Source organism: Tamandua tetradactyla, chromosome 4 (genome assembly GCF_023851605.1).
Source record: "Tamandua tetradactyla isolate mTamTet1 chromosome 4, mTamTet1.pri, whole genome shotgun sequence".
Classification (NCBI taxonomy): Eukaryota; Metazoa; Chordata; class Mammalia; order Pilosa; family Myrmecophagidae; genus Tamandua; species Tamandua tetradactyla.
The window spans coordinates 195,956,671-196,028,171 of NC_135330.1; the positions used below are offsets into that span (position 1 = coordinate 195,956,671).

Sequence of the window (71,501 nt, forward strand, 5' to 3'; positions counted from 1 at the left end):
CAGTTCTAAGGCCGAGAAAATGTCCCAATTAAAACAAGTCTATAGAAGTGTCCAATCAACAATATCCATCCAGGGAACGATACCTTGGTTCAAGAAGACCAGTGAAGTTCAGGGTTTCTCTCTCAAGTGAGAAGGCACATGGTGAACACAGTCACAGTTTCTGTCTTGGCTGGGAGGGCACATGGTGAACACAGCATCATCTGCTAGCTTCTTCTCCTGGCTTCCTGTTTCATGAAGCTCCCCGGAGGCATTTTCCTTCTTCATCTCCAAAGGTTGCTGGCTGGTGGACTCTCTGCTTCGTGGTGCTGCAGCATTCTCTGCGCTCCCTGAATGTCCTGCTTTCTCCAAACTGTTTCCTCTTTTATAGGACTCCAATAAACAAATCAACACCCACCTACATGGGTGGAGACATGACATCACCTAATCCAGCTTAACAACCACTCTTAATTAAATCACATCTCCAGGAAGATGATATGATTACAGTTTCAAACATACACTATTGAATAGGGATTATTCTGCCATTTTATGAAATGGGATTTTGATTAAAACATGACTTTTCTAGGGTGCATACATCTTTTCAAACCAGCACAGGCTGCTTAGCCCCAACTCCTCCTAGTGCAGGTAGGAATTTAATGACCTCAGCAAGAGCTGAACCCACCAGAGAAATTGGGGAAATATTTTAAGAGATTATCGATAATGTAAAACAAAAAGTATAGTAGAAATAGCAATATTCTCTTTAACATGAAGACACTTGACCAAATGAAAGCACTGTATACAGCATAGCAATATGAAAATTTTTACCCCAAATTAACAACCAAGCCAAAGAAACTTCACTCAGTAGATTCATATCCAAAGTGATTGGGTGTCGCTGTGGATTGTCTTTAGCCTCTACCAGACTTTTGGAAGCAGCCGCCTGTCAATTCTACACATCTTTGGTTGGCTTCCTTTTCAAATTCTGACATCTACGATTTCTCATTCTTCCTCCGGCTCAGCGGATGGCCTTGGTGTTCACAGGGCCCGGAGCAGCGCTTCTCCAACTTGAAGGTGCTGCCGAATCGCCTGGGATCGGGTCAGAGTGCAGCTTCTGACGCAGGTCTGGGGCACAGTCTGAGCTTCTGCCCCCAACGAGCTCCCAGGAGCCGCTGCAGGCTGTTGGCTGCAAGGGGATCTAGATCTCTGTGTCTCAAACTTTATGACACGCCTGGGGATCTTGTGCCAAAGAGGAATCTCGGGCCGCCTGCGTCCCCCCAAGAGCCCCAAGGTCGGTGTGCAACCACCTGGAGCAGCCATGCTGCATTTCATCCTCCTCCGGGCCTCGCCTGCACCTGCCCTCTCAGGGCTTCACCCTCTCTACCCACTCCGTTACCCTGGCCTGCGGCGGGGTTAAATCTCTTCCCTTCTGAGTAATGACTTTGTTTGAGCTTCTCTCTCTGCCCCAGCTACAGGCCTGTCCTTATCAGCCAATATAAGCCTCTCTGTGCTTGTTTTTCCCTCTCGCCCACCGCGCATCCCTGCCTGTAATATTTCACATCGCGTTCTTGGTGGGCTTATTCAGGCAGGACAGCACCAAATGGTCCTTCTCCTCCTCTTGGAAAAGAGAGACCGGGATTTACTTAAAGGCCCCACCCGGCCTCTTCACGCCACCATTTAGCCACCTCCAGTGAATCCACCGCACATGTGAACTCCAAGCTTTTTGGCATGGCCTGTGGAGCGCACCCCCCCCCGAGTCTTTACCATATGAGGGTCCCCAACTTCTCAGGGCTCCCGGAGCTTAAGGGCTGGGCCACGCCTTCTGGGCTCTTGCTCCTTTGTCCTCTCCATTGGGATGATCTCATCGTCCCTCTCTCTCGGCAACTGGTTCCCTCCCATGTGTCCTTCAAGATGCCGCTCAGGTGTCTCCACCTCCAGGAAGCCCTCCTGGAACTCCCATTGTGTCTTTAATGACATCATACAGCTCAGGTTCAGTGTACAGTGCAGAGTCAGTATTTGTTGAGGGAAACAGGAAAGGAAAAAAAGTTCTATTTAATTGTTTAAAGGGGTTGCCTCAGGCAACCAAAATTCAAAGGCAGATCTAGTACTACTCTGTCCCCAATAAAATGGACCCCCCACCTAAATAAATTTTGAAGCAGAAATGAAAAACTTTATAAAAAGAATCATCAGAATTACAATAAAACAAAAAAGCAATACTGTAGATTGTGTGCCTTACCAATTTATCCATCTCCGTAAAGAGTTACTACTCTTACAGCCCTGTGAGGTGAGTGCTAGTCCCCTGACTTTACAGATAAGGAAGTGGGAGCTCAGAAAATTTGATACACCCTAAGGATTTTCAATTCCATGCTTACCCCACCATTTCACAGCTTGCCCAAGATGAGATAAATGTGAGCTGTTAATAAGAATTCACTTTTAAAATTCTGTATGCTCACTGCTCTATTTTTAAAATAAATGCCTCTTAAATTATGCTATGTTAATTGCCTCTGCCATTTCCAGACAGTAATCTGTTATTGGGTGTTGCTTTCTTAATTTGGATGCCACTACTAAATCCTAATTTAGACTTCATTTCCCTAGCAGCATTGACAGAGAAGCCTATGCCTTCAAATATGTTTCACCATCCATTGCCTTAAAATTTGACCTTCTGAATTGTGTTATATTAATTCCATTATATGGACAGAACTCTACTTTGAGAAAAACTGAATTTAGCACTTCATTTTTAAGAAATTCCTTGCAAATATGTTTGGAACCCTCACTTCGATGTCTATTTTTGTCCCCTTCAATAAATTCCTTGTTATGCTTCACTGTTCACTTAAGGTCCTATATTAGAATAACCCTTTTGGATAAGGAATTATTGTAAATTGCTTGTAAACCAGGCTGTCTGCAGTCTCCAAGGTGCTTCCTGGCGTCTTCTCTTTGTACCCAAAGGTCTGATAACCTAACCTGGAGCCATTCAGTAGTTACTAAGCACCTGTAGATTGTGCAGTTTACTAATTTATATATCACCGTGTCACATTACTAGATCGTTGTCAGAACAGCGAAAGGCCCTCCACATCCTGGGCAAACATTTTCTTATATCCGTGGAGATGTAAAGACACAGCTCAGCCTGGGAGCAGAGAACCTGGCTCGCAGGCAGTGGTAGCACAGCGGGATTGGTGCCAGGAATGAGGACGAGAAGGGCGGCGGCTCCTGTTTCCACGCAGGCTTTCCCACCTCCTGCCAGTCCGTTCCCCAGCCCGGGGTTCGGCTCCCAGCCTGAAAGATCCCAGAAACTCTCGCGGTAGCTCTTAGGTTACTGGTGACCATGCTCTCCTGCTTGGTTCCTATTTACGGCAAGGACACCTGACAACTGTGCCCGCGTTTGCTTACGCCGAAGCTTACGAATGGATGGACATCTGACATTGAAAAATCTGATGATCCTACTGTCTCTTCAAGGCCACTCCCTTTTTTGCTCCTCCCCAAAAAAGGTATAAGTGGATGCTCGGAACAGCTCGTTGGGAGAACTGCGCGTACAGATACCGCAAAGTGAGGCACCCGTGTTATCACAAGCACCTGCCTGGCTGTCCCCGCGCGCATGCGCCTGCTGAGGAGTTCCACCCCCCCCCCCCCGCGTCTCCATGGCGACGCGTCACAGAGCGGCCACGCGGTCCGCGGCGCAGAGCCCGGAGGGGCGCCGCCGCGGGCTGCGGCAAGAATGGCGCTGCCTGGGCGCGAGGCCGCGGGCCTCGTTCACTGCGGCCCCAAGAGCCCGCCAAGTAAGGATGCCGACCCCTACCACGGGGGCCCTAACCGCGCAGGGGCAGGGGCGAGGCGTTGTTCCCGGGAAGGGGCGCTGTTGCGCAGGGGGCGCCGCGATCTGACCTTGAAGGGCGTCTGCTTCCCTCTTGTGGGGGGCGGTTCAGCTGCGGGGGAGCCCGGGGTCGGGGCAGTGACCTGTGCTCATGACCTTGCCCCTTCCCAGCCCTTGGCCTTGCTTTCTGCCAAGCCTCCCCGCCCCCTTCCTTAAAAGATGCAGGGGCTTTAAACAGACCACGAAATGTCCGGCTAGGACGGGACGGGTCGAGGCAAGGGCTAGTGCCTTCCGCGAGAGCAGGGCCAAAGGTGAGAAGGAAGAGCGTCGGAAGCGCTGAAGAGCGCAGGCCCAGCGGGCGCCCCATCCCCAGCTGAACGTGGAAAAAGGCCGAGGTGGGGGTGGGGGGCAATGGGGAATGCAGGGAGCCACCCCCGCTGGTTCTGCAGGGGCAGGTCTGTCTCCTTGGCTGTAGCAGATGCTGGAGGTCCTGACGTCGGGGGCCTTTTCGTACCTGGGCTGCTTTTTCTTTAAAGATGATTTGGTATTTAACATGTGCTTTTAATACTAGTTTTGCATGAAAATGCAGCCAGCTCCACTACTTCCCTGTGGTGGCCTGGCAGGAAGGAGCCCACCAGCCAGCATGCTGGTTGCTTTGTTACGTGGAGCTGGCTGGGTCCTTGCCTTCAGAAGGCAGTGAACCCACGTTGGCTGCCTAGCTGGGTGACAGTGCCTCCACCGCTGCCAAGTAGAGAGGGATCGTTTAACTGCAAATTCCCCATAATTGTGGTCCCACGAGAATGAATAAAATTGTGCACTTTCCTTCCATTCATTCCCTTCATAAATTAAGAATAGAAAATGAAAATATTTAATTCACACAAAAAATCCTTTAAATGCTCAGCTTCTACATTTTGGTGGAATGTCTGGGAGAGCAGGCGGGACAGAAAGTCCTACGCGGGATTCCTTGATGCACTTCTTAAATCTCTTCCTCCTTTCTAACGCCACTTTCTTGGTGTCTTCACTTGGTATCTCCCCCTTCTTGTCCCAGAAATGTTGGAGACCTCCAAGATTTATCCTTCTTGGTGTTCGTTCTCTATGTCACAAGGCTTCCAGGGCTTCCTAAAGGAGTGGGGCTCTTGCTCGCGTCCCTCTGACTTTGGCTTCTGTCCTAATTCTCAGACCAGCATATCCAACTGTCCACCTGGCAGCTGCATGCGGATGCCACAGAAGGACCTCAGCTCAACACTGACACTCACACTCCTCACCCCTCTGCAGCACCCTTGACACCTCCCGTTGGCCACCAGATCCCAGAAATCCCATTTCCCAAACTCCCTTCCCCTGGGCGAGTTAGAACCCATCTCCATCCTCCCCTGCCAGCAGTCACCTCCAGCAGGTGGCCCAGCTGTGTCCCTGCCCAGCTGTGAACACCCTGGCCTCCATGACTCAATTCTGTTGAGCAGTGACTACAGGAGGGGCCCTCAAGTGCTATCTTAGTTTGCTGGGGCTGCCAGGACAAAGTACCACAATCTGGTGGTTTAGAACCACAGAAATGCATTCCCTTCTAGTGCCGGAAGCCCCGAGTCCACAGTCAGGGAGAGGCCTTCCTTGCGCCTTCCTGTCTCTGGTGCTGCTGGCATTCCTTGGCTTGTGGCTGTTATCACAGTCATCTCTGTCTCCATGGACACCCCCCCTCCCACTCTTATCAGGACACCTGTCATTGGACCTAGTTTCCTCCCAGCCCCAGATAATCCAGGACGATTTCCTCGTCTCGAGATCCTGAATTCCAAGACCCTTTCTCTAATAAAGACACATTCCCAGGTTGTGGGGACTAGGATGTGGACATAGGCTTGGGGGGCCACCCTTCAGCCCATTACAAGCACTTTGCAGTCATCATCTCCTGGAAACCACACCCCAGCCCTGGAAGGTTAGGATTATCAGCTACTAGTCAGTCCTGCCTTGTCTACCAAGTCATTGTGAGAATAAAAATGAGAGACTAAGTGGGAAAATCCTTCACAAAGTACAATGCAACATATGCATGATAGGTATTACTTCATAATATTTTCATAACTTTTTATAGTGTGCTTTCATAATCATGATGGCTTCCCCTGGGCCTCCCTGGCTAACAGAAGAGTTTAGGGGCTTAGCAGGGCTAACAAGGCCTCAGCAGCCTGGTTTTAACCCCTTCTCCTCCACCTCACTTGCCTGGGCCCAGCTGTCTTGTCTCAAAGACTTTCATTCCTGGGGCTACTTCCTCCCGCCCGTCTGTGTGTCCCTGTGAAACTCCCACTGAAGGAAGTCCCGGCTCGGACGCCACCCATTGCCTGGAGCCCCCCCGTGCCCTCCTTTGCTACTCCTCAGATTCTTGGGGACATCGGCACATTTATAACTCGTGCTTGTGGGGTGCGGGTTTGTCTCCTCTCCTCTTGTGAGGTCCCCAAGGCCAAGTCCAGGTGGTCATTCCCAGCGCGGGGGTGTGGTCCGCAGCAGGGGTCCGGGAATGACCAAGAGCCGAGAGAAGAAACAAATGGGAAGACAGAATCCAGAACAGAAAGACACAGAGACAGAGAAAGACACCCAGACATGGAAACACCTACTCACCAGCAAGGAAGGCAAAAAGTGGCTTGCAGAAGACAGACTAGACTGTTAGACTATTATGATCAGGGATCTTTAAGTTAGTATTTTTCTTCATTCTAATAACACTCTTCATAGGCTCTGCCAGCAGAGGTAGGAAGTATAAAACAGAGCTGACAAAAAGGGGTGTAGTAAGAAAACTTACTGGACACGAACTTAAGGGAGACACACTAGAAATTACGTATGCCTCAGATCCTTGTAGTCTTCCAAGAGGCCTCATCGCAGAATACACTTACCTAACAAAAGGGCGAGGGCAGGCCAGGTGGTGTTTGGTCCCAGCCTGCCTTCTCCTGCCCCCTCCTGCCCTCTCCTTTCTCCTCCTGCCACCTCCTGCCACCCCTGCCCCCTCCTGCCCCCTCCTGCCCCCTCCTGCCCTCTCCTGCCCTCTCCTTTCTCCTCCTGCCACCTCCTGTCCCCTCCTGCCCCCTCCTGACCTCTCCTGCCCTCTCCTTTCTCCTCCTGCCCCCTCCTGCCCCCTCCTGTCCTCTCCTGCCCTCTCCTTTCTCCTCCTGCCACCCCCTGCCACCTCCTGCCCCCTCCTGCCCCCTCCTGTCCCCTCCTGCCCCCTCCTCCCCTCTCCTGCCCTCTCCTTTCTCCTCCTGCCCCCTCCTGCCCCCTCCTGTCCTCTCCTGCCCTCTCCTGTTCTTTCCTGCCACCCCCTGCCACCCCCTGACACCTCCTGTCCCCTCCTGTCCTCTCCTGCCCTCTCCTGCCTCCTCCTCACCCCTCTTGCCCCCTCAATTTGTCCATACTTTAATTTCCTTTAACAGGGAACATTTTGTTTTGCTGATGGAGCAAAGCATTTTAATGTATAAAGAGTTCTCACTAAAGTAGAAGCACCACAGGATACTGGCAGACGCTTTGCCATTTTCTAGCAGTTTGGGGTTAGATTATAAAGCAGCGGTATGGAGACTGCTAACTGGGGGTGTGGTCAGGCTGGCGAAGCTTCTAGGTGTATGGGAAAACAGAACCTGCATCAAGGCAGCAGGTAAATAGTCACAGCTGAGCAGACTGAGCTGCCGGCTGGACCCAAGGGCCTGCTGAATTGAACAGGAGACATGGCTGGCAGGGACGGGCTGATGGCGCAGAGAAGAAGGCAGCGACAGAAGCTGTGCCAGGCAGTGACATCGAGATTTTAAGAATACTGGGGCCTCGTAGAAGTACTAGAGAAGGATATCTCCCAGCAATTGTGTACAGGATGCTAGTGTGGGAGCAAATGCAGGCAATGAGGTGACCACAGTATTCAAAGGGTGACAGATCCCAGGTACCACAGTTTACTCAAGAATTAAAGGAAGCATTTTGCCCAGGTTCAAAGGAAATGCAGGAAGCAGCAGGTGACTGCCCAGATGGCAAGAATGAAAGAATGCATTTAAAATTATATCCTGAGTAATTGGGGTGCCTTTTGCTACCGTGGGACCTTGGGGCAGATTAAATCTGGTGTTGCTAGTGTCTAAGCAATGGCTGGTTTTCAGTTCTCCTTCCCTGAGTCCGTGGCCCCTCCCCCTTTCCGGAAATGCTTTCTGCCTTTGCTTCAGGGACTCCACGGCCCTCACTCCCTGCTGCCTCCGCTCAGCCCCTTTACTGTGCACCCTCAGCCCCACCTCTCAATGTTGGGGGCCCCACGCCTCAGCCTGGAGGGGCTTCCTCCTTTCTCCAGCTATCCCCGTCCACTCTTTGTGGACTCCATCCTCTCTCAAAGCTTTAAATAACATCTATACTGCAGAAGTTTGCACAGTCATTAAAAAGAATGAGTCAGAGCTACCCCAGAACAGGAAGAGGGTTTTTTACAAGGCCCTGCTGAGTGACAGCTAAAAGAATGTTTTGTGTAATATGATCCCATTTTTTGTAAAACAAAATGACGAGAACGAAAACCCAACATGTCTATGTATTTATGTATATGCATATCAATCTGTATGTGATTATGGCAGCATGTGTAAACATATGGGGAGAGACAGGCACAATTGTTGATGTGGCTCGCGGCAGAGGGGGCGGTGACCCGGGGGGGCCGGGGTGAGGGCGCGTCCTGGATAAACTTGACTCTACCATATGCTCCCCTTTGTGCAAAAGCCTTTCTGACATGTGTATGTGTCTCTAATGCGACGCATGACAAGGGAGCGAAGGTGATGGAATTTATTTCAAACAAACTTCGCTTTGCCCTTTATCATTTTATGTGTTGCTTGAATTATTTCAAATAGCGTGTGTGAAGGCTCAGGAAAAACCACAGACCTACTTTCATTTCGGGGGCGCGGTGGGGGCGAGATAACTAAATTGAGCTTCCCTCCTGCCTGTGAAAGGCCATAGGTCCCCCTTTATTCTCTGAACCCTAAAGCGTAGAGTCAAGTAACTATTTAAGATGTTTTCCTCTTGCAAAGTCGCTTTAGTTTTTCTAGCAGCATTTGCTCGAAATGTTCCGGGCTGCCCGCCCCGCAGGTGGCAGCCGCTGGGACCCCTTCGCCACGACCACCAAGGCTGCGTTCACCGCCAAGACCCGGACGGCGCCCGCCCTGACGCGGTGAGGGCCCCGCGCCCGCGGACCCCCGACCTCGTCCCCCGCCCCGCCCTCCCCACGCCCCCCACCCCGCGCCCCGCGTCCCCCGCCCTCCCCGCGCCCCCCACCCCGCGCCCCGGGCCTTCTGGCTTGTGCTCCATCCGCTGCTGAGTACTCTGCCCGCATGGGAGAAGTCACCAGGGAGGGCTGATGAAAGTGCTCAGGCTGGGGGTGCCGGGGCGGCTCAGGGCTCAGGGTGCCCTGGTGGCTCAGGGGTAGAATCTCGCCAGGCGGGAGACCCGGACTCGATTCCGGGGCCGTGCACTTCCCAAAACAAAAACAGAACAAAACCAACAAGACTTCAGCCCACGGTGCTGCAATAATGGGATACCCACATGGAAAAATGCTGAAATGTGACCCCGCCATATAGCATACCAAAAAAAAAAAAAAGTGCTTTGGGAGAAACAGCACCCCTTCTCCGCCCGGCAGCACCTACTGGGGGCCTGGAGCAAACATCAGAGAGAATCCCTCCCTCAAAGAGGAGCCGAAACTCCTACTGAAACTCCTTGAGGAAGGCCCCTGAAGAGGGCTTCCTGCTGCTCAGAGGGCTGATGCGTACGTAGCTGGCAGCAGACGCAGCGTGTCCTGGACATGACGTGTGAAGCGAGTCCATCCTTAGTGCAAAGCGGGCGCCAGGGACTGCTGAATGCGCGAGGCGGTCTCTGCCCACCTCCAGGTGCACTCCCTGAGACACCTGGGCCTGCAGCTCCTCCACTTCCCCCACCTGAGGCAGGTGGGCGGGGGGGAGTTTGCAACCCCTGGCTCAGCCCCTTTGTCCTGAGAGTGGGACTGGGGGCCCTATGGGATGTCACTGCATCAGGAGCAGGTGGGAAATAGCACTAAGAGCTTCAAATTGTTTCCAGGAAAGAGGACCTTCACCTTGAAATCCAAGCTATTGGGTGGACAAATGGGCTGGGGAGTCAGGCAGACGTTCCTTCTAAGCACAGCGCCCTGGTCCAGCCCTGACGACCTGGGCAGCTTCAGGCAAGCACCATGGCAGCTGTGGCTCAGCTTTATTGGTGGCCAAAGGGGAACGATGACACCTGCCTAAAGCAGTTATTCTGAGGATGCAGTGTGCTAGGACAGTGACTAGCACAGAGAAGTTGCTCAATAATTTCTTTCATTTCCATACCTCAGCCTAATAAATGGCAGACTTCCAAAAAGTGCAGTGCTGCAAGCCCCTACATTCTGAGTTATTGCCATCCCACTGAGTCACATTGTCTGTCTTAGCGGGGAGATTTATCACCTACTGCCATGATCACGCTGGGTTCACAACAGAACAGTGGTTTGAAGGAGGAGAAACATTTGGGACAAAAGCCAAAAACATGGGAGTCTGTGTCAAGGTCTTTGAATCCATATATTTTTCAAGTTTGTATTATCATTACATTTTTAGTCATACACAGTTGCAAAAGATAAATTTTCCAGCACTTTCTAAACATTGACATTCTAAAATAAACCTGCTAAATCACTTCTTTAATCTAAATACCTTAGCAAATTAATACCTACCATGGTGCTTTAAAAAAGGACACAAACGAGTTCTTGTCAGATAACTTATTTCATTTCTTTTGCTTCTTGACCTCTTTATTTTCACTCCACTTCCTCCATAGAGTTTCACCATGCTATAATAGATCTTGTGTCTGAAAGTAAGTTATTGATCACTCTAACATACTTCTTTGCAACTATTTTAGCACATTAATTAAAATTTATTTTTAAAGATGTTATGTGACCTTAAGTGCTGAGTTATCACAACTGTTTTCAGTACACAAATGCTCAAAACAGCAAATACCTTACAAATATTAAAATTACTAAATGTAAAAAGTGAATCTTGAGGTATTGCCTCTTACTGAGATAAATAGGCCTATTTTTTTTCTAAAGAACTGGCACTCTCCTGTACAAAGATACCTCATTATAGCCACAGTTGGTACAGAGAAGTTTGTTTCCATAGAGGAATTCATTTTTGTTTTTGGTTTTTAAAGGAGAAATATATGAATTGGGATATCACTGATGTGCAAACACCTGATGAAATATTGCCTCCAGGTAGCGGTCAGCAGCGGCCACTCACAGCTCCAAAAGAGGGGCCACCTCCAGACAAGCCGTGCTCCTGAATGGACTACGCACTGCCACTGTTAAGCTGTTTTGCCCAAATACCAAACCTGCCTCAGGTGAAGTCTTTAGAATATCAGATTACAGAAAATAGAGTAAAATGAGAAATACTTGTAATGGCATTTTGGGAATGAGATCAAAACAGTGATCCTATTTTTTCAACAAAATTGTCAAGAGGGCAAATAAAAGAGGGACGACCTATAGATTCAGTGAGGTGAGGAACATAATAGCCAAATGCAATGTGCAGAACTTGCTTGGATGCAATTTCAAACTATTTTTTTTAATTATGAGAAAATTGGGGAAATTTGAAGATAAGATATTTCATATAAGTTGATATATATATATCTTATATATATATATATATATATATATATATATATCTTTTATCTTTTAGAGATACGTACAAAATATTTGGAACTGAAATGATATAATGCCTAGAATTTGCTTCAGAATTACCCAGGGGGAAGGATGGGCGCTTGGGACTGCCTCCCTGGGTGATAGCTGGGGACTCAGTGCATCCAACATCTGGGAAGATGGCCTCACCTGAGTGGCTGCCTACTTTACTTGTCATTCAGATGTGTGGGGTCATGTCCACAGTAGCCTTAAATCCACCTGGAGTAATCGAAGATACATGAAGGTTCTCCAAAAGGAACACAGCAAAAACAGCCTTTAAGGAATCCATTTTCAGATCTCAATTTCTAGATACATTCTTTCCTAAAGTCTGCCTGCCTGAGAACAAGCCTGCACATTTATGCCTGCCCTTTCTTTCCCACGCTTGCTTCTAATTCTCTTTTCCTGCATTGCTGGTACTACGGTGCCTTGTCTCGGCTGAGAATCGCCACTGGCCAGGGGGTGCCAAGTGAAGGGGAAATGTGACATAGTAATGTCCCATCTTCCAAGCTCTGTGCACTCGCTGAGGACTTGGCCTTCTTGGTCATGTACATATTTGTGCAGTATCTGAACAGTACACCAAAAGGCAAGTCTCAACAAATGACTATTAATTATATGTGGCTCTTTCACTTGGAGGCAACTTATTCAATATCATGTACTCAAAAAAGGACTTGGAAAATAGAAACATTAATTTCAATAAATGGTTCCCAATACAACCTTTTTTTAGCAAATATTATTATCACATGCTTTAAATATATTTTTATCAAAATCTCAGAGCTGAAAATTTAGCTCATAGAATCTGCACCATCTTTGCCTACTTGGTAAAATCCGTTCTTGTTGTCAAACCAATCAGCCAAAACAAGTTTACTTCCTGTCAAAATAAAATCTGATTATATTTTTAGCTCAATAACAGTTAGTACAGACTTTTTTTCAGTTAGTATGTATTTTGAGGAGTGCTATGAAAATAACTGATAAGTTTTGGAAGACATTTTTAAACAAAGATTATTAAAGTAGACATTGTTTTAAAAGATTCAGTCTAACAAAAAAAGAATGCAATGAAATGTGTACATTATTTGTGAAGTGTGGCGTATGATAAATAACACGATGTTCTTTGGTTAAATATATATTCTTGTGTGTTTAGAGCCCTGGTGTTTGACTTTTAAGGATAAGTAAATAATAATTATGTCTAAAAATCAAATAATTCCATTGATCTATTAAGCATTTAATGAAAAAGAAAGTTGCATATGGTAAAAACTAATTGGTCTGGCAAGCTAACATATACGTTCAGTTATTGCTAAATAGTTTATAACATGAAATAAGGATTGAGTATACTTTACACTTTTCATAATATGGTTCAATTAAAAATAAGATTTAAATACCTTATTGAATGATAAATATATAATCTGAAGAAAATCACTTAAAATTTTTATCTCCAGGTTTTGGTGGTCCCAGAAGATTCAGGTTATACTTAAGAGAATCAATACTTCCAGCCAGTACTGCTTCACAATCCAGAGATGCTTTTCTTTCTAGTTAGACATGTCCTAGAAATTAAAAAAAAAAAAGCTGAAAAGATGCTGACTCCTGTAAATATATGGCAAAAAAGGGAATTTTAAACATTTCACATTCTCTGCTCTCAGAGGTCTCTCGAAGGAGAGCTGAACATTTTATAATTGTTAGGCGATGGATAACTTGGTGTTACTCTGACATGAACACTGTAATACACCTAAATTTAGAACACCCTCCTTGGGCAACAGTCCCTGGTTTTAACCTTTCACTGTCTGCACAAATATGTACATGACCAAGAAGGCCAAGTCCTCAGCGAGTGCACAGAGCTTGGAAGATGGGACATTACTATGACACATTTCCCCTTCACTTGGCACCCCCTGGCCAGTGGCTATTCTCAGCCGAGACAAGGCACCGTAGTACCAGCAATGCAGGAAAAGAGAATTAGAAGCAAGCGTGGGAAAGAAAGGGCAGGCATAAATGTGCAGGCTTGTTCTCAGGCAGGCAGACTTTAGGAAAGAATGTATCTAGAAATTGAGATCTGAAAATGGATTCCTTAAAGGCTGTTTTTGCTGTGTTCCTTTTGGAGAACCTTCATGTATCTTCGATTACTCCAGGTGGATTTAAGGCTACTGTGGACATGACCCCACACATCTGAATGACAAGTAAAGTAGGCAGCCACTCAGGTGAGGCCATCTTCCCAGATGTTGGATGCACTGAGTCCCCAGCTATCACCCAGGGAGGCAGTCCCAAGCGCCCATCCTTCCCCCTGGGTAATTCTGAAGCAAATTCTAGGCATTATATCATTTCAGTTCCAAATATTTTGTACGTATCTCTAAAAGATAAAAGATATATATATATATATATATATATATAAGATATATATATATCAACTTATATGAAATATCTTATCTTCAAATTTCCCCAATTTTCTCATAATTAAAAAAAATAGTTTGAAATTGCATCCAAGCAAGTTCTGCACATTGCATTTGGCTATTATGTTCCTCACCTCACTGAATCTATAGGTCGTCCCTCTTTTATTTGCCCTCTTGACAATTTTGTTGAAAAAATAGGATCACTGTTTTGATCTCATTCCCAAAATGCCATTACAAGTATTTCTCATTTTACTCTATTTTCTGTAATCTGATATTCTAAAGACTTCACCTGAGGCAGGTTTGGTATTTGGGCAAAACAGCTTAACAGTGGCAGTGCGTAGTCCATTCAGGAGCACGGCTTGTCTGGAGGTGGCCCCTCTTTTGGAGCTGTGAGTGGCCGCTGCTGACCGCTACCTGGAGGCAATATTTCATCAGGTGTTTGCACATCAGTGATATCCCAATTCATATATTTCTCCTTTAAAAACCAAAAACAAAAATGAATTCCTCTATGGAAACAAACTTCTCTGTACCAACTGTGGCTATAATGAGGTATCTTTGTACAGGAGAGTGCCAGTTCTTTAGAAAAAAAATTAATAAAACGAATTTCAGCTGTTTATTCTTTTAAATTTCATTCCAGGCATCCCATACTTTTGTTAAGAGTCATCTTAAGTTACAGATTTTTTTTTAAAAATTTTTTTTAGAGGATTTGGAAATTACATTTGGCATCAAATCTGAAGACAGACGAGCTTTTAAAAATGTAATGAGTAAAATTATTTGGCATGCATGGTGTTGTAAGATTGGGCATTTAATCTCTTATTCTAATTTCTACTGTCTTTTTTGTAGCCCAAAAGATATCAGAAGATTAGGATACGCCTATTCACTTAGTGACCCTATTTACAATCAGACACAATACAATGAGGAGTATGTTTGGAAATCATACTCTAAGGAAGATTTGTTCAAATCTGGGACTTCAAGAGGACTCCGGGGCCACAGACATCACCTTAATCAAGTAAGACAATGTCTACCCTCTGTTCAGTTGAAGACCGTTTCAGCAGCCTTTAAGAACGTGAGTTTGGACATATCGCAAAGACCCCTCATCTTCTATGACAATGGGATACACAGTCCTTTGCAGACTCCGCCTTGCCTGCTTCTTCAAACACATTTCCACCCACTTCTCCCCTAGTCCCTAGTCCCCACCTGTGTGTTTTGTGCACCCTCAAGGCTCCGCGCCTTTGGCCGTCTGCTTCCTCCATGTCGGAAGCCCTTGTCCTGTCCACCAAGAGCACAGTTCCTCCAAGGCCAGCTTAAGGAGAGCCGTCGCCCGGCCCCTTCTACCCTGGATGGCGGCCGTCGCCCCTGCCCGGGTTTCCTGGGCTCAGTGGGCCCGGCCACCTGAGAGGCGAACCCCGCTGTGTGCAAAGGTTCTCCCCCGCCCCCGACTGCCCCTGGGAAGGAACCCCTGGGTGCGGTCTGGACGTGAAGATGGCAGAGTGGACGGGACTGCTGGCGGGAAGGCTGAGAAACAGGGCGCGGAAAGGACGACGCGCTCGTGTTGCCGACTCGGGTGACCGAGCCACGCAGCTGCCGTGGGCGGAGGAGGGGGAGGGGGAGGGGGGTTGAGGCGGAGGAGGGGGAGGGGGAGGAGGGGGGCTGAGGCGGAGGAGGGGGAGGGGGAGGAGGGGGCTGAGGCGGAGGAGGGGTGCTGACGTGGACGGGCAGGGTGAAGCGAGGAGGGGGCGCCCGGAGGGGCTGCTGGAGGTGATGGCCACAGGCAGTTAGGGCTGAGAATCTCCAGGACACACACGCCCCGTTTAACTGGGTTCCGCGTGGCAGTGATTCATTATAACCCTACTTTTGTCTTTAATAGTTTCCTTTATGTTTTAAAATTAGGGTAAAATAACCTATCGCAGTACCACGCTGCAGTTGTGCTCACGCGCCCGTCTTTGCCCCCATCTAAGTGCGCGTGGAAACGCTCAGCCGACGAGAACCAGGGCCCAGGCCTGCGCCGGGCGGGGCGTCCGGGGCGCTGGGAAGGGCCCTGCGCGGGAGGCGGAGGCGGGCGCAGGCCGCTGCGAAGCCGAGGGAGGGGTGGTCGGGGCCGCGGTCGGCGGGGGACGGGCAGGGGCTGCCGGGGGATCCCCTGGAGACCCGCCAGCGGCCCGGGGGCGCCCCTGTGGCCAGGCCGCCTGCTGCCCGCGGTGGGGGGTGGGGGAAGCCTGAGGCCGGCGAGCCCCGGGGAGGCCCCACGGGCGAGGGGCGCAGGGGAAAGAAGCCCGAAGGGAAACCCGGGGGCGGCTGAGGCCAGCCTGGACAAGAGACGCAGGAAGGACAGGGCGGTCATCGTGTCCAGCACTGTCGGCTGTGAGCGCATTTCCTGGCGGGAGGTGGCCGGCGAAGGCTCCTCCCACGGAGGACAGTGAGGGCCCGGGAGTGGACGCAGTGGACGCAGTGGCCCTGGGCTCCTCGCACCTCCCGCGAGCCGGGCCTCTGTGTCCTGGTGCGGGGGGGGAAACCAGAGGCCCAAAGCCCTGCCCTTGTGCCGCTCACACCCTGGGGCCGGTGGCATCCCTAAGAACGGGGGTGAGGCACAGGCAGGCTAACGCACCCTCAAAAGGTTAGAGGGCGATCATTGCGGGGAAAATGAGGTTAGGGTGGGGGTCCGGAATGGATGGGTGAGGGCAGGGTCTGCAGTTCTCAGTGCGGTGGGCTGGGAAGGTGTCACGAGGGTGGGGAGGTGCTAGGCGAGTGGAGGAGGGAGGGAAGGCATGTGTGTGGTGAGGGCCAGCCTTGGGAAGGGAACAGCGGGAAGTCTGGTGGCTGCAGTGGATTGAGCGAGGGAGGACATATCAGAAGAGGAGGTCCGAGAGCAGAGAGGACATAGGGGTTACAAGGGGGCGAGGGGTAGATTTGAGGTAGGGTGTGGGAAGAGCATGATGAATCGTGTAGGACCTTGTAGGCCATTGCAAGGCCTATGGCGTCACCATGACAGAAGCAAGCAGTCACTGCAGGGTTTTAAGAAGAGGACTCATGACCTGTTGCTTTTAACAGTATCACCCTTGCTGAGAGTAGACTGTAAAGGAGCAAGGGTGGAAGCAGAGGTACTAGGTAAGAGGCCATTGTGGTATGCTAGAAGATCGGTGATGCTGGCTTGGATTAGAGTGGTAGCAGTGCTTGGGGGAAAGTGGTCAGATTCTGAAGTATTTTGTAGGTAAATAAATTTCCTGACGTGGATGTGGGCTGTGGATCAAAGAGATGGGCCGAGGATGTCTCGAGGGATTTAGGATGGAGTGGCCATGAACAGAAATACAGAACTCTCTGGGTATTAGGGGAAGCTCAGGAGTTTAGTTGTGATATGTGAAGTTTGAGATGTCTAGTAAACTTCCAAGGGTAGATACGAAAAAGGCAGTTGGCTGTCTGGATCTGAATTCAGGGAGGATGTCTCAGCTGAAGATAAATTTGGGAGTAATCACACACACTTGAAATTAATGATACTGGATGAGATTACCAAGAGAGAGAGCAGAAGCATTCCAACTCCCGAACCCTGGAGTACAGCACCATTAAGAGGTCAGAGGTACAGAGAAGAAAGGCCGATGGAGGCTGGGAAGTGGCAGCCAGCTCTGGAGGAGAAAGCCTAAGAGTTTGTGTTGTACTGGAAGCCAAGCAAAGAAAGAGTTTGATGGAGAAAGGACCAATTTGGTGTGAAATGCTTCTGTTAAGTGAGATGAGAACAGAGAATTGGCCATTGGACTTAGGAAGGAGCTCATTTAGCAGAATTGGTGACCTTGACAAGATGGTTGTGATGGAGTGGTGGAGAGGAACACAGGATCAGAGTGGGTTGAAGAATGTGGGTTTTTTTCTGCTTTTCCTATATGAATTATGCCACAGGCTAACCAAATGACAGATGAGGGAAAATGTCTCTTTATAAAGATATTCTAACTAATAATAATAAAAAAAGAGTATTACCCCTTTACATCTGTTAATCTGGGCATTGCACACCAATGGCTGCTAACATCACACTAAGAGAGACACCCATGCATTGTATGCCTCCTATAGTCCTGTCAAACACCACTTACGGTGTTGTCAAAGGGACCTATACTGAGTCTTGATCAGTTTTTCAGTTCAGCTACCAATTTGCACAAAATGCTGAAGACAAAGGAACTTATTGAACTGCACGATTAATATGGCATTAACAACATTCAGATGTGGGAAACCCTTCACATCAAACAGCTTGGTTCCTTCAACTGCTAAATTACAGGGACAAAAGGAATAGAGAGGGGACCTGAATATTAAAAGAGATCTAAAAGACAAATTTCATCCAGTATATACAGCCATTTGAGGAATTTCCGTGTAAAGGGTAGCTGAGAAATCTGTTAGTAACTAAAGGAGAAAGTAGGGTGAAGCAGGGTTTTCTTTGTAAGACAGAGAAATAAACGCACTTGAATACTGGTGGCGATGACCCAGTAGAGAGGAAGAAATTGAGATTGCAGAAGAGAAGTGAGAATTGCTGGAGCACTGTGCTGGAGCAGACAAATGGCATTGGGTTTAGTGCAGCTCAGGAGATTGGGCCCTGCTAGGAGTGCTTGCAGCTGCTCTGCCATTGCTGGAGGGAGGGCAGCACGTGTGCTTGCAGGTGTGGGGGCTGGCTACGGGGCACAGACCATGGACATTCTCTTCTGAGGGCTTTAATTTCCTCAGGGAAATAACAAGCAAGGTTGTGAGAGAAAGGGAAGATGGAAGGAGGTGGTGGAGGTCTAAACTTTTACAACCATGAAAGCCTTCTAGAGGTGAAGAGGTAGAGAATGGCCCCTCTCTTACCAGATGTTGCTGAGGCCTCTATGTGGGAGGTACACGTTCTCTCAGGGACTGGGCTTCCCAGGGGAAAGCAGCCTTTCCAAGTTGTCTCTGAAACTTGGGCAGATGTGGGAAGAACTAGAATTAATGTGGGTTTTCTCCTCAGGTCTTGTCTGTGGGAGAGTCCTGGTTGGAGGCATAACTCTTTGGATTTAATCACAGTTTTTTTCATTGTCGTCCACTTGAAAAGTCAAAGTGATGCACCAAGCCCCATGCATTATTGCTGGGGAGACCAGTGACTCCTGTCGCCAGCCCCCCTCCAATACATATATTGCAGTATAGCATTGTAGCTGGATGTAATAGATTTAAATCTGAGTAAGAGGAGCAGAGCAAAGTTTCCAAATGATCTATAAACTTTGAGAAAAGAAATATGTGCACACAGACACATATCTTTTTATTCCATTAGGTGAAAACTTATAGATTTTCCTGAAAATTCTGTTGACAGGAATCCTTACTGTGGACCCCACCTCAAGGTCCGTCCCCAGCCTTGGTGAACGGCTGCCTCCCTTGGAAAAGTGCTGCTTCAGCAGAAGAAGTGAGGAACGCATTGTCAAATCAGTTTATTTCTGTTACTAAGAAAGACTTTGTGGACAGAACAGAAGGTAATCATGTCAGCTTTTCTCTTTCTCTTTTCCCTGTACTGTTCTGGATCTCATGGTGGGTGGCTCAGAGAAACACAGTCTAGACAATGAAAGCTGGCAATTTAGTAAACAAAAACAGTCCCTGTACAAAGGCCCGTGTTGTGGGAAATGCAGGGGACTATGGGTGCACGCAACACAACATCCGCACTAATGCTGGGAGGCCAGTCAGGAAGGGCTGCCCGTCAGAAGCGATAGATAAACGGAGACCTGAAGGATGAGGAGGAATCAACCAGGCAAAGATGAGGGGGAGAGTGTTCCAGTGTTGTGTAGGCCTAGAGGCTCAAGAGCATGGCAGACTTGAGGGACAGAAAGAATTTCAGCATGAGCAGAGTATGGGGAAAGGAGGGTGAGCAAAGAGACCAGCTGGGCTAAGAGGACCCAGCCTCAAAGGGTCTCCTAAGGCATTGTTAAGGAGTTCTGAGTTTATCCTAGGGGCAATTGGGAGCCACTAAGGTTATGATCGGGTAACCCATTCAGATTTAGAAGAATCACACTGGTTATAGGGTGAAGAATGGAGATGGGCAAGCCTGGAGGAAGGAAGAAAGGCAGAAGATGGTCAGAGTAGCTCAGGAAAGAGGATGGTGGCTTGGATCAGGGCTGTTCAAGGCCATGGGGAGAGAGGTTGAGTCAGCAGGATTGTAGTTTAGGCACTTCAGTTGGCTATAAACAATGGCATTTTGGCTCACCATTGTATCACCAGCACCCACTCCAGTGGCTGGTTCACCATGAGCAATGGAAATGGATATTGAAGAAATGAATGAACAAATGATAGCAGTAAGTGACAGATAACAGGAATGAGGGAGCAAAAGGAGCCCAGTGTCTGACTTGGGGATCTGGGTGGATGGTGTTTTAGTTGGCTAATGCTGCTGGAATGCCATATACCAGATATGGGTTGGCTTTTGTAAGGGGGGGTTTTTAAAGTTACAAGTTTCTACTCCTTGGAGTAGAAAAGGGGAGAACTGAAAAGGGGAGGAGGGCCAGCCTGTTGGTGGTGCCTGTTGGAGCATTAGTGTTCTGCTTCTTTGATGGACCTCTAAAGAACAGCCAACAGCACCTGCGGAAGGCTGGGCTCTGAGCACAACCCAGGAAGCCCCGAGGGGACCCTAGTCCTTTTAGGAATCCTTGTGAGTCAAGAGAGGCTGCTACTGCAGCTCCCAAGGGCTACTTGTCTTCGCTTCCTCCCTCCTGCCTCAGCAGGCCCTTCCACTCATGCCTGCTGTGGAGCAACCTGCCTTCCCCTTATCCTCCGTTATCTGTCTTTTCCTCCGCATCATCAGTCTCTGTCTCTCACTCATTAGTCCACCCCACCCACATACACACTGGCTATAGTATCTCCATTAAAAAAATAAAGCAGAACTAAAGCTCTCTCTTGGCCCACATGCCTCTTTAGCTACTGCCTCATTTCTCTGCTTCTCTTCACGACCTGCATAAAAATTTACAAAGCTCTTAAATATGCTTTTCACAAATTAACAAAATTAAACCTCACAACAACCAATGAAGTTATCATCCCATCAAAGAGGAGGGATCTAAGGTTTAGAGAGGGTAAGCAACTGGCCCAAGATCACCTAGCTAATAATTGGGATTTGATTTAATCTAGGATTTGATTCCAAGCAGTCTGGCCCTCCTCCCCTTTTCAGGCTGCCTCCTGCAGAATTAAAACATCTTTAAAAGAGTCAAATTACATGTGCGGTTTCCAATTTCTAACTTCACACCATTTTTAAAAATTGAAATGTATTAGACCGTTGTATGTATATTCTTATATCAAAAGTTTATTATTGGCTTATAACGAAATAACAGTTCCTTGACCCACCCCTTTTCTGCCCCTGTCCTACTCCCATAGGCAAACCATTTCAATTCTTTTATCAATCTCTTCTCATGTGTACCTTCCTAGTTTTAAATAATAAGCTCTCACTGATGTTTCTGGATTCATCAGTTTCAGACATTCGCAACTTTCTTTTATTGGTAGTTGAGAATTTGGCTCCCCTGTAACATTCTCCCCCCACCTCTCTCTCTCTTTCTCTCTCTCCTTCTCCTCATCCATCCAGCCTCTCAATATAGTTATAATTTTTTGGTTAATTCAATTGCTAGTGTTTATTTTATTATGAGTAGGTAAGCATTTACTGCTGAGTCAGCAGTATTTTATGAACGTGTTTCCTTTTCCTTCGTTTTATTTTGCTAGTTAATAATTGATTGTTTTACAGGTGCTTAGTTTTTTCTTGTATATGCTCATCACTAATATTTTTCCTGTACTTTATCACACACTTAACCAAGATTTTTTCCAGACAGTTTCCAATGTACACTCAGTTCTAGTATTTTTCCTAGAGTTCTTCTTTCTGAAGCCCTCCATCCTTCTCTTCTACTCTAGACCTCTGGCTCTGAGTTTGCCTCGGGGCTTCCTTTTTCATCATCCTGGGAATTTCCTTTGTCTCTGTCCTGGGATGGGTCAGTGTCCTTAGCCCACAGCATCCTCTTTCTTGTCCCCATTCCCTTGTTTTGCTGAAGCACTTCCTCCAGGAGCTTCCTAAGAAAGTGTGCGTAGGAGATTCTTTTTGGTGGATGCTCTTTTCCTCACCCTTCTACTTATTTTATGCTTTGGGTAATACACAGTTCTAGGTCTGTAAACATCTGTCAGTGTACATTCCTCTGGATGTTCTCTAGCCCCTGGGATTGCTCCTGAGAAGAAGGATGCCATTTGAATCTTGATCCTCCTATATATGTCCCTCTCACTTGTCCCAAGAACGTCTTAAGATTTTCTCTTTATTCCCAACATCCTCAAATTTCACAGTTATATGTGTCGGTGAGAGTCTTTTGCCATGCGTTGGTTATTCAAGGGCCCCTTCGATAGGGAGACTCATGTCCGGAAATATTTCCCGTCATTAGTCCATTAATATTTTTCTCCCATTTGTTTCCCCCATTACTTTCTGAGACGCTTTTCAGTTGGACTGATTCTCTAATTTTCTTTTCTGTCCTAGTATCCTTTTCTTTGTATTTTTGTTCTGTTTATTTGAAAATTCTTTACTTTTTTATCCAGCTTGTCTACTGAATTCTTATTTCAGCTCTAATCTTTTGAATTTCCAACCTCTCTTTCTACAAGTAACGGATTATTTCTTTTTTAAAAACAGCACTCAGCCACGGTGGCTCAGCAGGCAGAGTTCTTGCCTGCCATGCTAGAGACCCGGGTTTGTTTCCCAGTACCTGCCCATGTTAAAAAAAAAAAAAAAACAGCACTCTGTTCTTGTTTTATAGATGCAGTAATTGTCATCAATTTTAAGATATTATGATAATCTTTTAACATTTTCATCTGTTCCTTGCATTGTTTCTATTTTATTAGTTGTCATATGAAAATTTGGCTGTCTATATCTACAAGGGAACAGAGGCTGATTTAATATGAAGCTAACAAAAGTTAGCTCACTTCTGTGGACTTTTCTTTTTCTTAAAGAAGTATTGCTTCAGGGCCCACAAAACAGGGGAGGTACTGGCAGCTGATAAAACACTGTGTACAGAGGTGGGCTGGTTGACTGGTCCCTGGCGTACATGTCTTGGTGATGAACTGTCTTTTTGTTGGGAAACCCCCAAAGGTTGGGATTTGTAGATCACTTTCTCCAGAGGGGTAAGCACTTTGCTGTTGGCATTTTGAGAACAGGATTGGGGGAATATTTCTGTTGAGTGGGTATACCTTCACTGGATCCTTCTGTTTCCAGTGTATCACCTCACTAGACTCACCTCCTTCTGTTCCTGGCACAAATCATCTTTGGTGCAATTTTTCAAAGAAAAAACTTCTGCTTAGGAAAGAATAGTCCTCTAACTGCATGTGCACAAGGGAACTTTAACCACTCCAGGGTTTTACCCAGGCCTCTTGCTTTCAGCCCTGAGCCTCCCTACTTGCTCTTAACTGTATTTGTTACCTCCAAGTTTGTGCTTGTTGGAGTCCTGAAGTGTGGATTAGCTCATGCTGTTGTTACCGTCTTCTGCAGGCACTTAGGTTTCAGTGTCTGCTACTTTGCTAAGTCAGTTGCCACACCTCCATGTGATTTTTGTCCTCCAAAAATGTCTGTGTCTCTAATCGACTGTCATTCTGGTGAAGTGGGTAGTGACTGCATGGACCCCATCCACCATGTTTAATGGGAGCACTGCTGGCCCTTTCACTCTTCAGCTTCTGCCGATTTCTATTCTCATCATGCCACTGAAATGGTTCTTGTCCAGGTCATCAGTGACCTTCAATGGATACTTTTCCATCTGCATGTTACCCAGTCTGTAAGCAGTATTAAATGTTGTTGGCTGCCTGCTCGTTTTTGAAGCTCTTCTCTCTTAGTTTCTGTGACTGATTTCCCTCTACTTCTCTGGCACCTCTTTTTCTTTTCCTTCAATTTAACCTCTATTAAAGTTCCTTAGAGTTCCCTTCTCCTTTAAAGAGCAACAATCCTGAGGACTTAACACATTTGTATCTCCTCCTCAGATCCCCAACTTCATATATTTGGATACTGAGAAGTCTCATGAGGGTTCCAATTCATTACCTTCCCCTTTTCTAGCAATCAGTATTCCTAAGTTATCTAATGGTCCCTCCAATTCCTTCACCACATGACAGTCAGATGATCTTTTAAAAATCCAAATTGGATGTTACTCTACTGCTTCTGCTCACTGGTTTTCCATTGAACTTTGATCAAACCCAAATTTGTGTTCCTTGTCTTGGTTTATAAGATCCTGTGAAGTGGCACTTTTTATTCCTCACCATCATCTCCTTGCCCTTTCCCCTTCATTCACTAGACTCCAGCCACATGGCCCTTTTTCATTTCCTGTAAGATGCCACCTTTTCCCCACTTTGCCAGTGTGCTCTTCTCCCAGCTCTTTCCATAGCTTCACTTTGCCACTCTATAAATTCCAGCTTAAATGTCACCTCTGTGAAATCATTGCTTACTATTTTATCTGAAGAGGTATGCCACCTCCGTGTTTGTTTCCTTTTAGCATGTTGCATTTTGAAGCTATTTATTTGCTGATTCTTGGTTTTCCTGTTTTGTTAGTTTGCTTCACTGTTTCTTCCACTATTCACTGCTCTCCCAAAAGGCAGGGGCCTTGTCACCTTCATGCACCCAGGGCCCAGTACATTGCCTGCTGCATAGTTGGAGCTCAGTAAATACTTGCTCAATGATGGAGAGATTGCAAGAGAAGTGCAGTTTTTGAAGCAAGGTAGATATGGGATCGAAGGACCTCCATACATACAGATAAACATTAAGGGTCTTCAGAAAACATTTCAAAAGTCAGCATTCCTTAAAGAGGTCCTTGAGTTTCTGATCAAAGTTGTCCATTAAATATGAGGGAAATTGACCATTTCCCCATATGTAGGCAGATGTTCAAGAACTATCAAGTCTACCTTCCAAATCTCTCAGCTCAATCTGTTTCCTTCATCCTGATGCTCACTGCCCTAGTTCCAATTACCCATGTGTATTGGTTTGCAAGCTGCCAGAATGCAATATACCAGAACTGGAATGGCTTTTAAAAAGGGAAATTTAATAAGTTAACAAGTTTACAGTTCTAAGGCTATAAAAATATGCAAACTAAGGCATCCAGGGAAAGATACCTTGATTCAAGGAAGGCTGAAGGGTCTGCAACATGTCTGTCAGCTATGAAGTCACATGTCTGGCATCTGCTGGTCCCTTGCTCATGGGTTCCATTGCTTTCAGACTCTGTCTTAGTGGGGGTTCCTCATTTTGCTTCTCCAGAGCTGGCCTTCATCTCTTGGCTTCCCTTGGCTCTCTCAAGGTCTGGCTTGCTTAACATCTCATGGTGACGTCTCTTGGCTCTAAGCATCTCCAAGCATCCATGTGTCTGTTCTCCAAGTGTCACCATCTGTGTCTGCTCTGCTCTGAAGTTTCTGTTGGCTCTTTCATTGCTGACTCTCTCTAAAATGTTTCCTCTTTTAAAGGACTCAAGTAAACCAATCAAGAATGGGTTGGACTTGGGGTATTTATGTGACACCTGAGACTCACAGTTAGAGCTCTGAAGCTATGAAAGTGAGCAATACCCCTTACAGGAATTGTTTAAAAAGTTGAAAAAGTGATCAAACTTCAACTAGAGATATGAATGAAGCTGATATGGCTAGGACTAAGGTATATTAGAAGACTGGGTAAAAGATAATATCGTCCACATTTTAAAACCTCAACTTCTGGGTGAGACTAAAGGAGGAGAGATTTATTTGGTGCAAAATTTATATTTGGGTTAGTGCATTTCCTCATTTAACTTTTATTATCAGTTTAGTTGAACACCATAAGTACATTGAATCTTTAAGAGGGAGTGAGATTTTGTTGGTTTGTTCAGGTTAGTGTGATGCCCGAATAAATCCCAAAGCAATTTGGGCAGTGAATAAAGAAGTGTTTGCAGGATCCCCTTGGGGGAATGGGGCGAAGGGGGGAGGTGTTCATTTCCCCATTTGGAGAATTTTTGATGTTCTTGCAAGCAGTGGGGACAACCAAATCAATAGGCCGAGTCCCCAGTCTTGGGGTTCATCCCTATGGCGCTTATTCCTATAAAGGATAGGCTAAGCCTACTTATAAATATGCCTAAGAGTCACCCCCAGAAAATCTCTTTTATTGCTCAAATGTGGCCTCTCTCTCTAAGCCAACTCAGCAAGTGAACTCACTGCCCTCCTTTCTGTGTGGGACATGACTCCCAGGGATGTAAATCTCCCTGTTGATGTGGGACAGAAAGCCTGGGATTAGCCAGGCCCCAGCATCTCAAGATTGAGAAAGCCTTCTTGACCAAACGGGAGAAAAGAGAAATGAGACAAAATAAAGTTCATTGGCTGAGAGATTTCAAACAGAGTCGAGAGTTTGTCCTGGAGGTTGTTCTTATGCATTATATAGATATCCCTTTTTAACTTATGGTGTATTAGAGTGGCTGGAGGGAAGTACCTGAAGCTGTTGAGCGGTGTTCCAGTAGCCTAGATTCTTGAAGATGATTGCAAAGAAAAACATTTACAGTGTGTCTGTGTGGTGGTGAGAACCTTGTGACTGATGCTCCTTATATCCAAGGTATGGACAGAGGAGTTAAAAATATGGATAAAAGTAAATAAATAAATAATAGGGGGGAAAGGGTAAAATAAATTGGGTAGATGGAAACACTAGTGGTCAATGAAGGAAGAAGTAAGGTGTATGATATATATGAATTTTTTTCTTTTTCTGGAGTGATGCAAATGTTCTATAAAATGATCATGGAGATGAATACAGAACTATGTGATGGTATCGTGAGCCACTGATTGTGCTCCATATATAGAAAGTATGTGTGTGAAAATTTTTCTAAATAAAAAAAAATGAGTTGGAGTCACATCTCCATCTAATTAAAAGGTCATACCCACAATTGGGTGTGTTACATACACTAAACTAATCAAAACTTAGATTATCAGTACCGTTTTACAGTACTGAATTAGGATTAAAAGAAATGGCTGTCCCCACAAGATTGGATCAAGTTTAAAACATGGCTTTTCTGGGGTGCATTATACTTTTAAACCAGCACAGCATATCTCTCCCTTCAATGGCTTCTAACCCAACTCCCTTTTCCAGTTTCATCCTCTCCAATCCACTGTCCTGCCCATGCTACAGCCGTAGTGAGTTTCCGAATGTGCAAATTGATGTTACCTTCCAGCCTAAAACCCTCCCTCATTCTGCTTTGCCCTCAGCATAAAAGTTTAAGACCTTAACCTGTGTCCTGCATAATCTGATTCCCGCCCACCGTTCCATCATGGTCTTTTGTCACCCCTCACACTCTGTCCAAGACTTGATTGTTTTTAGTTCTCCAGACCCATCATGCCCTCTGGCCTTGTGTTCTGTGCCCTCATTACTTCCTCCCCTTCTTTTGGCCCATGTCTACCTGTAATTTTTGTCTAAACATTGACTTTATTTTTCTTCCAGAAGCCTTCTCTGATTCCCAAATTTGGATGGTCAGCTCTCCCAGGTGTTTTGATAACCCCCCTTTTGCAGCCCTTATCATATGATATTATAAGTGTCCCTTTTTGCATCTGTTTGTTGGATTAAGACTAAGCTGCTGAAACACAAGGACTATGTCTTATTTTTATCCCCTCGTGAATTAAGGCCAATGAGTGAAAAACACTAAAAGTGCTTCTTTTCACATGCAGACTTGTAAGACTTAGTTTTGCTGATTTAGAACAGTAGAACTAGCTCCACGTCACTGTAGATTATAAGCCAGTGGTCCTAATGGTTTTGAACGGTCCTTGCTGTAGATTTGCTTTTCTAGTGGACATTCAGCCTTTTTGCAGATGCCACATCTAAACTTCAATGGACCAGTTTGCCTCTTTGGGCACCAATTACTCTCATGTAGTGTTACAGTTATGAAGTTAAAAAGTAGCCAGAAGTTGCCTTGTGGGAGTGATGAACATTGAGTTACCTTATCTTATCATCCTTTAGCACCACCACAGCTTCTTCAGTTGTCAGTGGGGCCTCTTTATCTCAGGAATCCTTCTTCTTTATAGTGCCTAAAGATGCTCATTCACAGGAAGTTTTACAAGGACAACAAAAGGATTAGTTGAGATAACTAAGCTCACACTATGGGGTGACAAGATGCAGTTAGTTGATTTACCTTAAGAATCTGTCACCTAGGCAGTCACGAGAGTCAGGTTCAGATGTGAATTACTGATCCATAGCAATTATCTTTTTAGTTTCTTTTTCCTTTATTCACTCATTTATTTAGTAAATATTTAATGAGCTCTGTTACAGTGATAAGTACTGAGGATCAGAGAAGAACAAAACTTAGTGTTAGTCTTCAAAGGAACTCGATATGTGTAGGTCTTGATTTTTGCCTTTTCTCAGGTCTTCATTCCCAGTTGCTCCCAGTCATTTAAGACCCTTTACACACTGGTTCCAACCTACCTCTCCTGCTTCACCTGCAACTGCCCCTCCTCCCACCTGCCCCATGCTTTAGCCATGTGCACACCGCATGCTTTCTGCTTCCTCAAGGCAGGCTCTTCACTGTGGTTCTTCACTGTGTAGTCTTTGTTTTCTCCTTGTCACCTTACAGAGTTCATCACTCTCTCTGGGCTTCTACAGCACCTTTTTCTGAGCAATGATTTTGAAGGGTCTATGGAGTTTTTCATCAAATGAATGTCTGGGGCCCACTTCTGGAGATTGTGAATTGTCTGGATGAGATCCAGCAGATGTATTCTCCATGTGAGAACCGCAGTTCCAAGTGTTATGTTTGCAAGATATCCCATCCCATATATGTTTGTTCTGTGTTTATCTTTCTAATCACACTGGCTGTGGTTGTTTTAAGGCAGAACAGTGACTCCATTGTCTCTAACCTTGGCCCACTGCACAGAAGACACACCGGAACTCAGAACATTATTGAGTGCTCTAGGGAAGGGATAAGGACATGTGCCAGTATTTCAAAAGAAATGTGTTTCTCTCCCGTAACACTAGTAGTCATTTACAAAATCCCAGTTATAGATGGAGATTATTAGGACTCATATCAGATGATTTACCAAAATATTTTAAGGGGCATCCTGACTTTAAACCCTAGAATTCTCTATTCTCTATAACCTTGTCTTCTCCTTGGGCAGTTTATGAAGTCATTTTAAGGAGCTGTTGGACATCCATGTGCTCTTTTCTCTGGTCATTTTAGCTCAGAGTGGCTTAAAGAGGAGCCTTATCCTCCTGTGCTGTCTAGACAGATAACATTTTTAAAAATCAATATTAAAATGCTCTCAGGTGTCAACAGATGCAATTATGTATCATGTGATATACAATGTATATCTTGAAATGACCTATTGGAAAATGAATTTGAAACAAAAATTGAGTCCAGCATCAATAGTAATTTGCACGGCTGACACTGCTCATGAAATCCATGTTTTAACATCTTTGTCCTTCAGGATAAAAATGTTGTTGTATGAGATGTTTCTAGCTAACACATTTGTAGCCAGAATCAGGTGTGAACTTATTCAAAATGAGGTGATGTGGGAACCTGTCCTTTGTAATCTGCTAGTGCTTATAGAACCTGGCATTTAGTCAGCGCTTCATAAATATTTAATGAATATATATTTAATGAATATTTAATAGCAGAGATATTTAAAAGAAATAATAGTGCTTGTATCCACTAATAAAAATTATGTTACCCAGCCCCCATCAGTAAGGTATAAGCTTTGAGTAGTTCTTTCCCAGGTAATGGAGGTGATTTGCACTGCTTTAACCAGGGTTAAGGCTGCCAGATTTTGCAAAATACAGGATGCCCAGTTAAGTTTGAATTATGGTATATAATAAATAAATAATGCAAACTTATACATACTTAAATGTAAATGATTTTCTTTGCCTGAAATTCATATTTAAATGGATGTCCTGTTCTTTATACAGCACCCCTAGCCCTACCAAAATCCCTCATTGTGCGTCCCACTTCTGGAGTGAGAAATGCATTTGGTACCCACCCAGCAGAACAAGAGTGCACTCTTGACTAGCATGCAAATCTATTAATTAGAAACTACTTCTGATCATTTGCACATACACTTCCTTTGCCTGATAAAGCAACAGATAATTTCTTGGTTCTAGAATCCATAACAAGTAAACTGACTGTACCTCTCAAAACAGGAAAAGTGGGTTGTTTTCTAATTAATTGAAAGCTACTTGTTCTAGTTTACTAGCTACCGGAATGCAATATACCAGAAATGGAACGGCTTTTAACAAGGGGAATTTAATAAGTTGCTGGTTTATAGTTCTAAGGCCGAGAAAATGGCCCAATTAAATCAAGTCTATAGAAATGTCCAATCTAGGGCATCCAGGGAAAGATACCTTGGTTCAAGAAGGCCGATGAAGTTCAGGGTTTCTCTCTCAAGTGAGAAAGCACATGGCGAACACGGTCAGGGCTTCTCTCTTGGCTGGAAGGGCACATGGCGAATATGGCATCATCTGCTAGCTTTCTCTCCTGGCTTCAGGTTTCATGAAGCTCCCGGGAGGCGTTTTCCTTCTTCATCTCCAAATGTCGCTGGCTGGTGGACTCTGCTTCATAGTGTTGCTCTCTCTGAATCTCTCATTCTCCAAAATGTTTCCTCTTTTATAGGACTTCAGAAACTAATCAAGACTCACCCAAATGGGTGGAGACATTTCATCCCTTAATCCAGTTTAAAACCATTCTTGACTAAATCACATCATCCAGGGAGATGATCTGATCACAGTTCAAACATACATATTGAACAGAGATTATTCTACCTTTATGAAATGGGATTTGTATTAAAACATGGCTTTTCTAGGGGGCATACTTCCTTTCAAACCAGCACATTCCACCCTCTGGCCCCTAAAAAAGATGTGTTTTTCCCATATACAAAATACATTAATTTCATAACAATATCAGAAACCTTAAACCTTTCAGTAGCAATACAATGAAGTATAAAATTAGAGACAGTATAAAATCACATCAAGTCAGTTACAGGCATGGTTTGTCCTAAGGCAAAATTCTCTCCATTTGCTCTGTACCTTTGAAAACTCATAACAAGTTATTTGCTGCCAACATACAAAGGAGGAACATTCATAGGATACATATACACATTTCCATAGGGAGGAAGAAACACAGGGGTCACCAGACCCATACAGTTTCGAAAACCAGCAGGGCAAAGTCCATTAGATTTCAAAGTCTGAGAGTCATTTATCCTCAGGGCTTTAGAAAGCGGCAGTCCCACCCTTTCCAAGGGCCTACACAGAGGCCTGCCTCTCTCCAAATACAACCTTGGAGGACATTGGGGAGAACACCTTTTTCTCAGTTCCACCCTCTCCAAGCATTGGGGCCGCACCCAGGCTCTATGCCATCTCCGGGGCACACGTTCAACTCCTCCATGTGGTGGAGCCAGGCTCTCCCCAAACCCCAAGGAATGTGCTTCACCTTCTCCAAGGCCTGAGGCGGCATGACTCTTCCACTGCACGAGGTGGAAGGCTCATCCTCTGCCTTTGGGGCAAACTCACCCTCTCCATGTGCTTGGGTGGGTCCGCTCTCCTTGCCCGAGGCTTCTTGACTTCAGACCTCAGTCTTCATGGTTTTGCCTCTGCAGTTAGTTTTCCTACAATGTGTCCCTTCTCTGAACCCCCAGTCCAGACTGGCAGCGGCTCTGTTTATACAGGTCCCACAGCACTCTCGTTGGCTTTCTATGCAGTAGCCTTGGATCATGCCCATCAGATATAAGGAGTTTCCACAAATCCTTCCTGGATAACTCCATGTCCGATCCTGACTTTCTCTGAAATGGCTGACTAGCTCCACATCTGGTCAACTCCTCACATGGAGCACTATTCTCTGGAGTCTCCCTTCCTGGAAGCCCAGAATTTTCCTGGACATCAATTTATGGTTTCTTTGTACCCAAGATTTCAGTTTTCAGCTTATCCCTTTCCTGTCGCATTTCACTATAAGCTGCAAGGAGAAACCAGACTGCACTTTCAACATTTAATTTGGAGATCTCTTCTGCTAAATATCCAAGTTCATGGCTTTTAAAATCTGCCTTGCAGCCAAAACCATTAGTCAACTTTGCCAGATTATCTGCCATTTTAAAACAAGGATCGCCTTCCTTCCAGTTTGCAATAACACGTGCCTCATTTCTGTCTAGAGCCTGGTCAGGGGTATCTTTAGAGTCCATGTTTCTACCAACAATCTCTTCAAAACATTCTAGGCCTTTTCTATCAAGCTTCTCACAACTCTTCCAGAATTTTCCCCTTATCTATTTAAAAAGCCATTCCAACATGTTTGGTATTTGCAAACTGCAGTAGTAGCACCCCACTCTCAGGTACCAAAATCTGTTCTAGTTTGCTAGCTGCCGAAATGCAATATAACAGAAATGGAATGGCTTTTAACAAGGGGAATTTAATAAGTTGCTGGTTTATAGTTCTAAGGCCGAGAAAATGGCCCAATTAAATCAAGTCTATAGAAATGTCCAATCTAAGACATCCAGGGAAGGATACCTTGGTTCAAGAAGGCTGATGAAGTTCAGGGTTTCTCTCTCAAGTGAGAAGACACATGGCGAACACAGTCAGGGCTTCTCTTTTGGCTGGAAGGGCACATGGTGAATATGGCATCATCTGCTAGCTTTCTCTCCTGGCTTCAGGTTTCATGAAGCTCCCGGGAGGCGTTTTCCTTCTTCATCTCCAAATGTCGCTGGCTGGTGGACTCTGCTTCATAGTGTTGCTCTCTCTGAATCTCTCATTCTCCAAAATACTTCCTCTTTTATAGGACTTCAGAAACTAATCAAGACCAACCCAAATGGGTGGAGACATGTTGTCCCTTAATCCAGTTTAACAACCATTCTTGACTAAATCACATCATCCAGGGAGATGATCTGATCACAGTTCAAACATACATATTGAACAGAGATTATTCTACCTTTATGAAATGGAATTTATATTAAAACATGGCTTTTCTTTTTTTTTTAATTAATTAAAAAAAAATTAACTAACACAACATTTAGAAATCATTCCATTCTACATATGCAATCAGTAATTCTTAATATCATCACATAGATGTATGATCATCATTTCTTAGTACATTTGCATTGATTTAGAAAAAGAAATAGCAAGACAACAGAAAAAGAAATAAAATGATAATATAGAGAAAAAATAAAAATACAAAAAATATATTAAAAAACAAAAAAAAACTATAGCTCAGATGCAGCTTCATTCAGTGTTTTAACATGATTACTTTACACTTAGGTATTATTGTGCTGTCCATTTTTGAGTTTTTGTATCCAGTCCTGTTGCACAGTCTGTATCCCTTCAGCTCCAATTACCCATTATCTTACCCTATTTCTAACTCCTGATGGTCTCTGTTACCAATGACATATTCCAAGTTTATTCTCGAATGTCGGTTCACATCAGTGGGACCATACAGTATTTGTCCTTTAGTTTTTGGCTAGACTCACTCAGCATAATGTTCTCTAGGTCCATCCATGTTATTACATGCTTCATAAGTTTATTCTAAAACATGGCTTTTCTTAGGAGGCGTTCTTCCTTTCAAGCCAGCACACTACTGTTAGAAGCAAATGGAATGAGAATGTATTTGCTCATTACATTCTCAGGTAATCGCTTCCAAGGAGTAACTACTGCCTTCTGTCCTTTTCCACCACTCCCACCCCTAGCTCAGAAGTTAAAGAAAGGTTTTCAAGTGCCTCTTGAGTGGAAAAAGTCACTTCCCCGACCTCAAGACACTGAATTTCGACGGAATTACCAAGTTCCAGCTAAAATTCCTGAGTTACAGGATTTTAGTTTCAGATATGGATGCTACTCAAACCTACCTGTTGCTTCTCAGGGGCTAGGTAAGGACACCTGAAGCTTTAAAACAACTTCATAGATCCTATCCCCTCGCTCCAAGATGGCTCAATCACAGGGCCCTGGCAGGTGACCTTGATAAATTGGTAAGTCTTAGTGCTGGCAACAATTGCTTGGAATTGGAACTCTGCCTCTGGTGCCTAGCCTCAAACTCAGGGAGCCAGTAAGTCCCAGAAGAGCGCTGACCACTTACTCTGTGAAACAAGTACATTCTGTGCCTGGAACTAGGAGACACTTCCCCTTTAAAAAATATAGGAAGGATGCAGCAATGGGAGAAAAAGATGTTAGGTGGGAATCAAATTAAACTTATCAGTTATCCACTGGAGGCTTTTCCACATGGCACGTCCTGCAAGCATTTTTCATTTTATCACCCATTCTATTTGTGTGCTTTTATGATCTTGTTTCCCACTGTTTTCGGCAGAAAAGGTTTTTAAAGTTCCATGGCCAAGCCACCTCCAAACTGCTGGTTGAGAGGTTAGTCTGTGGTCAGTCTGAGACAGGGATTTATTCCTGGCCTAGAGATGGGATCAAAAAGTACTTGAGACACATATCATAGAACAGAGGCTTACTAGCTTGGGGTTAGAAGGCAGCCTAGAAGTTTCCTGGTCTAGATCCTCATGTGCTGTGTGAATCCCACTACCCTTTTGCTAAGGGGAGAAAGAGCCCCTGCTTAAACTCTCCAAGGGCGTGTCCAATCTCCCTCGATAGCACCATCCACTGTCAGTAGCTGTGTCTGACAGTTCTCAGTGGCTGGAGTCTTCCTTGCTAAAGGAAGCCATCGGTTCTCGCCATCCATTCTACTTCTTCCCACAGAGGTTAAATATTATAAATCTATTATCCTATGAAAATCTTTAATGCACCTTCCAGGTCATCTGTTCTCCAGTTAAAGCACTTTCCAGGTACTGCAAACACGCTTCTCGAGATAAAGTGTAAGGTCACCTCCAGCCTGGTCTCACCACTTGGCCAATGTCCCCTTGAAATGGGATATCTGGAACTGAAAACAATATTTAAGGTGTCCTTAAGGTTTACAAAACTGGGCAAGTTGTAGAAATTAGGTCTTCACATTGTGTTTTCGTTATTTCATTCCATGACCATCAGAATCCACTGAACTTTAGAACAAAAATCAGAATCATGCATGCGTGATGTGGGGTTGCCTGCACCTCATACATCCTTTAGTCAGAATGGACAACGAGTGTTGACTGTGGAGGTCATTTTTCCAGCCGCACAATGGAAGACACCCAGGTCTTTGGAGCGAGGCCCTTACTGTGTCAACCCAAGTCTGTACAGCAGATGTCATGAGAGAAAAAGGGACTTCTTTGGAGGCCTCTGTCTATTGAGCAGATGGTGAATGCCACATCCTGTTGGGCTGACCGGAGAGAGGTGGTGGGGTACAGGAAGAACCTTGTTTCTGAAAATGGTGGTCAAACTCCACCTTCTGGCCACTGTCTCCATCCCCATTTCCAACACGAGGGTTCTGAAGTCCCAGCAGCACATATATTTCCCCAGCTCTCCATGGCCCCGAATTAGTGGAGGACCCAACTTAGTAGTGCATCTCAGCCTTCAGTGTCGTTGAGGATACAGAAGAATAAGCTCCGGTTTGAACACAGGCTTCTGGGCCATGTTTAAAAATAAGGGCAAGGGTTCTCTGCCTTGGTAACAGCCTCCCAATCTTCCTTGTCCTGTGGCTTTCTGCAGTCCCTTCTGTGCTCTCCAGCCACCTGAGGAACCAAGAGCGCACGAAGAAGCAGACTGTATACCAAAGTGATTATGGGAAGACCTACTTGGATTTCTTAATGATTCTGAAATCGTTTGATCCTGCTCAGATCAAGGAGTACCTGAGCAGTGTCTCCCATAAAGGTAAGACGAGGTCCTGAGTTGTGCCAAATAGAAATTGTACCAGTTTCGAGTCACTGGAGTTTAATGTCTACAAAAAGAAAAACATTGCTTCAAAAAAATATCGCATGGTGTTGTGCACATCTCAATCCACTGAATGGGAAATTTTATTTTTTTAGAAAAGGCTCTAGTGGCTATATTCCCACTCATTAAAAAGCAACCATACAGCTTTTCACTCATTTCCAATCTCATTCTGCCTGTTGTTAAGTTTCTCCAGGATGTATTCGCTTTTCCTTGCAGCTAATTGACATCTCTGGGTGTTTGTATATCTCATAGTTTTGTTCTTTTTAATCTGTATTTCCTGTTGGGCAGTACTTTTTTTTGCATGTGAAAGGCGTTTTAAGGTACGCGAAACTCTTCATATCTCACATCCTCAAAAGGAGCAAATGCCACTCCCAGGACAGTTTCATTTCACTCCACATAACAGAGATGTTCTCTGGTTTAGGTGACTGGAACCCGCTGGGGAGCATGTCAGGGGCAGCCAGTCCGTCTCACTGAATGTGTCTAAAATGTCAACTCAGATGAAAAGAGTCTGAGGAGGGGAAACAGCTTTTCCAGTGGAACCGTGCACGAGTGGTCACACATCCCACACTCATCATCTTTGAGTACATACTCCTGATGCAGATTTTATATTTACATATATTAATTTGCCAGTCGAATAACGTCATATACATTATAAGACATAGAAAATGTTAAAGGATGAGGTAACAAATCTAAAAGTTCTAATATTTCTTCCTGCACCCATCATATGGGCCCCATTTTGCACTCTAGGCCATGGGAGTGGGTCACACCCATTTTGTGTGCTGTGGTCAGACTTGAGCTTAGGACTCCTATCGGCTGCTCAGTCACCCTCCGACTGCTCTCTGCCTTCCCCTGTGTGACTCTCGGTGCCCCAGTGCTGTCCTTCGCCTGTCCCTAGCCACATTCAGAAGTGCTTGCACCTCTGAAATCCTCTGCAAGTGAGGCCAAACAGGAGGGGTGGCTGTGTGTGTGTAGGAGGTAGGGATAGGGTTTTTTTTTTTCCCACTTGCACACACTGAAGGCTGAAGGTCTAAAAGGAACCTGAATGCTGGAGTGTAGGGAAGTATAAGAAGCAGATGTTTTTGCCTCTCTCTAAGTCACTTCTGACTTAAAAGTAGGCATTTTCTGTCTAGAAGTCTTGTTCCTCTGAACACATGCTTCTGGACCAGTTAACATTTCAGAAGGAAACTAAGAAGCTCCTTGAGCTCTCCTGGTCTGATCTTCCCAAAAGGCAAAGCTGAAGCTGTACAGCAAGCTCACACCTTCCTTCCATTTCTTTTTCCCAGCTTTGATTCATATGTGTATATAATGATTATCTGCATTTTTAAGGAGCTCCTTTTACCTTTAGTAACCATATCTGTCTGACCCTATAGAAAGAATCTTTCTGTCATCCCTAAGCAGATGCTTCCAATGGCCCAGGGACTCTCACCATGGTGAGGACTTCTCTGCCTGCACTAACCCATGGCAGCTGCTGGGTGTCTGAATCTCTGACTGTTGTGTGGCATTTGCAATTGGAGCCTTAACAGTGCCCCCTTAAGGTGAACTGAGGACTCCTCAAGGTGTTCTGGAAGCCTCTGTTCAACTTATCCCTTCCAGAAACAATATCTGTCCACCAGAGGAGTGAGACCTGTCAGCTAACAGCATCACGACCAGTTTTGTTTCCTCTTGGCACTCCTTCCGTGGTTCCACAAGGACGGCCCTGGGGGCAGGTCCTGAAGGCTCAGACCCCACAGGGTTGCTATTTTTCTCTACTTGGTAAGGCAAAATGGGATCTGCTTCTTACAGGGTTCAGTTTCTCTTTTTCTAGTGTTGCTTTAGAATGACCCACTCATCGATGCCAGGTAGAGGCAGACAAGCAAACAGAATCCCCTTTAAGTTCTTATGCCCCAAACTTCTCATTTTCCAGTGTCAATGATGACACCAAAGCTTTAAATTTAGCTGGTGAATATCTCAGCAGAGCTCATTTGTGACAGTGCTGAAGCAAGTCTGCAAGAAAATAAAGATGTTACTTGGCAGATGTATTGGGTTGAACATGATCAATTCAACTTAAATTATTTGGCTTGATTATCCCTATTAGGTAAGGCTCTGATGGAATAGGAACCCAGAACAGGTACATTTTTTAAAGGAGAGCAAGGAAGAAGAAGCATCAGTGCAATGGCTGAAATGGGGCTGCTGGGGCATGGCAGCATGGGGTGGGTTGGAGGGACGTCTAGGAATGCAAAAACAGAACTGGGGAAGAGGAGAGGAGGAAAAGGGCAGCCGATGGTGAATTTTTGTTTCCATGAACTCTGTACGTCACTATTTGGTATTGAGTTTCATTCTCTGCAACTTGAGGAAATTGAATGAGATGCCTTGAGTGGCCATTCTATTTTCAAAATTATTTTGATCTCTGAGACTGACTCAGAATACCCGAAATCTTACCCTTTGGGCTTCTGTTATCTATTTGTAAAACTGTGACCTCTACCCTCAATCCTGCCCTCAAAAAAAGAAAAGATAAAAATTATCTGGAATCTCATTTTTCAGCCATTACTTTCTCCCCATCTCTTCTTCCAACTAAAACTCCCATGAGTACGGCTGTCCTAACGGTGTTCCTTCCAAAGGAATGTTCAATGTCATTAAGTATTTATTCACTCCCTTGATAAACTTCATTGAGTGAGGATCTATGATGCTTACTTGATATAAAGATTAATAAAAACAAATCACTCTTCTCAGGGAATTCAGTGTCTGGTATGGGGGACAGACAGACAGACACAGTTACAATGTCATAAACTCCAAGCAGAAGTGGTCCTTGGGTGGACTGGAGCCTGCCAGGTGGACTCTTCAACCTGTGGGCGGGTGGGAGATGAGGGGAGGCTGCTCAGAGGAGGGCTCCATTACATCTCAAGAGGTGAGTCAACCTGACAAGGAGAGTCAGGGCCATCTCCTGCAGAGGCGACAGCACAAGTGAAGTCTGGTGGCACGAATCTGCATCTATACATGATGGCACTTAAATTGCTTCTGTACTGGGTCATACTTGAATTATAACTGGCAGCCTTTTTCGACAGTTTAGTAGGTTGACATTAAATTTGACATAATCTCATCTTTTTTATTCAGCTGAACTTGTTTCATCGTGCCTATTTATCTTTGGTATTAGAAAGAATATTTTGTTTATTTGGTTTAAAATAAAGTCTTTGGTATAACATTTAAAAATAAAGACAATACTTTAAAATGAAATTGACTGACCATAGCGAGAGTTGGGAAAACATGGAATATTCACCTCTTCACACATATTGCTGGTGGGAGTAGCAAATCATACAATCACTTTGGAAACAAGTCTGGCAGTTTCTCAGAAAACTAAGCATACCTGTCCCATGGCCCAGAATTTCCTCTTTTGGATATTTACCCAAGAGGAATGAGGACATATGTCCACAAAAACACTCATATGAGAATACTTACATCTACTTTTTTCATAATAGCCCCAAACTGGGTACATACCAAATGTCCATCAACAGGAGTCCAGATAAATAAACTGTGGTATGTTCACATAATGAAATACTACTTGGCAATAAAAAGGGAATTGAATTATTGATATATATGACAAAATACATGAACCTCAAAAACATTATGCTTATCAAAAGGAGACAGATATAAAGAAATGCGTTTTGTATGATTTCATTTATTCAAAAGTGTACAACAGATAAAACTTATCTGTGATGAAAGAAATCAGAACAGTGGCTTTCTTGGGGTGGGGGAGATTGTCAAGAAGCATGAAGGATCTTTCTGGGGTGGTGAAAATGATTTATATATTTCTCTGGGTATAGGTTCATGTATGAGAGTGGCAAAACTTATCAAACTGTGTACTCGAGATTGTGCATTTCATATTATGAAAAGTATACCACAAGGTTTAAAAGCATGGGATGAAATAAGCATGGGAAGGGTGGGGCTTGTTCGAAGTTAAATGCAAGATCACAAAACCAAACAACTGCAGATGTGAGTGGGCATAGAACAGGAACACACACACACGCACACTCCCTGACCTCAGTTGGCTTTGGCATCGTTGAGCAGATAGCATGACGTCATTTCACTCTCCTTCCCTTTCGGTATTGTCTGCTCGGATAACAGTGGCTGTAAGTGAGTAAAACTTTTTACAGTTCCGCTCTGTACTATTAAAAAAAATACATAAGAAGTAAGTGAACCATAGAGCCTCACAGTAAGACCCTCTTACTTCAGAGAGAAGGAAGTGGAAGCCAGGGAGTTACAGATTTCCCATGGTCAAACAGTTATCACTCAAGGATAGTAGAGCCTACCAACATTAGCGGGTAGATAAACAGCCCTGGCATCAGTGAAACTTTGGATGCAAGAGTCTCGATTGTTTGCTTCTTGTCGCTATTTATCACTATATGTCCAGAAGAAAAGCATAAGGCTATATTTATTGTCTCTTCTGTGCCTGGCCCCACCTTACCCATTCTGACAACCATGCAAGGTAAATACCATGACCTGTGATCCAAGGTGAAGAAACGTAGAGGCAGAAATACTAAATGAAGTGCTAATATGTGACAGCATAGAACTGAAACCTAGACCTCTTTCGTTTCAAAACCTGTGCTCTATCAGTATCAGTGGCTGAGAAAGTTCAGATAGAGTCGGGAGACCACTTTGGAGGTCACTCTCATGCAGGCTTCAGGTAGACCTTGCTGCCTGTCATAACCTGCCAACCCCAACCAGGACCACTCCAGCCAATCCTAAAGAACACCTAGGGCAATAAGATTCTACAAAGGTTCCATGCACTAGGGTAACTTTCCAGAAAACTACAACCTCCGTATGGGTCCCTGGACCAGATAAGTCCCGAACCCCAGAGGGGCCAGACTTTCCAGAATATCAGCTAGTTCCATCGCCCTACTCCATATTAGTGACAGTCCCTTCCAATATGAAAAAGTTAGAATTCCCATAGCCCAAGTACCCCTGAAGAGTGAGATAGAAAGATCAAAGGTGATGGTGGAATTATACAGAGAAGGTAGGATTTAACAAACAAATATGATGGCTGAATCATTAAATTGATATTTCTTTTAGTTTCCAGTATCTTAGAGCAGCTAGAAGTAAAAACCTAAAATTGTGAAATTGTAACCCATACCAAACTCTGAAATCTGTTCTATGAGTAATTGTTGTGCAGTGCTTTGAAATTTATTGCTTTTTTGTATATATGTTATTTTTCACAAAAAAGAAAAAAATTCAATTGTGATGATAAAAAAATATTTATTCCTTCCTGCCTCCTATATTCTGGAGCAGCTAGAAGGAAAAATCTGAGAGAATGGTACAGTAACCCATGACAAACTCTGGAATCTATCCTGTAACTATTATTGAAAAGTGCTCGGAAAAATATTGCTTTTTTCTTTCTTTACTTTGTATATATGTTATATTATGCAATAAAAAAAGTTAGAAAAAAAAAAACCACTCGTCTCTTCCCATTAAGCCTTCCTAGGACCTTGAATGTGAAGTTTACTCTTTTTAAATCAATAATTATGCAATTGTGCCTTTTTAAGGTATTATTTTGATTATTTTGGTCTGTGGTCAAGCAGACCTGTCTATTTATATAAACAGTGCTCATCAGATATTTGCCTCCCTCCTAGAATTTCTCTATTTAACGTTTAAACAGTTAAACTGAACTTTTCATCCTGTTTTTCTTTACATCTTTCAGACAGGCAAATTCTTGATCACTTTATTCGTTCTCACTATGATATTGACAAAGCAAGAAATGAAAAAGGAAAATCAATCAAATGAAGAAAATCTGAAAATCAGCGGAAGCCCTAGGGCCTGCCTGATTATTTTCTCAATAATCAAGGAAAACTAAGATGCAAGTTTCTCCCTCTGAGTTGTGATAGTCATGCCTTTGCATTGTGTTTTGTCTTATTTTAAAACAATGAAATCATTTAAGGCTAGTAAATTTCCCCTGATTGTAGTTTTAGCTGTATCCAATGCTTTTAATAACTATGTTTTCTGGTTCCATTTGGATAATTAATTTATAATTTCAATTTTGGTTTCCTCTTTGAAGCAGGAATTATGTGGAATCATTTCTTAACTTCCCAGTAATTACAGGATTTTGAAAATCTTTCTGTTGTTGATTCCTTGTTTGAGTAAATTAAAGCTAAAAATTATCTTCTTTGGGAAATTTATCAAAGTTTTCTTTAATGCTCAATATATGATTAATTTTTATGAGTATTATATAAAGATATATCATTTATTGTATTTTTCAAATTGCTTATGTCTCTGCTTTGTGTACTTGAACTGTCAAATTCTGAAAGAAGAGTTATGTGAACAGCCCCCAATAAATGTTTTAATCTATTTTTCCTGTTTTTTTCCAATATTTCTGCCAATTTTTCAATGTGACTTCTCTTCTTTGTGTTACTCTTTGTGCTACTTTTTCTCCTTCTCAGTGGACTATGTGGTGTGGGGTCTCCTGTCTGCCCTCCACCCCTCACTCTAAAGTAGAGGTCCAGAGTCCTTTGGGGGTCCCCACCCAAATATGAAAAGATGAGGAATGAAACTGGTAGCCTCTTCATTCAATAGATAGAGCACCTAGTAGGTGCCAGGCCATGAAAAGACAGACATAGAACTTATATTCTAGACGAAGAGAAGACCATAAGCAAGTAATAAATGAACATTTTAATTGTGAAACATGAACTACACACAAAAAATTCCTGGTGCTGCGGGAGAGACTGGTGAGAGGCTCTGGCTAAGGAGGCGTCCCGGAAGCTGCTGCTCCAGGAGGAGCAGGAGCCGGACATGCAGCAGCTTCCCAGGTGTGGGGAGCAGGGAGCTCAGAGACCTTGAGGGGGAAAGACCTTGAGGGGGTCCAGGACCTGGTGGGAGGCAGCGTGGCCGCAGCATGGTGAGCTGGTGGGGTAGGGCGGAAGGACAGACAGACAAAAGGAGGTGGGGGGTAGGGTTGGAGCAGGCCCATGTGCTTTGGGTGGATCCAAGCTGCCCGGTGCAGTAGGCTGAGTCATGGGCCCCAACAAAGACGTGCTCTTCATCCGAGTTCCTGCGGGTGTGAACCCATTATAATAGGTCCTTCGGAGGATGTTGGTTTAGTTAAGGCGTGGCCCACCTGAATCAGGTTAGGCTTTAACCTGGATTACTGGAGTCCTTTATCAGGAAAAAAAAAAAATTCAGAACAGCGAAAGCCACAAGAGGAAAAACAAGGACATCACTACATGCCGAGAAGCAGAGAAACGAGCCAAGGAACTGCGAGGATGGGGCAAGCCAGCACCAGAATGTATTAGGGAAACAGAACCAACGGGATGTCTATAAATATGAGATTTTATAACACTGCTTCATGCAACTGTGAAGCTGCATAAGTCCAAATCCCTTAGGGCAGGATGCAGACTGGCACCTCTGACGAGGGTTTTCAATGAATCCCCCAGGAGGAGCTGGCTGAAGTAGAGATGAATTCTCTTCTCCTTTAAAAGCCTTCAACTGGTTGGATTAAATATCTCTCATTGCTGAAGCCACTCTCCTTAGTTAATTTTAGATGTAATCAGCCATAAATGCAATCAACTCACCTATAATTTACATCCACAAAATGTCTTCGCAGTTACAGGTCAGTGCTTGCTTGATCAGACCACTGGGCACCATCACCCGGCCAAGGAGAACCCATCACAGGGAGAGAGCATGGACTCGCCAACCCTTTGATTTTGGACTTCTAGCCTGTCTTCAAAACCGCAAGACAATACATGCTTAATGTTTAAACCACCCATGGTGTGTATCTGTCACAGCAGTCAGGCAACCTAAGATAGCATGTGATTCGTTTGTATCACCTTGTGTGAGGTATGGTAAGGTCAGATGCAGATCGAGAGAGAGAGAGAGCCCAGAGTGTTTGAAAGATTTATTATACTCAGAGTTCTCTAGGGAGAGGGCAACACGCCATGCAAGCCTGCATGGGAAAATACCAGGTAGATCACAAAATACCAGGTAGATGCAGAGAGAGAGAGAGAATAGAGCGGTGCATGTGTCTTTATTGTGGTTTCCATGGGAAGCCTGGAAGGGTGAGGCAGAGATATGCTCGCATGGTCTGACTGGCTATGTTTGAAGGTAGAGTCCCTAACAGCCTAGGGTTGTTTATCTGGCTGGTGTCAGAATTATCCAGGAGGGAGCAGCAATGTTCAAGTGAGATATGGCCATCTGAAGACACCTGTAGATGCCCAAACACTGATTTACAGAAGCTAGAAAACGTGGCTGATGTGCCATGTTCTGAAATATTCAATGCATCTCTGTTGATTCAAGTTGTGGATGACCCACGAAGTGGTTTTATGCTGATCCTCCTTCTCAAAGATTCGTCCAGGCCTAGAGCATTTAGCCACTACAGACATGTCTCCAGATGCATCTTAAGCTTTCTTGGTACCTCCAAAATGATAGCACTCCATCTTCTCAGAAGATATCCAATCTCCTGAACTATTTTTTTAATTTGTGTACATTATGGTTAATTCTCTGTGCTGCAAGTTCTATGGGTTTTAACAAAAGCCAAGTCATATCCACCATACTATCAAGCAGAGTAGTTTCACTGCCCTAAAAGTCCCCTGTGCTCCATGGATTCAACCTTCCCCTCCTCCCCCCAAAACTGGCTACTCCTTTGGAAATGATTTGGCTATTCTGAGGGTAGAACAGGCAGGGAAACCAACATTACCTCCCCCCCGCCCCACGTGTGCCTTGTGTCAGTTCACAGATGAGTGCCCCAGACAAAGTCTCCCTCCACCCAGAGTTCCTTAACCTGTGTGCAGCCGGCCACTCCAGAGCCAGGAATTTCACCTTTTGTAGACTTGGTATTGGGACGGACTCTGACAGACCGTGGCCTTCGGTGCTGCAGTGGACCGAAGACTGTCCCCGATTCCTCACCTCTCCCTGAACCCACATCTTAACTGCACGAACTTGCCAGCACCTCCCGCTAGGGACGGGCTGCATTTCCCCAGCCCTGACTTTGGGCTTGGCCGTGCAGCTGGCTCGGCAGACGCTGCACTCCTGCAGCTGCTTGCTCTGCAGCCATCCCCACCAAGAAGACGTGCCTGGGTCCCAGGAGGAGGGGAGGGCATGAAGGTAATTCATCTCTGGGACCCTCAAGATGAAATGAAATGAGGGAGAATCATTTCTGCCTCTTAATAAATCCACTTACAAAGGTGTGTTTAAAAAGCGACTGTATATTATCAGCCACTTCCATCCCCCTATCCTATACTGTCAACACCCTTTTCAACATGAAAAAGTTAGAAGGGGCATAGCCCAAATACCCCTAAAAATTGGGAGAAGGATCAAAGGAGAAGGAAGAATTTCAACAGAGAAGATAGGATTTAAAAGATGAGGATCAGTGCCAAATCGTTAAATTGATCTTTTAGTCTCCAGTGTCTTGGAGTAGCTAGAAGGAAAAACCTGAATTTGTGGAGTTGTAACCCATACCAAACTTTGAAATGTTTTATAACCTACTTGCTCAAGCGTACTTTGAAATTTACTGCTCGTTTGTATATATGTTATGTTTCACAATAAAAAAATTTTTTTAAGTAATTGTTTTAAAATAGGACACTGTGGTTGCGGCTCTTTTGTATTTTAAAATCTGTCAGGCAATGAGGGAATTTTAAACACAGAACACTTCAGAGGTTCTTGCGAGGCTTGTAGCCACTGCTTGGTTTAATGTGCCAGAGGCTGGGAACGATTGATTTAATGTGGTTCCTTCTCAGATCAGACTGTCAAGTCCAAATCAGCCCATGCACCTGGCCTGAGTCAATTACGCCATGCTGTCACCTCTGCTAGAGTTCAGAGAGAGCAGTTTTTCAACACAGATGATGAATCTGAACTTTTTTCTCCCACGACACCCCCTGATGGCTCTTTCATTTTCATTCTACCCTCCTTTGAAATCTACTCATGCAAACCTATCTCTCTACCCAAAAAAGTACATAGAGCCATATTTCTACACTTCTCAGCAACATCTGTTCTGTTTTTAACCTTTTGAAGCAACTGTTACATAAATGTGTTTAAATTTTCCTACTTTGTTAAAAAAAAATGATTTTATGAAAGGAGTAGTAGAAAAGCACCAGTGCTTTAAACGACAGCATAGAAGACTGCAATAGTTCAGAAACAAAGGGGGTCATATATGGTTGAGCTTTCACTGTGGGCTAAAACTCCACTCTCTGTCCAGGGTGAACAAGAGGCAATGGTCCTCCACCTTGCCTGCCCCATAGAATGGTCTAGAGAGATATGAAAGATCCCGATGCCAAGGCACTTCCCAGATCAATTCCATCAGAAATTGTGGGGATGGAGCAAAGATCTCTGGGTGATTTCAGTGTGCAGCAAAGAGCAGGAACCACGTAACTAGAGGAATGATTGATTTAGCAAAGTGTATCTGCTAAAGTTAGGTCAAGGTGTAGAGAGGAAATGCATCTACCCAATTGTTTCAACTGACGAGGCTTAAATGCAGGATTACTTAGGAAGCAAGCAAACGTGGGCTGGTGGGACTGCCAGAGATCCAAGCAGAAGGGTGCTGCGGTCAGCCTGAGGCCTGAGTGGATAGTGCGGCGGGAGCCCAGGGAGAGCCGTGTCCCCTGGGAGTTGCAGGCCTGGAGGGACAAAGCCTGCGAGAGACCCGCAGCAGGGGGAGGTGGGAAGCAGACCCCTCCCTTCCCTCCAACCTCCTGCCAGTGGCCCCCAGTGGCCCACGGAGCCTGGCTAGGGAGGGAGGCGGTACAGATCCAAGCGTTAGTGTCCAGTGGAACCGGGAGCCCAGATGGGGGGGAGGGGGACAGGGCCAGGGGAACAGAGGGGGCACAGCCGCCGGTTCGCTGCGCCAACCCCAAAAGCAGAGCCCACGGCCCAGCCCTGAATGTGGTTTCCACATGTAATTTTATAGAACGATGTACAAAATATAAAAACTTGTAAAAATGTAAAATAACTTCTTCATTTAAAGAATCTTCTTCATAAAAGCTGATCCCATTTCATGAAATTGCCATTTCCCAGAATCTCCAAGGTGTGTGGCTGTGATGATTTAAACTCAAGCCTTCGGTCACCATTCGTTCAGAAATACTTCTTGAGGCTAAAGTGCAAGATTCCATAATGCTCTAGACACAGAAATGAAAGACAGTTTCTATTAAAGATTTGTGGGTCTAGTGGAAAATGCAGATGAGTTAGCAAATGTAACAGACTTTATTATTTTTTTGTCAGCCCAGAGCAATGTACTCATTTTGGGGATACTCCCCTAGCCCCAACTCCATGTGGTTCTGACAGGTGGAAAGTCCCTGCACCCTGTCCAGGCTGGACCAAGCAGGGTCCTTCTTCCCTCGGTTCCCGCCGGGTTCCCTGGGGGTGTGGGCAGAGCCCGCCTGCTCTCCTACTGCCCGGGCTCTAGGAAGGGGCGTCCAGAGTGGCCGGTCTGTGGGTGCAGCTTCACGGGGCCGGCTCAGGAGAAGGGAGACCCGAGAAGGAAGACACGGGAAGGAGAGGGGGGACCTGCTGAGGTGTGAGCACCTGCCACTGAGGCCAGCCCACTCCTGCCACGTCTGCCGTTTGGTCACAGGAACAGATGCCTCTGCCCTTGGATGGACTCAGGCTGGGCTGGATGCTGCCGCTTGGCCTCAGTAGAGTCTGACTGGTAAGGAATTTTCAGGACTCTAACAGAGAGGTAAGAAAGCGATATGTGCAGGGCATTTAGGTGGCATCCGGAGGGTCAGGGAAGGCTCCGCAATGAGGTAAGGTCCAACACTGAAGCAGCGCCATTGTCAAAAGCAAGTCTCAAACTAAACGCCCACAGGGGCTGGGCCGGTGAGCTACCCGGGGGGAGAGGACCAGGTAAGTCCATAGGTGGCGAGGACTGCGGAAAAAGGAGAGCACCTGCCCTGTCTGCAGGGGCGGCTGCCTGTACCTGCCCTGCTAGAAAACATCCTTCTTGGTGTTTCAGGAAAAGCTGGAACTATGTCTATAAATTTGCCTATGGAAAAGCCCCTCTGCATGGCGCACAGTGCTACAGGTTTTGACAAATGCATGGAGTCCTGTGCTCATCACCAGTCATGACACAGAGAAGGGACATCACTCCCAGAACCCTCGTGCTGCCCTGGAGACAGCCCCCAGCCCTGGCCACGGCAGACCTGGTTTCTCTCTGTACAACTTTGACTTTTCTATGTCACATAAATGGAATTACACAATACGTAGTTCTCTGCATCAGGCATTTTCATTTGGCGAAATGAAGTTGAAATTCACTTTTGTTGTGTAATATATAATAATTTGCTCCTTTTTTGTTGGTAAGTATGGCTGTACCATAGTGTGTTTTTTTAAATCAATTCATGGTGGGTTCCACTTTTTAGTGGTTATGAATAAAGCTGCTATAAGCATTCACACATAGGTTTTCTCTTGAGCCCAAGTTTTCATTTCTTTCAGGTAAATACCTAGGATTTCTGGGTCAGGCATATGTTTAACTTCGTCAGAAGCTGCCAAGCCATCTGTGCCAGTTTGAAGCTATGATGTACCCCAGAAAAGCTGTGTCCTTCAGTCCTCATTCAATACTGCAGGGTGGAAGCTTTTTGATTGTTTCCATGGAGATGTGACCCACCCAGCCGTGGGTGGTAACTTTTGGTTAGATGGTTTCCATGGAGGTGTGTCTCCACCCATGCAAGGTGGGGTTGCTGCCTCCCGAGGCTCACTGCAGCCACCGAAGGATGTACCCCCATTGCGACGTGCTCCTGGTCCGTGTCCCCAGGGGTGAGCCCTGGGAAACAGGACCTCTGAAAGGGTTGATGGAGTTGGGCCCGGCTGAGTGAGGTGTGCCTTACGGTAGGTGTCACGGGGCCTTTACACGCAGAAGAAACTCAGGCAGAGAGAGCCATGAGGAGGATCAGAAGCCAGGAATCGGGGAGAACCGGGAGAGAAGGGAGAGGACCTCACCATGTGGCCAGAAGGCCAAGGAAGCCCAAGGATTGCCGGCAGCTAGCACGGGATGCCAGGGAGAAAGGGAACCTCGTCGGGGCCCGGATGCTGGACTGCTGGGCACTGACCCCGCGAGCCCGTAAATGCCATCGTGCGGCGTCTGTGACAGCAACTCGGGCACAGCCGAGACACTCACCAGGCCTTCTCGTGAGCTCCCCCACCCCTGAACCGAGGGGCCACCACACCCTCACCAGCCCACACTAGCCTCTCCCTGCCCAGCTACTCTTGCTGAATTCTTCTTTTTTGGTGTCCAGCTACTGCGATCCCAGGTAAGCAAATGTGCCTCATCTCCCTGCAGGCAAGTACTCCTTTAGACTCGGCTCCAGCTAGTTACCCTGGGACTACAGCTCTCTGAGATGGACATAAAACACTGTGAATGTGCAGTTTGCCCAGCTAGTTGTTGCAAAGGTAAAATTATGCCCTTTCCTGCTCCCTCCAGCTTTCTCTGTCCAAGTAGAAACCAGAAGTCAGAAATATGGTTTTAATTTGAAGTCTTCTTTCTTATAACAGTTTCCAGCTCATTGAAATTTGTAAAGACGTTTAAGCCAGAAAGCACTTTGGCTGTGCCAGCGCCCTGGCTGCCCATTTTGTGACCTCTATTACATACCAGTTTGGGCCAGTTTGGGCCCTGGCAATTCTCCAGACCCGTTTATCCAAACAGAGGCATAAGTCTTGCATCAGAAGTCTTTTCTTATTTTTTTAACTGTTCTAATTAATTGGTGGATGTAATTAATCAATTAGCTAAATTTATTAAGTTAGATTTATTGTATCATGTTTACATTATTATAAATATTTAAAATTATTTTTATAGTAACTATAAAACCCCTAAAATAGTTTGGGTAATGCTTAGTTAGGAATATATAGGATCTATATAATGAAAACCCATAAAACTCACCAAGGGACATAAAACAAGTCCAGTAAATGAAGAGGTACTGTATTCTTATACAGGAAGATCCAATCTTGCCATTTATTCCTAAATTGACTATAAATTATATAATACAAACAAAATTCCAATAATATCTTCATGTATATGTAACTAGCCAAAAAATTTAAAAACTTAGAAAGAAAAAATATCAAGGTTAACTAGGCAAAGCTTGATACAAAAGACAAGTATTTAGGAGAAATTTCCCCTTACAAATACTGAAATGCGTTATAAAGTCACTATATTAAACTGTGTTACAGGTGCAGGGAAAGATAGACAGATTAATGGAACAAAATTAAGCTCCATAAATAAACTCAAATATTTGTGGGAATTTGGTATATGAGAAAGGTGCCGTTGCAAATGGCATTGCAAGGGAAGAAATGGCTTCTTGAATAAATGTTATTGAAAAAGCACTCATTGAGGGGGAAAAAAATAAAGATGTATCTGCACGTTGCTCCTTTGATAAAAATAAATTCCAGGTGGATGGAATAAATAAATGTAAAATGTCAAAAAGGAAATCACCTAAGTACTCAAAGAATATTTTTAATTTCTTGGTAGGGAAGTATGTTACAAGAACCAAAAATTCAAATAAAGAGACTACTAAACTTGTCCACCTAAAAATTATAGTCTTAATGGGGCCAAAACTAACAGACCCCAAACAACCTCCATCTCCTGAAAAAATCCTACAAAGTAAAAACGTCTGAAAGACAAAGAAGTGGAAAAGCATTTGCATCGCATATAACCAGGCATTATTTTATTAAATTATTATTAGATCATTAAATCCAGATCAATTATTTGAAAATATTGTATTCAAATTATTATTATATTCTGATTACACATGAATAAGAAATTAGCAAACATCTCGATGGGAAACATCTCCTGGCAAGGGCACACAGTGTGTGCTTGGTACATTTCTCTCAGGGGAGAGTTCAGCAGTGTGTCTGAATTCCACGCTTATAAGTCTACTCTAATGAGGTCTTTGCACAAAGGGGAAGAGTGGCATGCTCACTTTTAAAATCAAAGCACTATTTAAAACAGTGGAGAAACATCATGACCTCCAGGTCCACCAGTAGGGCATTGCTCGATAAATGTAAGTAGGAAGCGATGCATGCATTTGTTGTCTCTATTTGCTGATACAGAAGGATAGTCTAGACAACATGCTAAGTGAAAAAATGAGGTTCCTAAATGGTGTGATTCCATTTACATACAGTTGTACAGCTGGCTGGCTCCCTCCACTCGCTGGCAGGGTGAGAGCTGCCAGGCGTGTCCCCCACAGAAGCTGTGGACAGCCAGCACGAAGCCGTGGAAACATCTTTCTTGGCGCTGCAGAAAATAGTTCAAGGCCTGCAGGAACAGGGAGAGCAGGGAGTCAGGATAAAGGCAGCTTAAAAGCAGAAGTGGGATAGGTGCAAGGGCAGTTCAGTGGTGGAATTCTCACCTGCCATGGGAGAGACCGGCCTGTGCACCTCCCCCAAAAAAAGTTAACCAGTGGTGCTGCAAAAATGGGATACTCACGTGGAAAAAGAATGAAATTTGACCCCCCCACCACACAGTGTACAAAAAAGAGCCGTGAGGGCTCTCGGCACCCAGGCTGCCCCGCCCCTCGGGGCTCTGGCGGAGCTGGCCCTGCTCCCAGAGAGCTCCTGCCCCGTTGCCTTCAGGGAAGGTGTCTCTGGAGGACACTCCGTCCCGGCGGGAGCTGGGCAAGGAGGGAGCCTCTTGCCGGCATCTGGGGAAAGGGCTTCTGGGCCCCGGGAACAAGTGCAAAGGCTGCCTGTCCTAAGGGGAGGTCAGCGAGGCCCCGAGAAGCAGGGGCGGGCAGCGCAGCAAGCGAGGCGGCGGGGAGGCCGGGCACAGCGTGCAGAGCCTCGGGCCGTGGCGGTGCCCTGAGCCTCATTTTGAATCGGACGGGAACATGGCAGGGTTTGCGGTAGAGGACCAGCGTGTTCCTACTGCTGTCCACAAAGCGCCCTCCCCCCCTAGACTGTGCTGTGTGGAGCAAAGCTGGCACCGGGAGACCAAGTAGGAAGGGCAGGTGGGGGGCCCAGACGGCTGGCGCCAGCGAGTGGAGGGGGGGGGAGGTGAGGAGAGGTTGGGTGCTGGAGGGACCCCCAAAGGCAGAGCCCTCGGGTCTAGCTATGGTGGACGGAAGGTGCGGGCAGAGAAAGAAGAGGCGGAGGTGATGCCAAGGTTTCTGTCCCAAGCCCTTGGAAGAATGGAGTCGCCATTTAAGGTGGGGAAGGGGAGGGATGGGCAGGGGGGGGGCAACTAGGGTCTTGGGCGTGGGATGCCGCCCAACTGCAAGCTGTGATGACCGGTCATCGCGCCCCGGCTGGGCCGGACGACAGTGCTTTTGTTTAGTGTCCAAGCTGCTCTTGATCCCCTGGCATTGCCTCCCCAGCTTCACGTGGGCACCGATTACTTCCAGCTGTGCGGGATGACCCAGGACCTCCTCTTGGACCTTTGGTCACTGCCCGGTGCCGGTCTGTCCAGGTGGCACTGGGCGGCGACACGAAGTCATCTTCATTCCTTGCCTTTTTTTATTTTTATTTTTTGCTCCTCACAGAATTCTCTAGAATTCTGTTAGCTTGGAGTACAAGCAGAGAGCTGTTTCTTGTAAGAAAAAAAGAAAGGGTATTGTAAGGTAACCTTTGAGGTTGTCAAACGTTGCAGGGCCTCGCGGGGGGCGGGGGTAGCGCCAGCCTGTGCTGTCCGTCACGGGGTATGGCCACGCCCCCGGCCCGGCCCAGCCAATGGCGAGCCGCAGGGCGCCCGCGCGGGCGGTGGGCCCACCCGCCGTTGCTATGGCATCTTGTCCTGGGAATTAGAGCTCTGCCTTGATAACTTAATTGCACTTAAAGAAAAACACCTTGAAGTTGAGTAAATCCCAAGGCCGTCATGAGGGCTTTTGATTACAGTAAGATTAAAGCCCTTTCTGAAGCTCTGATTGGCTTAGAGAGCCACTGCGGGGGAGCTCGGACTCTCCAGCCTTTGCCTTCAAATCCGGCTCAGCTCGCTATGCAGCAGGCGTCATCTCAAAGAACGTTCTGACTTCAGGCTTCTTTCTTTCTACTTACGTTTCTTTCTGATTTTCTCTTTGCCCTGTACGTCAGCTGGCTATGTTTTCCTCTCATTTTGCCCTAGTATGAATCTCCTTTTCCATTTGGCAGAAAGGAAGCCTTAGAATATTTCCAACTCAGACCTTCACCCATCCTTCCTTCTGGCCATGGCCGACGAAATGACACGATGAAAAGGGACCCCTTCTTTCTGAAACCATTGAGATAAAACATGCTTTTGGCGTTGCAGAAGAATGTGGTTTTTAGTCTCACCAACTAAACGTGGTGTTGGGAGTTCTCCAAAGTTGGTTAATTGAAAGATTCCCAGGTATAATTAAAAATGAATATACTGTCCATCCTCCTGGTTTGGGATTTTGTCCCCCATTCATCACAGACGCATGGAGACAGAAGAGGAACTTGGATTTCTCCTTTTCCAAAGCCGACAGACCTTTCCCCAAAGCCATCCAATGGATTTCCCCGCACATCTGGGTGGCCAGTCAGGCTGCTTGCAGGTGGCCAACCGGAAGCAGTGGCTGCTGCTGGCTTAGACCGGGGATCGGCCCGGGAAGACAACCCAGCACCTACCCAAGGGAGGAGCCGGGCAGAGGCCAGGGTCTCCCCTCCACGGCCTCCCGGTTCTTGTCCTGTCTCCGAGCTGCTGCTTTATGGTCACCTTTGCTTGCTTCTCATCCCCTGCCTGTCCTCTGAACACTGGAATTCCTCAGAGCTTCTTTACGCCTCTTTGCTCCTGTGTGTGGACTCTGCTTAGGAAATCTCATCCAGCCCTGTGGTTTTAAATGCCATCTAGATCCAGGCAGCCTTCCAAATTGATGTCTTCAGCCCAGATTTCTCCTCTGAGCTCCAGAGTTGGACCTCTACGTGTCCACCTGACACCTCTACTTCATGCCCCAGAGGCATCTCCAACATGACTCATCCAAAGCAGAGCATTCTATTTTCCCAAACCAGCTCCTCCCCAAACTTTCAAATCTTCATGAATGACACCTCCATCTGCTCAGTCGTTCTACAGAGAGGCCTGGGAGTTGATCTTGAGTCTTCCCTTCCCTAACCACCCATCCCAACCACTTTCCTTTTGTTCAACGTGACATCTAGCATGTCACTCCCAGGGACCCAGGCCATCGTAGGTGCTCACTTAACATTTGTTGAAAATTGACTAATGTACTCATATAACACATACCCAGACTGAGGGATGGAAACGTGGAGGCTAGAAAGTTCTTGAGGGTTATAATGTGAGGCATTCCCGGAAGGATATTCATCTGGGATGGATTGGAGGAGAGGGTTACTGTGCTTCTGAGCAGTCTGGCACCACACTTCTGCTCTAAATCAAACACAATCCCACCTGTCTTTCAACAGGGCATCCGCAAGCACTAAAGAAGGGGTAAAAGGGAATTTTAAAATTGACTTGGAGCTTTTCCCGGTTGTGGGGGTCTCAGGGGCAAGGCCATGCGAGGGGACAGTGCACACTGCGGCCAACAGGAGTTGAAATTGTAGTGTGTGATCTGGATTTTTCTCTCAGTATAGCTTGTGATCACAAGCGATAAAACTGAAATGGAGGGTCAAGGAATGTTCTAATCATCTCATTGTCAGTGACACTGACTGCCGTGATGTTGAAAAGATAGAAGCTTTTATCAGTCAGCTGCTGCTGCGTAACAGGCACCCAGAAAACCTTGGTGGCTAGAAGAGCATTTATTTCACATATATCTACTGATTGGCTGGAGTGGCTCATTGAGGATAGCCGTGGCTGGGTGGTTCTTCAAGCTGCAGATCTGGCTGTGTTGGACTGGTCACCTCTATTACCTGTGCATTCACCTGGGGCCCTGGCTGAAGGGGCAGCTGCTACCCAAGGGAAGCTCTCCTCGTTGTGATGACATTAGCACAAGAGGACAAGTGTAAATACTTGAACCCCCTTGAAGCGCACACTTGGAACAGGCACACTGCCATTCTGCCAGTCAGTCAAGGCAAATGACATGGCCAAGCTCAAAGTAAAGGACAGCACACGATGCCCTTTGTGGGAGGATCTACAGAACCACACAACAGCAGAACTGGGCACGGGGAGGGGCGATGAGTTGGGGCAGTTCTTCAGTCAGCCCAAGGACATGCCATGCATCACAGACGACAGAAGAGAAAGTCGGGGGCCCTTTCGTTCGGGTTGACCTGACTGAGTCTGGGCTGAGGCTGCAGCTCCCTCTGTCCCTGTCTGCTTTCCACTCTCATGCAAACCACACCTTATGTTCCCTCTGGAACACACCACCAATCCCCGCACAGGCTCCTTCCCTCCCCAGCACTGTGCATTTCTTATTTATTCGGTGATGCCCTGGCTCCTTCCGGGCTGGGGCCCTGGTGCGACTCTTCCAGCATGGCTGTTCTGGGAAATATTTTGTTTCGCATCTGCTGATGCCATTTGCCGTCTCTCTAAAATAAAAACAGGAGAGAGAGAGAGAGAGAGAGAGAGAGAGAGAGAGAGAGAGAGAGAGAGAGAGAGAGGCTCATACTCGATGACTGTAAAGGATAATGAGTAATTTATTCAGAGCTATATACAAATCAGACTGTCGTCTCCCAGACAGAATCAATAATATAATTTTAAGCCCACACACATTTACAAATGCTAACACGCCGGTGCAGCTGGGTTGCCATGGGCAACGGGGCATGCCAGCCCGTGATGAGAAACAGGCTGACGTCTCAGGGCCTGTGGGCGCCTTCTGCAGAGAGAAGTCACGGGGCCGAGCAGCGAGGCTGGCTCTGATCTGCCTGCCACACAAATGCACCCGGTGAAGGTTTGGGTTAGTTCTTATCTGAACTGCTCAGCTTTATTTCAGCTCTGCTACTTGCACAGCCGCACTTCTGCATCCCTTCCACACTGCCTGTGCTGATGCAGGCTGGGGGGCTGGGGGGAAGCTGGGGGGCTTCAGCAGGTCATGCAAGAGCCAGGAGTCAGTCCCCCAACAGCTGCTGGGGTCCGAGGCTCCAGCCTTGCGATGCAGGCTGCTGGGCAATGCAAAGTGGGCCCAGGGGGCATGACAGGTGCTGGGAGCCGGAGTATGTCCGCCGGGAGAACGAGAGTCCTGGGCAGGAAGCAAGAAGATGGCGCGTCTAAGGCTGAGCTGGGAGCTGCTGCCTGCAGCGGGGGGTGGGAGGCCACGGTTAAGAAGATGTTGGGAAGGGGCCACACAGGAATTGTGTTACTACCAAACTAAGATCATTGCCAAAGGAGCCCGGATTATGGGGTGCTTTATGGGGAGAGCATCAGGGAAGCCATTATGGGGAAGCCACCTGTGCTCATGAGAATCATGGAAGCAATTAAAAACAGAAGTGATTATTTCGATACCAGGAGCTGCCCCCACCCTCCCTGCACCTAGTCTTGGTGGGACACCAAGAAGAGGGAACTGATGAGAGAGGTCCGAGTGAGGACCTCCGCCCGCCACCAAGCCTGCCCCCGGGGCTGCCCACCCCATGCCCTCCTGTCTGTGGGAGGGGCTGCAGGAGGCACTCAGGTGAGGAGGGGCGCTGCCTGTTCCTAGGCCGGCCAAGACAGCATGCCTGGGCTGGAGGCCACCTTGTCTCACCATGTTGTTTTACAGACGAGGAAGTGAAAGTTGGAACAGTAAATGATTTGCGCAAAGATGGCAGACGGCGCAGTGGGTGCGGGGTGGACTGCGCTTCAGGGTGGAGCCCCCTGGGTCGGAGCCCAGGAATGGCATTAGGAGAGGAAAGTAGATCCTGGATCAAGAAGGATCGGGGATACTCTTATGCAACCTCCAGCCAGATATTGTGAATGCCACGGTGTGCCAAGCCCCACCCAACAGTGTTCCTGAAAGCTCTAAAGAACACTCAGGGCTCTGTCTGAGGCTCCATGTCAGTGTCATTCACTAGGCTGATTTCTCAGGACCTTACAACCTCCAGACTGTGCCTGTGCCAGAGGAGCCCTGAGACCCAGAGGCACCGACCTCCCCGACAGCATCAACCGGTGCATCCCCGTCCTGTAACGTCGACACCCCTTTTCAACATGAAGGAGTCAGGGCGGTCACTGCCCAGGTACCCCTGGGGACTAGGAGAATGAGCAGATGAGAGGGGGGCTGTAACAGAGAAAATAGGGCCTACCAACCGACTGTGACTTCTGAGTCATTGCATTGATAGTTCTTGTTAGTCTCCAGACTATTAGAACAACCAGAAGGAAACGCCTGAAGTTGTGGAACTGTAGCTCCTGCCATACATTGAAATTTGCTCTATAGCTATTTGTTAAACTGTACTTTGAAATTTATAATTTTTCTACATATATGTTATATTTCATAATTAAAAATATTAAAAAAAGAAAAGAAGAAGAACTGAAGCAGAGGGAGGAGGAGAAGGAGGAGAATCAGGGATTGAGAGACAAAAGCTAGGCAGACACAGAAACCCGCCAGCTCTGGGCTTGGCATGGTGGGGTCCAGGCTCGTCCCCTGCCCTGAATTCCTTGGCTCTCCAGCTCCTCCCCAAGCTCTGATCCTTTGGGTGCTGCCCTGGGTGCAGTGTCCCCTGAAATGCTGACCTCGGCCATCATCATTCGATGCTCGATGCCTTGTGCACAGGGCTTCCCAGTTCTGAGTGGGCACCAGGCACTCCGCCCGAGCCTCGGCCCCGAGACCCCCTCTCTAAGGAGGCGCCCTCCACCATCACCGCTGGGGCAGTGTCTCTCCCGCCCCCTTCCGGGCTCCTGACCTCTCTGCCCAGGGGCCTGGCGGGCGCCTCTCCCTTGGTATGTGAGGAGCTCCACTTTAGCATGACCCCAGCAGAATGAAGTATCTTAAGCTGTGTGTTGTTTTTCTTTGCCCCATGTTTTTCGGCTAACCTCTCCTGTCTGTGTCCCACAGACCCTGGAGCCCTCCTTCCTCTCCCCTGGCCTCCATGGTCCTGGCAGCTCGTTCCTTGTGCACCCATCCACTGTCTCCCTCCCCACCACCCCGACTCGGGTCAGGCCCTCTGCAGCTCCTGAAGCTGGGGCTCCCTGCTTCAATCTCTGCCTCTTCCAATCTCTCCTTCATGCTCAGAGAGAACAATCTTTCCAAGTGATCTCGCTGAGAGGCTTCTCATTTTCATAAGGACAAAATCTGACGCCCTTATGAGGTCACATGCAGTCCTTCAGGATCGGAGCCCACTGACAGTTTGCCCATATCACTCTCCTCTCCCCTGCTCACCTCCCTACCCACAGCTCCAAGGAGGCAGCTCCTTCTTGCTTCTGCACTGTTCACTTGCTGTGTCTCTTACTGGAAGACTCTGCCCCCTTGCCTGCCCGGAAAGCTAATGCTTATCCTTCCCAGAGGCTTCTCTTTTGGGACGAGCCCTCTCCTCTCACGTGTCCGGCCAGGGGTAAGTGCCTCCTCTGGGCTCTGCTCGGGCCCCGTGGACGCATTCCAATGTGGCACTGACGGCTCTGTTAGGGTTCCTGGCTCCCCAGTCTATCCTCTATGGGATCACCAACGGCAGGAGAACAAGGACCATATTTTATGTCTTCGCATCTGGGCATCTGGCACTGAGTGCGTGCTGAATGAATGCGGATGAAGTAGAGAATGAATGAAGGGGCGGGTGAAGCGTTTCCGCCACCAGGTACACCCCATCCTGAAGGCCTGCTGCTCCCGCCCCGACTCACACATCTCCCTCCGGCTTCAGGGTGGAGAGAACAGACTCTGCTAAGCTGGAGAATAGCTGGAGTGACAGTCGTTGTTTTTCACCAAATGGACCCAAGGGATTCCTTGGCCACCGTCTCAGGTGATGGACGAGGCTCAAGGGCTGCGCAAACGAAGGTCTCCTCACCTGGGGCCCACTGCGCTCTCCCTACAAACCCTCTGCCTGCTGCAAATGAGGGGCCAAATTCTTTTCTCTTAGTATTTTTTTCTGGTTACAAAATAAGTGTACATTTTAGAAAATTTCAAGTTGATCATATAAGTTCATTACAGAAAATACAGAATCAAGAGAAAAACTAAATGAAGAAAATAGGAACGACCTGTGGACACCCCACCGGAAAAAACTAGTTCCTTCAATTGAGCTTTTGGGTTGCAAGGAACAGAAACCTTCTCAAGGTGCTCAAGCCAAGGGTTCTCGGTGGGGACCCGCCTGGAGCAACAGGGAACCTTAAAGAAACCCAGACCAGGAAGCTGTCTCAGGGCCTGGCCTGATGAGGCTGGTGTGGGGTGGCTTTGGAGTCAAGGAATGTCCAAGGATGCAGGCAATAAGAGCTCAAAACCTACAGCCTGTGTCTCCACCGTTCACATAACTCAGCTTGCTCCTGCCTCTATTATTGTTTTTTTTTTCGCATGGGCAGGCACCAGGAATCGAACCCGCGTCTCCGGCATGGCAGGCGAGAACTCTGCCTGCTGAGCTGCCGTGGCCCGCCCCTGCCTCTATTTTTTAATGCTTTGCAGATTTCCTAGTTTAAACACTGAGAGAGGGAGAGACTTCCATTGGCCCAACTTCTCCATAGTCGTCAGGTTGATGGGAAGCTGTCCCGCCTCACCAGTCAGCTGTGGGCAAGAGGACCCAGGACACTGATTCCGCCTCCTGCAGGACAGGAAGAGGCAGCGCTGGCGTTAATCATAATGAGTGCCAGCATGCATGGAGCACCTACTGTGTACACTGCCCTAAGCCCTCAGCACACATGCGATGCCGACTTCCCGTTTGACCCTGTGAAGTCGACACCGTGATTCTCACTGCCGGGGAGCTCCGCACACACGCTCCTGCCCTAGGAAACACGGTGAAGGCCACTCCTCTCCCTCCCTGGCCCTGCAAGGCTGCCAGCTCCTCTCCCCTCCCCCTCTCTTTGGCCCCCCTTCCTGCAGAGGTTCAGTCCTCCCATTTTATTGCTCAAAGTACTTCATTTAACCTCCCCACTTGCACTGTCCCCGCTGCTTCTCCCCCCTGCCCCACATTCATTACCTTCTTCACGCAGTTAGCCTTGTCCTGCCCCCCACCAAGCTTCAGGTCACCCCAGGAAAGCCTGATGTGGCAGTTTCTTGTGTAGGACATACCCTTCCTGAGAGGGGTCAACCCTACATTTTCCTTTTGGCTCAAGTAAAGAAAATTTCAGGGCACCAAAAATAAGAAACTTGTCAAATAGAGACTGTGATCTATTCCTACCTGCAATGCCAAGGCCCACTCAGGTATTGCCCACCTGAGGAGGCACTCTTAGTCACCCCATAATCCTGACCCTGAAAGGGGCAGACAGACTGACAATGTTTTCCCTACAGCCTAAAGCTGGGCCCTGAAGGGGTTAGCTGGTCCACCTTTTCTTGTGCCTCTCCCTAGATCCAAACTTATGGACTTAAAAAGAGAAATGCAATGACAAATTTTCTTGCCTTATTTGGCAATCAAAGGAACCAGTTTCTCCCTGATCTCTGTATCTCAAACGGATCTTGCAAAGCAAGATTTTCATACCAAGGACATTTAAGCAAAGGACTTGCAGGTGTTCCTCTCTCTGAATACAGTAAAAAGGCCCGTCCTTAGGAACAAAAAATCTAAAATCCATGCCGCGTTTGTTTCCTTAAGAAGGACACACTTGGGCGGGCCACAGTGGCTGCCATGCCAGAGGACCCGGGTTCGGTTCCCAGTGCCTGCCCATGTTAAAAAAAAGAAAAAAAAAGAAGGACACACTTACATGGAAGAGTCAGCAATTTCAGGCACGTTTGGGTATTTTCCTGAGTAGCCTCCTCAACACTGTTGTAAAATTAATAGCAATTAGGATTGTTGCTTAAATAACCTGCCATTTATATCTAATTACCATGTACTACCATAAAAGTGATCATGAAATCTGCATCCGATTCACTTTTTGTAGGCTTTATTTAATTACAATCCTTCCCTTCCATGGATTGTCCTAATAGTTTATGCTTGCGTATGTTGTCTTTCAGAGCCGAAGATATGTTAAGAAACTGGTGGTTGTGGCATTGGTTTGGGGCTCTTTCTCTATCTTGTATTTTTTCTTACAGCAGGACGGGAAGGGCCCAGCTTGGTATCTTCCACCGTGGCCAAGCAGGACTGGATCTTGCTCCCAAAGACCCCAAAATCCTTTGTTTCTTTGGTGGCACCTGTGGAAAGGTGAGTCTCTTGGCTGCCCTGAATGAGTGGCATCTGGGGTCAGGGGACACTGGGGCCGGCGAGACCCATCTCCTTACCAAGCCCCTAGGGCACCGTGTCTCGGCTGGCGTCTAGCAGCCTGGGCGCAGCAGCGACCCTGGGAGGTCCGGGGGTGCTGCAATGCCCCACTGGCTGCTGGGGCCTGCCTGGCACAGAGGCTGGAGGCGCTCAGTGGTAATGGAGGACCCCACCCGGGGGTGGAGCCCCTGGGGTCAGCCTGAAGCTTGGCTGCCCCTCCCACCATGGTCCCGCCCCCACCTTCCCACTATTACCCCTGCTCCCACTCCCCCCTCCCCCCTCAACCCTCCTCTCCCACACCCCCCACGCCAGCCCAACCCGCTCGCCCCCAGAGCACCTCCGGCACCCCACCGTGGCTGACCAGCCCGACCCCTTTTCTCCCCTGGCTTCCCACGTCCGTGAGCATCTTCCTTTCTTAGGGTCCCTTCCACGCCCGTTCTTGGCTTTCCCAAGTGACAGCTGCCCCTGGAAAAATCAGATCCGGGCTTACAGGTTAAGGTTGTGAAAAAACTATCAGCCTCTTTAACTTCATTTCAGTTTGGCAAACATTTGCTGGGCAGTACTGAGCCCTAGAGAAAAATCAAACTTAAATGAAATATTGCCCCTCAAGACTTGGCACGGACAGCATAGTTTTTCTTTAAAGATGATGTTTTTAGGTGCTACCATGATGAGATTTTTAATTATTTTAATACTGCTACACTTACCTTAATGTGTACTAGAGAAACATAACAAAAGCATCAAACCCATGATCTCATGACTATCGTGGCTTAGGATGAGGCTAAGGAAGGTAATGAGTAAAATGAGCAGAACTAGCTTTAGAAAAAATATTAAATGAATAACAGATACGGCAAAATTCATGCAGATGACGATTCATAGCTAATTTTTAGAAAACTCGAGCTCAATAGGAGAGAAAGTCGCATATTCAAAAGATGCATGCTAAGTGCTACAATCCAACTGTTGATAGATGGACAAGGAGGGGAAGTTACTTCTGGTCTGGGGACAGGGAAGGCTTCCTGAAGGAGGTGGCATTTGAGATGGGCCTGGGAAGGTGGCTAGGAGTTTTCCCATGCACAGTAGAAGCCGCCGCATGTGTTCTTTGCTTGAGGTAAAGGGGCCCAAGGAGCAGAGATGGGCCTAAGTGAGGTGGGGACTAGATTCTTAATGGAGCTGAGAATTGGGATTTTTCTTTTTGGCTTAGGGACCTGGGAAGGTGATACTTGAAAGGTCTTTCCTGAGGGAAATGGTCATTACCTGTAGGAAATTGGTATGCAGGGCATGACTGGCATTTAAAATAGTGACAGACAATAGTTAATATCAGAAAGCATGGCAGAATAAAAACAGGCATGGTTTCATGAAACTTTTGTTTTCTAAGTGTGAGTCACGAGGTGAAATGGCCTGTGGTCAAAAAAGCCTGAGGCCTGTCACTATAACTGAGGAATCAGAATCTAAGGGATAATTTTTATTACTGAATCATTATATAGATATTCCTTTTTGCCTTCTGGCATTGTGGAGTTAGAGGGAAATTCCTGAAGTCTCTAAGTTGCAATCCAGCCACCTTGCTCTCTGATGACTGCATGGTCTTTATCTTCCGCCCCAGTGATTGTAAGCTTGTGACTGGCCTTCGTTTGTACCCAGTTATGCAGCTTTTCACTTTAGAGTCTTGTGATCGCTAAAGACAGCCCCTAATGTTTACTAGTAAAGGGTCCTGGGTCAGCCCAGAGCTAACCGAGCCCAAATCCAAAGTTATCTTCATAACCGAGACTGTATCTGACCAAAGTGGGCCCACCGGACATGCGCAGTAGCTTGGACTTTAACCCACGAGTCACCTATACCTCATTATAATACTAAAAATCCTGTCCGTCATTATATCGGGGCCGCCGCCGCAGTTTCCTTACACACGCTCTGGACTGGGCATGTCAGCAATCTGCGCACGCTCGACTCAGCTCACCTCTCATTTCATCACCTGGGGCCGCTGTGCTCATCACCCTAAAATCTGCCTATCTTTTCTCCAATAAAACTGTCAGAATCACAGCAGTGTGGGGAGACAGGTTTGGGGTCACTAGGCCATCCGCTCTCCTACTATGTGCCCAGTAATAAACTCTTTCTCTTTGAAACCCCAGTGTCTCAGGAATGGCTCATAAGTGCATCTGGCAAAAGAATCTATGGCCTTTGTCCAGTATCACCCCACCCCCCGCGGTGAGCACCTCAGGCATGGGGGGCCCTCAAGCCAGGAAATGCTCAGGTTACAGATTGTAACAAATTTGGATCCTCTCAAAAGCGTTCATAAGCTATGAAATGCCCCAGTGCGAGGGGAGTCCCTAACACTCGTTGGGGGAAGAGAGGATGTGATTTCAAATGTCCCCACTAATTTTAACCATTTTAAAAGAACCTCAAACTAAGAATACCTTCAGGTGAAGAGAAATTTGAGGTTCGCTCTCTAGGAGACTAGCAACTTGGATGGAAACAGTTGGCTCTGCTACCTAGATTCTCAGGATGAGAAGGCACGTGCCTAGAGTGGATGTTGGTGGTGCTTTCCTGCACACCTACACACCTGCGCACCTGCACACCTGCGCACCTGGGCGTCCTCAGGGCTGGCCATAATCTGGGCCCCGAGTCCCGGGAGCAGCACAGACAGCCTGTGTGGAGTCCTAGTTACCATCACTTACTAGCAGTGGGAACCTGGGCAAGTTAATTAACCTCTCTGGGCCTCGGTTGCCTGATCTGTGAAATGGGGACAATCCTAGCGGTTCCCTTCCAGGGCTGCTGTGAGATTAATGGGAAAATAATGTGCGTGAAGTGCCTGGCGCATAACAAGCTCAATAAAAGATCCCTGTGAGTAGCGGAGCTGCCCAGGCGTTGAGGCCACGTCTCTGATCCCACCGCTCCCGACAGGGCTCAAAAGACCATCTCACTGGGGGCTTGAACGTCCCTGCCCGAGTGCTCAGGCCTTTTGCTGTGAGTTTTCCCTCGTCTCTTGTTTTTTGTTTGTTTTGTTCAGTTTTGGTTTTTGCACAAGTGCCTTCACAGTTTAGGTTCATTGCAGAACTAAGGCCTCCCTTTTTCCTCTAAATTTCAACCTGGAGGCTCCCCCGAGATCTTCCAGAGTTTCCTTCTTTTTTAGAATCTTAAGACCACAGGATCATCATCTATTTTCTGAAGCTATAGAGATAGCCACTCCAGAAGCAGATTTCAAAAGGGTACTTTATTCGATTAATTAGTCAATTCCCTTGTCAGAGATGTGAAATTACCCCTAAACCATCCAGACAGAGGGGGCTCTTACAGTGAGAAGCAAAACCGTGTTGGGTTGTGACAATAGGAGATCTCATCTACAATGCAAATGAGCAACCAGCAGGCAGATGAGCTCTTGGGGGAAAACCACTCTCATCACAAAAGCCGCTGGCTTTGGGGAGACTGCCGTGTGAGGGCAAACAATCCGGCTCTGTGAATCCCCTCCAATGCAGTATATTAGAGAGTTCTCCAGGTAGCTTTTTACGAGATTACATTTGAATAAAGTAAAATGCATTGCTGGGCAGCAGATAATATCTTTAAAAATTGAATGCACAATGGTGGGCTGAATTATTTATGGCTGTCTCTATATCTATGATTGTTGGGTTATAAAATAGTCAGACTTTCCCTTCTGTTTTTTTATTTGTAGGGAAACAAGTCATTCAAGCTTTTTAACGATACAAAGTGACTTGCTTTCGATGGCAGTTACAAATTTTCAAGCACTGCCAAGCTCAGGAGTACCCAGAAGGGACATATGTTTTCTCTGCTTTGTGTTCCAAATTTGCCTTTAAAACATGCAATTACGTGAAGGCCCTGATTTATAGTTTCAAGGAAAAGCACAATAATGGCCCTGTTCTGTAGCTGTGTTGCATTAAAACGTATTTCAATAGCTGCCTTTTGAAAACAAGTTGGCTAATGATCATTTGGATTTTCTCTTTCTGTCATGACATAGGAAAATTTGATCAGGTCTGTGAGATTTAAGAACTGTTTTCTTAAGTGCAATGGAAATTCAGTTAACATGGCTTTGTACTGCAAGCCTGACAAATCTTCTGTAGTTACCTTTCATCCATTTCCTTATTTTTGTGGAAGGTGGGTGGAGGATGAGTGTGCACAGGTAGACAGGAGAAGGCAGAGCTGGAGTACAATGAGCTGGGAGGCAAAGAGCATATGTTTGAAGCTGGTGGGTGTGCAGTCTCCCGGGTGGGGGCAATGGGCACGTTTGTTTGGACGACTCTGGGGAGAAGAAGTTTTGAAGAGATGGAGCGAGGCTTTTGGTGACAGCTTATGCTTAAAGGACAACTCTCATAAAACCCTTTGTAGTTGATACTATCACACTGGCTCTCCAGCTCCCTCTCTTTCTTCCTGTTATTGATGTTGATATTCACCCTTCTTTCAGCCCCATTGCTGGGCAATTTATTGGGGAAGATGAGTTAGTCTCTTTCTGGATTGGGGAGCCCCCTCCTGGGAGGTAGGGCAATTTTTGTGTTGCTTGTTCTTTTTCAGTAAAGAAGGTTGGGAAAGGTGAAAGGACAAGTTCTCATCATAAGATAGTTAGTGGACAAATCATGATCACAAGGTAACACTGCAGGAAATTTGATGCTAAGGAAAAAGAGATCCTCAGGGGTGGTAAAGAGAGAGAAATGTTTGAGGTAAGGATGAAATGTAAGCAATATGTGTCAATTACTTGACAAATCTAGAGTCCCTTTGTTTAGGAAGATGGCTATCTTATGTAATTTATGGACTCATAAATTTACATTATATATTTACATTATATATTTACATTATTTATTTAGACTTACAAAGACCCAGAGAAATAGAGTGTGAAAAACTGAGACAATAGCATGTCTTTCCCATAATTTTCCAATTTCATGGGAAATAATAATTTTTAAATCTTAAAAAAAAAATCTATCCCATCTCTGGTGCAGGCAGAGAAGTCGACGTCTTCTTATTGGGTCTTGGACATGACAGGTACATTTTTCTTACATGTGCTGTGTGTAAACCTGGCAAGCGGTCATCTGCATCTCTTGGAGCCTGGAGAATGTTTGGACCAAGGAAAGCGTGGATGCCTCCAGTGGTCATGCCTTTTGTCTGGTAGGGAGACGGCTGGTCAGCGTGACGTGCCTTGCAGTGAGGCCATTTCTGCCAGAGAGCTTCTTCAGGGTCATTGCTAGGGCTCAGGCCTGGCCAGAAGAGCCCCGGGAGGATATTTTAGATAGGAAATGAAGATGAGTGTTTCTTCTTCCTGGAGCTGGAAGCCCAGTCTTGTTCCCCCATGGAAGCCAATTAAAAAGTAACTTTCAAGTGTATTATGAAGTGGTGTATGAGTATACACCAGAACAAAGTAAATGGTTTTCATGTATGTTGGGTTGTTGAAACCACTGTTAAAATTTCAGTCATATGGACCTTCTAGGATGGATGCTCCATCTAGAAGGTCCTTCTCCCCTCAAACTCTGATTTCTACTAAGACCAATCTAATGAACTGAGCAGTTTATATGGGAAAATGGTTTTAAGTTATATAGTACACTAGGCCAACAAGGTGTTCTTGGAATGGAGAAAAAATTTATTAGGTCACTGGTTATTTGTATAGGAGTTATTTCCAAAGAGACAGAATACTTCTCCACATCCCCAATTTGCTGAAATTAAGTATTTTAAACATTCTCTTTGCCACCTTGGTTAGCTCAGTTGTTTTCATTCTCTTACTGAGTAAGGCTATGTTCATGACATAAAATAAAATGCATATTATAAAGCGGGAGGCCAATTAAGCTCTACCCACCGAGGTTTCATGATTGTGTCCTAAATTATAGAAAAACATTATTCAAGGTACAGTGCTGTGATCTTATTCCTGGAGCTTGAGCCAAAGCTCACCCTTGGCAAACTGGACGCTGAAGTGTTCCCAGCTGCCCCTTCTGGGTGCAAAGCCCTAGGTCTGATGGCTGTCGCGGAAGTTTAGGTGTGCTTGCTGAAGTGCCACCTGTTTAAAAAAGTCCCCCCCCATTCGTGTAGAATTAAACAAATAACTTCTATTGGGAAAAGAGAGGAGTGGTTTTAAGTGGGAAAATGATTAGATGTTTAACAATGTCCCAGTTTTTTAAAACTGAAACAATCTGATTACATATAATTTCAGACTGCCTGCCTGCTCCATCACCCACTCGCTCCCTCATTCGTCCATTCCCTCAATAAATTATTATTTAAATTATTATTGGCTCTGCTTAGCTGCTGTGGTGCCTTCTGTCCCCAGGACGATCAGAACTGCCCTCTGCTCTGTGAGGTGTCAGGTTGGCTGTCTGTGGGGGGAGTAAGATACAGCTTTTTTCTCACGTGGTCATGAGGCTGGGGTGGGGACCTGTTTTCTTCTTATTTCCCTGTCTCTCCACGTGCCATTTCCCTATCTGTGCTAGCTAGGGTTCTCTAGAGAAGCAGGATCGGCAGGAGATATCCGCGAATATAAACTTCATATAAGTGTCTCACGTAACTGTGGCGTCCAAGATCTGTAGGGCAGGTCACAGCTGGTGACTCCAATGAAGGTCCTCCACGAACCCTCAGGAGAGGCTGGCTGGGCAACCATGGGGATGCAGAGTCCAAGGTCTGTAGGGCAGGTCACAGCTGGCGACTCCAATGAAGGTCCTCCACGAACCCTCAGGAGAGGCTGGCTGGGCAGCCATGGGGATGCAGAGTCCAAGGTCTGTAGGGCAGGTCACAGCTGGTGACTCCAATGAAGGTCCTCCACGAACCCTCAGGAGAGGCTGGCTGGGCAACCATGGGGATGCAGAGTCCAAGGTCTGTAGGGCAGGTCACAGCTGGCGACTCCAATGAAGGTCCTCCACGAACCCTCAGGAGAGGCTGGCTGGGCAACCATGGGGATGCAGAGTCCAAGGTCTGTAGGGCAGGCCACAAGCTGGTGGCTCCAATGAAGGTCCTCCACGAACCCTCAGGAAAGACTGGCTGGCTGAAGCAGGAGGAGTGATTGTCTCTTCTGAATTCTCCTTAAAAGCCTACTGGTGATCAGAGTAAGCATCATTCATTGCAGAAGTCACTGCCCTTAGCTGATTGCAAATGCAGTCAGTGGTGGATGCAGCCAATGTGATCATGATTTAAGTCTGTGAAGTGCCCTCATAGCAACAGCAGGCCAGCGCCTGCCCAACCAGACAACCGGGCACTCCCGCTTGGCCAAGTTGACAAATGAACCTGACCATGACAGTCCATCCCTTGTCCACTTGGCAGCTATACACATCACCTTAAGCCATATTTAATCTCTAAATGGAAAACAGTAACAGATATATTTTTTCCTTGCCTAGCAATACTCAACTGTCCTGCATACAACCAGAAACACATAAATCTCTCCAGAATAAGGTACAGTCCTTGGGTAATATTCACCCTTTAATTTTATATCCTATAACTTGAACAAAACAGCTTATATCATATGAAAATAGGCATAAAACAAAGAGGAAAACAGAGATATTTGATTTATATATAAATACATACATACTGATTACAAGCAAGGAAGAACTATTCATACCTTTACAGTTCTTATTTCTGTCACTGATCACGTGGTCGAAGTTCATATTTATCACTACCTTCTTCCACTACCCATTCCATGCTCCCTTTACCCTCAGCAAGCACTTCAGCTGGTCGTAGTTCTTTACCTGTTGGGGTGACCCAAACCTTCATTCCTGAAGATTCAGACCCATTGGTAGTCCTGCTTGGATTGGGTTTTTGCAGTTTTCCACTGATTTCAATCACAGGGCATGGTAATACTAAAAGATGCTCTAGGGAGTCTCCTGTATTCCAGGAAAATTCTTCTTTACCTCCATTGTGTAGTTGCAGTCCTATTTCCCCCTGATAGTCAGGGTCAATCACCCCAGACAATAATGCAGTCCCCTTCTTGGCTTGTAGATCCAGGGGCATGAGTAGCCCAAAGTGACCAGGGGGCAGTCTTAGATTCCAGTTCAATGGAATCATTGTTGTTTCTCCTGGTGGAAGCACTCCCCCTTTGGAACTAAAACCTGTAGACCAGCCGCGCGTGAGGTCACAAGGACAGAAAGCAAAAATTTTCCTAGTGGATCACTAGGGGTAATAGTGAGTGGTGCCACTCCCATTTCCACCCCTTGGTTCCTGGACCCATGGATCCTGGCAATGGGAGAAACAGCACCATACAGCGGACGCTGATTCAGAGCCTATACAGTCTCCTAGAGAACATCGCACCAGCCCCAGCTCTGCCAAAAGGTAGAAACACACAAGCTTCCATCAATGGTAGAATGGATAAACAAAATGTGGTACATGCACACAGTGGAATAATTCTCAACCAAGAAACTGAATGAAATTCTCATCTGCACCACAACATGGATGAAGCCTGAAAACATTATGCTACATTAAGTAAGCCAGACACAAAAGGGCAAATGTAGGATTCCCCTCAAATGAAATCCCTAGAATAGGCCAATTCATAGAGACCGAAAGTAGAGTACAGCTTAGCAGGGACTGGGGGAAGGAAGAACGGGAAGTCACTGCTCAGAGGATACAGAGTTTTGGTTTAGGGTGATGAGGAAGTTTTGGTAATGAATGGTAGTGATGACAGCACCACATTTTGAATGTAATTAATGCCAAAAATTTTATACTTTGGGGAGGGGGATGCAAGGGTAGTCTAGTGGTCAAATTCTCGCCTGCCGTGGGGAGACCCGGGTGCAATTCCTGGCCCATGTACTTCCCAAAAAACCAAACAAACAAAATTTCAACAAATGGTGCTGCAATAAGGGGGCACGCACATGGAAAAAGAATGAAATGTGACCCCTGCCATACTGTACACACAAAAAAAATGGTTAAAATGAGAAATTTTATGTTTTATATATATGTGTCATCACAATACAAAATTTAAAAAGACGAAATCCTGTGGCCAAGTGCTAACTGCTGATAATCAGTTAAAACATGCAAAGTGTTTAAAACAGGACCTGTGGCAGAATAAATCCTCAACAAATACCGCCATCATCACTGCTAATTACCCAGTCTAGGGCGGGCAACCGTGGCTCAGTGGCTGAGTTCTCACCTGCAGCGCAGGAGACCCGGGTTCGATTCCTGGTGCCTGCCCATGCAAAACAAACAGACAAACAAAACAACAACAACAAAAACGCAATTACCTAGTCTGCGCTGTACACTTTTGAGCTGGAACTCCTGCTGTCACACTTTGGGCCATTCGCATCAGTGTCCTTCAATAGTTCTAGAAGGAATTCAGTTCTGAAATGACTGGTCAAGCAGTGAGACACCTCTATATACTGACCCTTGGAAATTCCCTGCCAAGTCCAATACCAATGCTTCTTTGTCCTCTGATTTGGAAAGGAACGCTCAGATTCCAGGGGAGGGATGGAAGACATAGCCAAGTAGGGTTTTGGGGGAGGCAGAGAGAAAGTGGGAAGTTCCAAGACCCAATGGCACCCCCGCCCTTCCATCTTGAACTCCAGAGTCCTTTACCCTAAATGTACTGCCCAGATTCTCAAGGAGGCCGACAATACAGACTCAGGCCCCTGGCCACTTATTAGCTGTTTGACCTTGGGCCGGCTATTGGTCCTCTCTAAGCCCGAGTTTACCAACCTGTAAAGTGGAACGAATACCCACACTCCCAGGGTTCTCGCGAGGCTGGCGTGAGATGCGAGTCTGCAGGGCACGGCCACGCCCAGCGCTCAGCACTGCTCATCAGAGAGAGGGAGTGAGAGGGGAAGACAGCCCAGCAGCTGGGGGACAATCTTCCAGGCTCCCCCAGACATGCACACCCCATGTATTACCCTCAATTTTGGGCAGCCACACTCATGTGCTGTAATTACATGGTGGCCTGGAAAGAGTGATCTCTGCCTTAATGGCAAAGGTGATTTGGAGCACCATAAAGACAGTGAACATGTGACGACTCCTTCTTTGCTCTCCAGGATGGCGTCTGCACATATCTGCAGCGAGAGTGTTTGGAGCAGGTGGCTGCTTAGGCCGGATGGAAAGGGGGTTCCTGCCCGCTGTGTGAGCGGCTGCTGTGCGGGGGGCCCAGGCTGCGCCTGCCCTCGGCCGGCTGACATCTAATCACCATCGGAGAGGATGGAGCTGTTTATTTCTGGTCCCTGCAGCTGAGGATGAAAGGAAGAAAGCAGGTTTTTGTACATTATTCTCATTGGCTCGGGCTGCTGAGTGTGAGAGTTGGATGTTACTTGCTATTTTAAGCTGCTCCTAAAGTGGCATGATTATATAAATTGTGTCCTTGAATGTAATAGATTCTTGTTGGGTTTTTTGCTAGTCTATGGAATGCAAAGGAAGTATGATCTTTATATGGAATATAAGATAATGCTTCGTTTTGCTTCTAAACCTGGATGGAGTGATCAATCCATGCAATTCCATCATGCAATTTGTCGTATTTCTTTATGAATGACAAATGGAAAAGAATTTCCCTTTTTTTGTTTTCCTGTTGATGGTTATCTTGATTTAGGGTTTCTCTTCAGAGAAGTTCTTAAATCACAGAATCGGAGAATCTGAAGGCATAAAACATGTAGGGGGCACACTTAAGATAGAGAGGCAATGCCTGACCCATCCCAGAATATATTCTGTCTTTCAAGCCCTTCTTTTATTATCTTATTCAGGGAAAGGTCAAGCCCTGCTGGTCCCGGGCTCTGTGCCAGGTGCTGGGGACAGAGAATTCCAGGCTCAGCCCCCAGGAAACTTGGCATCTACACGGAGGAGTGGGCTTCCCGAACCCCAGGCGGCAAGCAGACCCTCCCTGGAGAGAGGGGTAAAGTTGGCTCTTCAATTCCATGTGATAAGTTCCTTATGCTTGAAGGAAAAATTCAGTTCCAGAGACGGTATAATGCCAAGTGTGCATATTACGGACAGGAATGGCGTGAAGCAGTTCAGATGGTCTTATCAGTAAAAATTTGTATTACTGTTCATTTCCACACTTCGGCCCTCAGG

The 71,501-nt window shown here is 46.2% G+C and overlaps 1 protein-coding gene across 2 annotated transcripts; it reads left to right on the forward strand.

Annotated features, from left to right (window-relative positions):
* Positions 1-3,636: 3,636 nt before the first annotated feature.
* Positions 3,637-43,212, forward strand: TEX26 (testis expressed 26). 2 transcript variants are annotated; one of them, XM_077158969.1, is made up of 7 exons: positions 3,637-3,743; positions 8,840-8,921; positions 14,672-14,837; positions 19,125-19,281; positions 33,419-33,595; positions 35,304-35,465; positions 43,090-43,212. In XM_077158969.1, the coding sequence occupies exons 1-7, from the start codon at positions 3,683-3,685 to the stop codon at positions 43,185-43,187; spliced, it is 903 nt and encodes a 300-aa protein (XP_077015084.1). In that variant the 5' UTR covers positions 3,637-3,682; the 3' UTR covers positions 43,188-43,212. The 2 variants fall into 2 exon arrangements, with proteins under 2 accessions (XP_077015084.1, XP_077015085.1); XM_077158970.1 differs by lacking the exon at positions 43,090-43,212 and adding an exon at positions 41,194-41,454.
* Positions 43,213-71,501: the final 28,289 nt, after the last annotated feature.

Excerpts from the sequence above, each read along its gene's own strand:
- TEX26 (XM_077158969.1), top strand. The coding sequence starts at position 3,683 with ATGGCGCTGCCTGGGCGCGAGGCCGCGGGCCTCGTTCACTGCGGCCCC. Across the intron at positions 19,282-33,418 it reads CTTTGTGGACAGAACAGAAG|CTCAGAAGTTAAAGAAAGGT; the intron begins GTAATCATGTCA and ends TCCCACCCCTAG. Across the intron at positions 33,596-35,303 it reads TGTTGCTTCTCAGGGGCTAG|TCCCTTCTGTGCTCTCCAGC; the intron begins GTAAGGACACCT and ends GGCTTTCTGCAG.